We start from the raw sequence: 69,116 nt of genomic DNA on the forward strand, positions 1-69,116 counted from the left end.
TTCCCCTGAATGGTCTTGGCACCCTGTCAAAGACCATTTGACCAAACGTGTGAGGGATTCTCTAGGCTCTGCTTTCTATTCTGTTGATCTATGTGTCTATTTTTGTGCTATTACCAATTCTGATTACTTTGTATTAAATTTTAAAATCAGGAAGTGTGAGCCCTTCAACTTTCTTCTTTTTCAAAGTTGTTTTCATTATTTGGGGCCCTTGCAATTCCATGTGGACTTGAGGATTGACCTTTATATTCCTATAAAACAGGCCATTGAATTTTGATAGAGATTCATCAACTTAGTAGATACTTGATTAGTACTGTCATCCTAACAGAATTAAGTCATCAAATCCATGGACATAGATGCTTTTCACTTTTGTACTTTTCACTGTAGAAGTCCTTCACCTCCTTGGTTATATTTATTCTTAGGTATTTGATCCTTCTGGATGCTATGGTAAGTGGTATTGTTCCCTTAGTTTCTTTTTCAGCTTGTTCATTGTAGGTATAGAAACACATCTGATTTTTGCATATTGATCTCATACCCTGAATCTTTGCTGAATTAGTTTATTAGCTCCAGTAGTATTTTTGTGGATCACTGGGCTTTTCTATATATAAGATTATATCATCTGTGAATATAGTTTCACTCCTTCCGTTCCAATTTCAAAGGCTTTTAATTATTTTTCTTGACTAATTGCTCTGGCTCAATCTCCAGCGCAGTGCTGAATAGCAGTGGTGCAAATGGGCGTCCTTGTCTTGGTGTTGATCACAGAGCTAAAGTTTACAGTTTCTCACCATTGGGGATGACATTAACTGTGGGGTTTTTCATGAATGTTATGTGTGGAAGTGCCCTTCTCTTCCTAGTTTTCTGAGTGGTATTATCATGAGAGTAAATGACTTTCTTAAATATCAATTGAAAGAATTTTTTTTTTTCTCTGCACCTACATTCTGTTACTGGAGAAGGAAATGGCAATCCACTCCAATATTCTTGCCTGGAGAATCTCATGGACAGAGGAGCCTGGCAGGCTACAGTCCATGGGGTCACAAGAGGCGGACACGATACGATGACTAAACCACCTCCACCACCATATTCTGTTAATGTGGTGTATTACATCGATTGATTTTCTTAAGTTGAACCACTCTGGCATTTCTGGGAAAAATCCCACTCAGTCATAGCATATAATTCTCTTAATATGCTGATAGACTTGTTTTGCTAGTATTTTGTTGAGGACTTTTGTTATAAATAATTCTGATAACAGAATTATCTTTGTTCATAAAGGATACTGGTGTATTTGTCTGCCTTTGTTACCAGGGTAATACTGCCCTCATAAGATGAGTTAGGAAGTGTTCCCGCCTTTTCTTTTTTGGGAAAGAATTTGGGAAGGATTTGTGTTAACTTTTCTTTGAATTCTTGGGAGAATTCTGTAACAAAGCCATCTGCTTCAGTCTTTTTCTCTGCTAGGAAGTTTTGATTACTGATTCAATCTTCTTATGTGCAAGAGATCTCTTCAATTTCCTTTTTCTTTTTGAGTCACTTTGAGCGTTCTGTCTTCAGGAATTTGTCTCATCTAGGTTACCTGATATGTTGGCCACATTTGTTCATACTGTTCTCTTGTGGTCCTTTTTATGTCTGTGACGTAGATAGTAATGTCCCACTTAGCTTTTATGATTTTAGTTGTTTGTATCTTCTCTTTTTGTCAGTAAAAGCTACCGTTTGGTCAATTCTGTTGATTATTTTAGGAACTTTAAAGGTTGAGTTTTCTGACATGTGAGTTCCACCTTTGGAACTGAGTCCCTGAGTGCCAAGGTCCATGGTGTCCTCAGGCCGCAGGGTATAGGCTGGGAGTGGATCTTGGGGACAGGTTGTCATGATGCTGAGCAAGGGAACCTCTCAGCAGAGGGATGCAAGTAGCCTTCTTGGAATTCAAGTATCCTTCATACCAGAATCTGTTCACTTCTGAAAGGGGTGTTGACGCAGCATGCTGGAGGTGTCGGGGGTGAGGGGCGCTGGGAGTGGCAAACAGGCTGATAAAAGTCCAGGTAAAAGGCTGCCAGCCCAGCCCAGGCATGGGAGCATCTCAGTCCCTGCCTCTGCTGTTTGCTGTGTTAAGAAGAGACCACGGTCTAATTCACGAAGCCCTGCAAGCACAGCCACTGTGTGAGGGTCCTCTGCTGTGCTTAGAAATCGGGGGAACAGGAAGAAAGACAGTAAGCGTGCAGCCCGAGAAGATGGAAGGCAGTCCTGGAAAAGGTGGCGGGAAGGAAGAGCACGCGTGCGGGTGAGACAGAGAGCAGGACAGCTCACCTGAGAAGCCAGAGCGGCAGCTCAGAGAACAGGGACGAGGAGGCCAAGAACAGCCCCCAGCGAACGTCGCGGGGAGCAGGCCTCAGCCCCTGGGCGGCCTCAAGCGGGGCAGTCGAGACAGGTAGCCAGGCACTCAGGGCCGCTCAGGCTTCCACGTCCCCACGGGCCGTCCTAAAAACTGACAGCCTCAGGAGATGGTCCTGCCCCTGCGGGGCCACAGGCCGTGTTTGCCGACCCTGTCCCTCCAGAGGTGGCGGCCTAAGAGCGCGGAACGTCGGGCCATCCCTGCGTGGATGCGGAAGCCTGAGAGGAGGGCTGGATCTGACTGAGGGTGGGCTTGACCTCAGCATTTGTCATCTCCGAGAGAGAAGACCTTCTGGCAAAGGGATGACGCCCGGAGCCCCTGTGATGGAGGCAGGCTCTCACACACCCTGCTCATGGGGACAGGGCCTGTGCTGAGCCTTTTGCTCCGTCTTGAGCAAGAGGGAGGCCGTGGGTCCTCCCTGAGACAGGCCCCCAGCTGAGCCGCCAGCCAGACTCAGTGGGTCACCTGAGCTTAGCTGCTGCTTGGTGACCGGAGGCCCAAGTCCTGTTCCTGGAGCAAGAGGGCTGAGTGCAGGGCCCTCAAGTTGGAGAGTTGGGGGGAGGTGTGGGGCTGGGCCCGGGTGTTGTGACCGTCACTACATAGACCCCCATTCAGACTGTGGCAGCCACGGGGCAGAGCGCTCTGCAGGGGAGAAGTCTCCAGATGGGGCGGGGGTCTCAGCGAGGGCCAGCCTGTCAGGCAGAGGTTTCCATGAGGCGGCAGCTCAAGAGAGTGGGTGGGAAGAACTGACCTTAAATTTCCAGTCCCCTAGAGGGTCAATGCCCGGGCCACACTCTGCTCACCTCTCTTGTGAGCAGGCCGCCCCTTCCTGTGTTCTGAGAATACCTCTGCCCCTGCCTTGAGTGGACTCCTGGTTTTAGAAGGTGAACCTAGGACCCTGTGCAGCAGCCTGTGCCTGATAGAAATTCAGTTCCCAACCTGCATATGAGCTTCTTGTTGAGAAGGGCGGATCCTCACCCACCAGGATCCCCAGGACTCAGTCGCCTGTCCCGGGAGGGGTGAGCCAAGCCCCCACCTCGTGTCCCTGCCCCGCCGACCTCCCCACCAACAGCTGACTGTCCTGACACTGGACAGAGGCAGCCTGAGTTGGAGTAGACACGTGTGTCTGGGCCTTTCTCTTATATCAGGTCAACAGTGTATCCAGCACTGGGGGGCCAATGTGAGCCCCGCCGACCCACGTGTGACCAGGAGCAGCTGGAGTCAAGCAAAGGCAGGAGAGGTGGCCCTGAGCGTCGTGAGCACCACGAGCTCCCGGTGCAAAGGCCCTGCAGCCCCACGTGGCTGGTGGGCGGGCAGGATGAGAGGACACAAGGGAGGGGCCAGGTGATGGGTGGAGACCCCAGGTTCAGGCTCAGTGAGGTGGGCCATGGGAGGGCTCTGCAGAAGGGTGGGGTCTGACTGTCCTCGACAGGAGGGTGTGGGTCTCAGGACAAGCTCTGAAGGTCGGGGTGGGGCCGCTTCTGACCAGTGTGGACCCCTCAGGGACCCGAGCCTCTGGAGGCATGGGCAGGTCTGATGGGGCCCTTGATTTTTTAGTGGGCCACGTACCCACCCTGACTGCACCTGGGACGTCCCCTGGGGCGAGAGGATGCCACCGGGTTCCTGGGCCACCTTCCTGCTGTCACTCCTGTCCGTGGCTCCACCCACGGCTTGGCCCAGCCTACAGGTCTGAGCATCACCATCTGTGTGTGTCCTAAGAGGTCCCAGGAGTCTTGGGACCAGTATGGCTGGACCGAGGCCAAGAGAAGAGCCCACACCAGGGGTGCCGAGTCCTGTGGCCTCCCAGGCCTGATCTCTGGGTGGCGCTGAGCCCAGAGTGTGGTGGGCAGGGCTGGCAGGGTGGGGACCCACCATGGCTCCTGGCAAGGAGGCCACCTGTGGTTCTGGGGCCAGGGGGCCACCCCAAGCCAAGACACAGTGTCTCTTCAAGCCCCCTGCCCATCCTGGGCCCCACAGGGGCACCCCTGGTGCTCCCACCCACTGGCAGGATCCCCAGGACAGTCCCCCAGGAAGGGCCCAGGCATGGCGGGCCAAGCGGTAGCTCCATGCAGCCATCGTGGGCAGACGTGCTGGCTCCAGGCTCCATGTCTGAGGCCCCGTCTGTCCCGTGGTAGACACAGGGTGCCTGTTTGCCTGCGAGCAGAACACGGCCTCTCTGTTGGCACCTGGGCCGGCCGGCCCCCAGGCGGGCGGGGGGGCTCTGCACAGACTCACGCTTGTGCCCACCTCAGTCTGGCCTCCTGGCCTAGACCAGCTTGTTTTCGCAGGGACCCTCCGCGTTGCGGCAGGCACCGTGGATGGCTAGGGGGGCAGGTGTCCACTCACCGCTGACGTCAGGTTGTGGAGGTTCTGGGCTGCAACCCAGGAGGGTTGCCAAGCAACACACCATTAATCCAGTTCCACCTGAAGCAAGCAGGCCACAGAGTGGCTGCCTTGGGGACCCCGCACCCCAGCGCCCAGGCCGGGGCTGACCGCTCTGCTGTGACCCCCTCCTGGGTTAGGGTCAGGGAGCAGGAGGCTCCAGCGTGAGATGGGGAGCGTGGTCACATGTAGGGGGAGGACCTGGATCAGGGTTGGTGGGGGCAGCCCACCCAAGGAGGACAGAGGCCCTGTCCACACCCCTGGGCGTTGGTGGGTACAGGGGTGTGTGGGCTTGAGGGGAGGCCCAGCTTCTCCCACACAGGCACCTCTTGCATGCAGTGGGGACCCACTCAGGAGCAGAAAGGAGAGGTGAGGTTTTCTCCCAGCCACAATGGCACACGACACGCTGGGCTGAGGACCAGCCCACCGGTGCCAAAGACCCAGAGTGGGTGCTGGGGGCACGGCTGGGGGCAGAGGCCATGCGGGCAGCACTGGGACGCCAGTGTCCAGGGCCTGCTGACCGGGAGCGAGGCCAGGGAGGGGGCCTCAGGACCCCCTGGTGAGCAGCGACGTGGGGCCCAGGCAGATGAGGAAGTGTGGACCCCACCCGGGCCAGCAGCCCCTCCTCTCCAGCCCTGCTTCCCACACGTCCTTGTGGACAGAGACCCCTCACTCAGAGCAGCCAGCCGCCGTCTTCCTGCTTTATTTCCTGCCATGAGCCCGCCCGCCTCTACTCGGGTTCCGGGTACGGCCACTCCCGGGACGTGAAGTAGCCCCTCAGGTCCTGGCGGTTGAGCGGTGGGAAGTAGGGGCCAAACCGCCTGCGGATCCACCACTTGCCCTCGGCCGCGTGCCTGCCCCCGGGGCGGCTGAACTTGTACCTGTAGTGCTCTCCTCGGACCCACCTGCAAGGCGAGGGCAGTGGGCAGCCTCGGCCCCTGGACAGCCCTGGGTGCAGAGCTGGGCTGTGCCCGGCCAGGAGCAGCCAGAGGCCCAGCCCATGATGGCAGGCAGGGGGGCTCGGGAGCAGAAGGGCCAAGCCTCAGGGCCCGCAGACTGAGCCCACGGTCCTTAGTGGGTGCGTGGGGCCTCGGGACTGTTGTGTTCAGGCCTGGTTCTGGGCCGGGCTGGCCCCCAGGGCAGAGCTCTACATTTAGGGGAGAAGCCCTGAGGGGCAGCCGAGGCTGCAGCAGGGGCCTGTCTGGCAGGGGCGTCTCACCTGGGGGGGTCCCGGCCCTCAAAGGGGTTGCGGGCCAGCAGGGACAGGGCTTGCGCGTCGTTGGCCAGGAGCTTGCCTGCCAGGTGGATGATCCACTCGTTGTGCTCGTAGGTCTGGGGGTGAGGAGAGGACGGGGCACTCGGGGTGCAGACAGCTGAGAGCCCCAGCGTGTGTGTACTCCGCCCCTCCCTTCTGATGGCTGCCAGCTTTCAGGCTGCTGGCCTGGGAGCCCTGACTCAGCACGCTTGGTGGTCAGCTCTCCTGGGTGGGGCTTTCCTGGGGGCCTGTACCCCGTGGTGTTGGCCCTTCCTGTTCTTGCCGCCTGCTTGCTCTCCTGGGCACCTCCCCCCAATCCTGTCCTCGGGGACCTGGGTGGAGTGGGGCCAGGCCTAGCTTCGTCATCGGCAGGACCAGGGGTCCCAGACACGTGACTGAGCCTCCCGGAGGCTGTGTCCTAGGCGGGGGTCATAGTCCTGCTGGTTTGCTCCGGTCTGAGTGAAGGCCCTGTGGATGCTGGCTGCCCTGCTGCTGGCCACGCCTGCCTTGTCTGTTCTGGGGGAAGCCCTCTGAGAAGCCGTCAGGGAGGGCCAGCCCTGGGCACCCACAGAGCCTTGGGGGGGCCCTGGCAGGTTCCTGTGGGCCACGCCCCAGCATGGACTCCCTCGCCTCATCCTGTGTCTGCAGGGCCTCCCCACCAAGGGCCTTACCTGGAAAGCCGCGAACCACATGAGCCAGTCCAGGCGGTGGTGGTAGGGCGAGATGAGGCAGGGGCGCCGCCTCAGGTCCCCAGGCTTGCACTTGAACTCGTAATCCTCCCAGGCGGCGTCGGGCGCGCTGGCGTTGGCGCTGGCTGTGCCCTGCAGGATGACCTCCGTGCGCTCCCTGGAGATGCTGGCGGGGATGGGGAGGGGCTGAGTCAGGGCTGAGCCTCCCCACCCTGACCCCCGGCCCGAGCAGGCCACGGTAAGGCTGGGGGTGCAGGCAGGGGCTGGCCGCATATGTGCGTCTCCCCTGGGGTCTCAGCGGCCCTGAGGTACCTGCCGAAGGCCCCATATGTGTTGACGATCCGGAGGGGGTTGAAGGAGCTGTTCATGACCTGCCGGGGGCTCAGCAAGTTGAGGACCACAGGGATGCTGAGCCAGGCCACCAGAACGCCCAGTGCCAGGTTGACCATGCCCCGTGCCACGCGGCCTGCTGGGAGGGGGCACTGTGGGTGGGCTGCGGCCCCCAGGCCTGGCCTCTCTGCAGCCCCTTGGGCCCATGGAGACCAGGAGAGGTACAGCTGTTCCTTCGGGGAGTCTAGGAAGGGCTCCCACCACATGCAGTTCCCTTTTCCCTGAGCCTAGGATACCTTCCAGGCTGATGTGGAAACACGGCTACTCCTCTCAGCCCCCCTCCAGCCCCCAAGCTGTCCCAAGCCCTGGGCTGGAGCATCTGAGGTCACGGTGCCGGGGACCAGGGCCTACCGTCTGTACCACACAGGCGAACGTGACCCTGCCCAGGAGTGGAGACACTGCTCTGTCCCCCAGGCCACTGGGGTGGGCACGGGGCCGGGTGCCATAGCCTCAGGGGTTGACTGGCACCAGACACGGAGACTACCTAGGCTCCCCAGCCACACCCGCCTCCCAGTGTCACCCACCGCGTGTCCGCGGGGCCCTGGGCCCTCGGGCCTCCTCCTCCTGAATCTTCAGGACTTGGTCCTTGAGGCGGCCAGGCCCCAAGGGAAAGAGGCCGCCCAGGGTGGCGTCATCGAAGCAGGCGAGGCTGGGCACGATGGTCAGCCAGTTCAGGAAGCTCAGGTTCCCACTGATGATGAGGACCACCTGCGGGGAGACAGGCTCCAGCCGCTGCACCTCATGAGCTGTGGTGACGGACGGGCTGGGGTCGCGCTCTTCCTGAAGCCTGTGCTGATCCCAGGGGCCCGGCCCCCCACCCCACCCAGGCCGCTTGCCCTGCCTCCCTCAGACTGGCCCAGGGATGCCCATGTCCCAAACAACCTCAGAGGTGGGCTCTGCCCTGTGCCTCTGGTGAGACCCCTCCTGCCGACCCTGAGTCTGGCCTTTTCCCTCGTGCGGAGGCTGCTGGGGTTCTCAGCTTCACAGCCAGGAAAGGACGAGTCTGTGTCTGCGGCAGCTGTCACCGTGACCGGTGAGCAGCAGGCCCAGCGCGGCTCCCTCGCCAGCCAGCCCCAGGGCCCTGCAGCGCGCCCCTCGCTGGGACGGGGTCTGGAAGGGGATCCTGCTGCTCCCCTGGGCCAGGACTGGGGAGTGCGCCGGTGCATGTGCCTGTGCCAGCCCTGCTTCCACCACAGAGTGACCAGGCATGAGGCCGGCCCTGGGCCCGGGTCTCCCCCGGGACAGGGGGTCTGTGAGGTCGGCCTGTACCTGGATGCAACTTAGCCGGACCCTGTCTTCGTGACCCTCCCAGTGCTATCTGCCGGGTGGCTGCCCGAGAGTCAGGTCACTGCCCGACTTGAGAAGCCTCCATGGGCCCGGCTGGATCTGGTGAGTGTCATCCCTGTGAGCTTGGATGACCAGGGTCCAGGAAGCCCCCACGTACTCAGTCCCCTGGGCTTGGCACTGACCAGACAATGTGTCAGAACTAAGGTCCCCCACGTGCGGGGCAGAAGGGGCTTCCGCTCCCTGGTCTGTCCACCAGTGTCGCCGCCGGCGTCCCAGGACTGCCTCCCAGCCAGCAGCTCCACAGGGTCCCTTCTGGTGACCGCATGTCTGCCAGCTGTTCTAGGGACTGAAAGTGGCACGTTCTACTTGGTGCAGACCTGGCTGTTGAGGGTGTGGCCGGGAGGCGGGAGGAGGCGGGAGGTGTGCTCGGCAGGCGCCTCTGAGCACAGGGCCCCAGGGCCCCAGGCCAACTGTGCACAGAGCTTCTGGGTCCCTACAGGAGCGACAGACACAGGGGAGGCGGCTCCGGGTGGCTCAGCAGGGGGCTGGCTGGAGGCCAGGGAGGGTGAGGGTTGTACCCGGACACCCCAGCGCCTCGCTGAGTGCAGGTCCTGGCAGAGCCTGTCCTGTCAGCACGCAGACTGCCAGCTGCAGCCTTTTCATTTTCATTGTATGGTTTTCAAAGAGGTGACATTTTCTGCTTTCAGGAAGTCCAAGTTACACTTTTAAAAAACTTTACAATTTTGCTTTTTGCATCCCATCTAAGAAATCTTTTCTCCATTCAGAGATACAAAGATCTAAAAGCTTTCCAGGCCTGGCTATTACGTTTAGGTCTCGGATCTATTTCAAATTAGCTTTTTGGGGAAGGTGTGAGAGAGGGGTCACACTGGCTCTGCTTTGGTCCAGGCTCTGCCCCTGGGGGTGGTGGCGCTCAGACCTGCAAGGAAGCAGGGGCTCTGGGATGACAGGGGTCTCAGGTGTGGGCGGTCCATGCAGGGGTGTCTACAGGGAGACACCGCCTCAAACACCATCTGAGAAAAGGGGAAACGACACCAGGAGCTGCGGGTCAGCAAAGTAGAAGGAAATGGGGATCAGTAGCACCAGCAAGGAAACAGACCCTCAGTGACAAGAGACTCTCAGTGACAGCAGACCCACAGTAACCACAGCACAGTCGCCATGGTGATGAGAGGAGTGAGGAGGACGTCATCAAGGTCAGCTGTCCCACCAGATGGTCACATTTCTGCAGAGCAGTCAGACCCGGACCAGCTGACAGCACCCAAGTAGCAGAGTGGCCAAGTGGTCACCCAGGTTGCTTGCGTGCGTATCTGCCACCCGTGGGCTCCTCTGCTTCATGGGTCAGGGCTGAGTGGGGTGTTGAGGGAGGAGGTAAGACCACAGGCCCAGGCCGGACCTCGGCGGCCGGGTGAGGCTCAGCTGATACCCACTCCTTGATTTGTCGTTAAAGCTGCGTCTCCATCCTGGTGACCAGGGAGGACGTGTGGTCACAGACGCCAGCCTGACCCAGGTCTAGCGGGGAGGTGGGTGTTTGACCAGTCAGTTTCAGAGACCGTGACGGGGTTTCGCAGTGTGATGTGAGATGTGGAGTCACAGCTCTCCCTGGATTACTTTGGGGTTTTTTCGGCTGTGCTGCATAGAGGGGGAATCCTAGTCCCCCCACTAGGGATCGAACCTGTGCCCCTGAAGTGGAAGAGCAGAATCCGAACCACTGGCCCACCAGGGAGATCTCTCCCTGCATTACTCTGGAAAGCTAGTTTTCCTGCTTCTGAGCCTAAAAATAGTTTCTATGTTTCACTGTCTAGGATGTTCACTAACCCTGGTGCCCAAAGTGGCCCCACCTGCGCCTGCCCTGGTCTGGTGGTCCCTCCCACAGCCATGCCCAGCCCCTTGAGGTCCCTGGGCCTCTGGTCTTGAGCTGGCAGGGCTGCTCAGGGCTGACGGGGCTTTGCCCTGGGGTTTGCTGAGCCCGCAAGATCCTGAGGGTCTGGGCTGGAGTTGCCGGCAGGCCCTCCACCACCACGGGCGGCAGGGATCGTGGAGCCCGGGCCCAGCTCCCCCTGGGCAGAGCTCGTCTCCAGACCAGCAAGTCCTTAGGTGCTCCCCGGGTCCCTCCTCTGTGTCAGCACGGGCTTAGAGGAGCTGTCCCTTTGCCCCTCCTGACAGATCCGCCAGTGCATTGTGCTTGCGGGCAGGCTGGCAGCCAGGTGGGGCCCGTTCTCTCCATGGCTCAGCTGTGCAGTAAGGCCACTGGCATTGGAGATGGAGGGTGAGGACAGGCCGGTCCCCGGGGGCCTGCCATCCTGGTGCAGCTGTGGGGCCACGTGGGTGGCGAGCCCTCTGCTTACTGCCCAGCTCTCAGCTGAGACGGCTGCCAGAGCTGAGGAGAAGCCCCTGGCGCACCACAGCCTCCATCGTGAAGACACCTCTGGGTCTGGCCCTGGGGGCCCTGCTCGTGTCCCACAGCCCTTGAGAAGGTACGGGGAACAACCGGCCCCATCCACTGTCCCACTGCCCCCAGGCCTGGTGCCTGCTCGGGCCCCGCGGGCAGTGGACAGGCGGCGTGTGCTCAGAGCTTTGGGAGAAGCCACCAGTCCCACCACTCCCGCCACTCCCAAACTGCCCCTGTCACGCTGTGGAGCAGGGTAGCTGGGGGCTTCCTGGAGCCACCTGCCCACATTCAGCCCAGGTGGCCCAAGGGCAGACCTCCCAGGTGTGGCTGGTGCAGCCCACACCCTCACTGAGCCACAGCCTTGCCTTCTGGCCACTTGGGCTCCCGAGACCCCAGAGGCGTCCACAGAAACCCAGGCAGGATGCTGCCAGCCTGAAGGACCCCGAGCAGTGAGCAGCATCTGTTCCTCTGCACCCTCACAGGTACACACACCACGCTGAAACCCAGACCGGCGAGCAGCAGAAGGAACGATGCTCTGTGAGAATCGTGATCTGGGAGACCGAGTGGGGGCCGTCTGTGACGTGGCGCAGGCGCAGGAGGCCCTTGGGGGAGGTGATGTGGCAGAGCCGACAGCTCCCAGACCGGCTCCCAGACGAGAGAGGGTGGCGCTCTCGGGCCTGAGGAGGCCTCGGATAAGGGTGCCTGACGGTTTACTGGAGCGAGACCTCAGCCCACACGTGTTCTGGCCATTTCCCATTTCCGAGGATGAGTCAAAAGTAAAACGGTGTAAACCTTTAGCCTGAACAATGTTAAAAAATTAGAAGAAAAGGGAAGAAAAGTGAGGAAGGCAGCCCAGGGAGGCAAGACATCTGCCGACTGAGCTCGGAGCCCCTCAGTGGTCCCCTCTCAGCTCCATGAACGAGAGGGAGGTGGGCGGCAGCAGGAATGTGGAGAAGGGTGATCAGGACGCAGGGTCTCTCCTGAGAGCCTAGCTGAGCACGAGGCCTGGCGGTGTCAGGACCCGCCACCCCTACCACCGACGAGGATCGAGAGCGAGGCCCACGGACACCGGCATCGCCCCTGCTCCCCGCACACTTCCTCTGCCCTGCTGAGCCGAGTTTCCCAAGACCCCACCACCACTGCCTCCACCCCAAGAAGCAGGGCTGCCCCTCGGGGCTGTCTGCCTTATGCTCAGAGGCCGCACAAATGACTGCATTTGGAATAACGAAGCATCTGAGATGACAGGAGCTGGAGGGGCTGGCTTGCCATGTGGGCACAGGGCAGGGGGCTCAGGAACCGAGAGCTGCGGTCCCTCCTCGGTTCCCTTGGCCACAGAGCTCGGAGGATGGGGCCTCCTCTGTGAGGCTGGGGAAAGTGCTTGACCCACCCAGGGTGTGTCCTCACTGACCTTACTTGGGTCTGGAAGACCCCTGAGTCCTGGGAACTCATGTGGAGAGACATTGTGTGTACAGGAGGCTCAGAAAGCGATTTGTAAGGGAATCAGCGGCTGTCAGGAGAGAATCCGCAACACTGGCATCCAGCACTGACCGAAAGGTTACAGACTGGAAGTATTGAGTAGCCTGAAGGCACAGGCAGAGAAAAACGTGCCCAGGGCAGAGTCAGAAGCCTGAAACAGGCTGAAGCTGGTGGCTAAGAATGTGAAAACAGCTACTGTCAAAAATTAAGGGGCTCAAGATAGTCCTAAGTAAGAGAAATATGAAAATGCCAAAGAACTGGGCAGTAACTTGAGAGTTTAACAAGTAACATATAAAACAATTCACTGGATAGGCTTTTGACAAAACTGATGCTGTAAAAGGAGGAGTCAGTGACTCTGAGCCAGGCCCACAGGAGCTCTGTGCAGTGAGGCACTGGGAGGAGCGGACCCTAGCAGGGCCTGGGGGACGAAGCCAACCAGCCTGGTGAACGAGTGACCTAAACCCCAGGAGGGGAGGGGTGCAGAGGAACATGAAGGGACGTCTCAGTGATGAGAACTACACACAGATCACTGAAGCCTAGGAAACCTCAAGACAGGATAAACTCGAAGAAAGCCACACCCAAGGCACACTGAATCAACACGCTGAAAAACTGAAAAAGATCAGAGAGGCTGCCAGAGGGGAGGAGTCATGGCCAGACGTGTGGGGCTCAGGGCCCCCAGACTCCTCAGCAGAGACCCCAGAGGGCTGAAGGGAAGTCACTTGCCAGCAGCCTCTGCTAAGAAACGTTAGAAAACTACGGGACACAAAGGGAAAGTGGGCGAGCAGGACACGCATGCCGGCAGGCAGGGGTGGACACGGCAGCCTGCGGGCTGCTTAAATGAGGCAGTCGCGCAGCATGGTCGCAGCTGCTGGAGCTTTACCAGTGAGTGAGAACTTGTGGTTGTGACAGGAAGACCCCACGTGCCCAGCAGGGTTCCCTAGGGGCCTTTCTTCCCCTCGTTTCTGTTCCAAGCCAGTTATTTTCCATTCGGAACAAGAGCCATTGGAGGGGCCCTGGGCGCCCCTGGACCTATGAGGGCCACGGCCCAGCATGGGCGCGAGGATTCAGCTGGCATGGCTCCAGCAGCAATGACGCTGCACACGCCCCCTCCCAGCTTTTGTCTGGGACCCCATCGTCTCACTGGCTGTAACCCAAGCCCTCCTGGAGAGACAGACACCAGGCCACCACTGGGGGACGACAGTCTCTCCCACCCGCTCATGGCAAACATGGCTGGTCTGACTTCGGCTGTTGGGGGCCAAGGAAGCACCCTAGGGAGGGGTCGGGCAGCTCCACACAGGTGGGGCCGGGACCCCTGGAGTCAGCTCAGGCCGTGTTTTCTGAGGGGGGGCTCCTCCATCTTTGAAGCCCTGCCCCGCAAGTGTGAGCCCTGGAGAGAGGCCATCGCCGTGCAGCCCTGGCGCTCCTAGCCAGAGCTGTGGGGGCCACAGGCCTGGGGCCACGCAGCCTTCCGGGGCCTGGGGCAGTGCGTCCACTCGGCGCCTTGGCCTTGCTGGCTGGGGCTTTGAGTTCTGTGTCCTGAGGAGGCTTTGCTAGTCGGCCTCAGCCTTCTGCCCAGTGACCTCGGTGTCCTGGCTGCAGACTCAGCTGCAGGAGTGGTGTGGGGCCAGCGCCAGGGCAGTCCTTTCTCCTGACAGCTGCAGGAGGGCCAGGGCCACAAGCTGCCCCCACGACGGCCGGAGTCTGGCTAGCCTGCCCTGGGCGCGGTCCTCCAGCCACTGGCTCAGGCTCCCCAGCTCTGGAGCCCAGGAGATGAGGACGCTCCCTCCTTGGCATGGCCACCTGAGTGTCCATGACTGTCTGGATGCGGCAGAAGGGGCTCTTGCTGGGGGGCGAGGCAAGGCCCCGGGTGCTGGTCCACAGGCCACAACCAAGAACGCCCTGGCCCGGCAAGTTGCTGAGGCCCCAAAGTCCCAGCTGCGTGAGGACTCGGCAGCCTAAGTCCATGTGTGGCCCTAACGACCTCTGAGCAATGCCTAGCTTTCCCACCCCAGTCCTGCCTCAGTGGGTCCCCTGGGCCCAGAGACACCCCTCCCTGTCACTCCACTGTGTGCCCAGCTGGGGGGCCTGACCCAGAGAATGAGGTTCACCAGAGCGTTTGGGGATGGAGGCCTATTTCTAACATAGCAGCGGGAGCCCCAAGGACTCAGGAGGCTGTTGCGGCACCCCTGTCCAGCACACGCTGGCCATGACCCTGTGCCAGGGGCCAGTGGGAAGATGAGCTGTGAGGTGTGACCTTGGGCCCAGGAGATGCCCCTCAAAGAGGGGGAGGGTGCTTGTAGGTGATATTCTGTGGCCAGAAGCCCCGGGAAGTTACACTGTTACCCCAGCTGTGGAGAGGTCACTCAGGCTGGTGGGGGCTGCTCTCTGTGCCCGAAGCTGTAGTGATGTCCCCTGGGCTGTGGCTGATGTCATGGAGTTAAGAAAAAGCTGGACGTGGTGGGAGGTCGGGATGGGAGTCTGGGATGTGAGGTGTGTCTTTGTGTGGACCAGCAGCCACGGGCCTGGTGAGGGCCTGGTTCATGTCGGGACAGGAGGTCCCCCTGGGCCCACAGCAAAAGCTGACCACTGGCCCTGCAGGGTCTCTCCTTGGCAGAGCGTGGGGGTCCGAGGTGGGGGTGGTGCGCCTCCCCAAGTAGACAACAGGCCGTCTCTGGAGAACTCACAGAACCTTCCGGAACAGCTGTGCAAACTGAGCGTGGGAGGAGGTGCGAGTGCTCACATCCTCAGCCCTTTCCCGGGGAACAAACGGAAACAAACAGAGCCAGGGACCCTCGGGGTTGCGGGCGTGGAGATGAGAGCAACGTGCAAACCCACAGCACCCAGTGGCATGCCTGCAGAGGGCCGTGTGCCCGGGAGGCAGCCTTGCAGAGCCGGGGGCCATTCATCCTCTCTGCTCTGGACAGCTGAGGCCTGGCCCCAGGAGGGCAACAGAGTAGGCCTCAGAGAAGAGCCGCAGCCTGGGCCTGTCCTGGGCACCATGTAAGTGGGGGAAGATGACGCTGGGACGTGCCTGGACAAAGCTCCCAGGGCCTTGGGGGACAGAAGGCGAGTGCATGGCTGGCCTTTGAGAGTGACGTCCAGGGCCACAAGTGGGCATGATCTTTCAAGGTCCAGCTCTGGCTCTTCTCTGCCCAGTGTCCCTGTGCCACCACCATCTACCACTGTCCACCCGGGCAGCAGACCCAGAGCTGGGTGGAGACCCAGCCATGTGGCCTGGGAGCCACCTACCCCTGAGCCCCCCAAGTCTGCATGGCCCCCACGGTGGAGGTGACAGCACCCTGGCCCAGGACACACTCAGCCAGGCCAGTCCAGTTAGAAGGTCCCCATCCTAAAATGCCATGAGACATCACATACACTGGGAACCAACAAAGGCATTTTGAGGCTGCTGGGTCAAACGTCTACATAAATACCTTCCCAAATCCTATTTTCAAGTAGCTAAACCCTTCTACCTGCACCAGTAACCCAAACTTCCTTCAATTATTTTTTTTTGACATGGCCATTTGCTTTTCCTTACCACTTGCCAGAGCTGGGCTCAGATTCTGGAGAGAAACTAGTCAGTGAAGCCTGAGGGATGCCAGGAAGGGCCCTGCCACGTTTACAGCCCTGAGAGGGTTCCAGTGGTCCCAGGCTGGTGAAAGCAGCTGAAGCAGCAATTCATTAACGCCCCCGCAGCCTCAAGAGCAATTCACGGTCACCCTGGTGACCACGCAGGCTGAGCAGACCAGGTTCCCGTGGAGGCTGTGCGCCAGGCGGGTCCTCCGAGTTGCCTCGGGAGCAGGACCCATGTTCTCCATCGGTAAAGCAAAGGGGAGCCAGCAGTTGGGCATCCTGTGCCAGGGGAGGACTGTCCAGCGTGAGGCTGTGTCCATGCTGCCGGACCTCAAGGGTGCTTGAGCCTCTGCCTGACCTGAAGTGTGTGCACGGCAGGGATGTGGAGGAGCGCCCCTGGGCTCCTGGGGGTGTCCCTCCTCAGAGGCTGTTGGGAGTAAGGGTCACCGGCCAGCCAGGGTTTTGCCCTAGAGCCAAGTCCGGAATAAGCTGTGGTGCATCCAGACAGTGAAATATCAGTCAGCAGTAAGAGATGAGCTCTCTACCCACAGAAGGACACAAGCAACCTCAGCTGCACATCACTAAGTAGAGACGCCAGTCTGTAAGGGCCAGTCTGTACTCTTAGTTTAGTTTTTCTGTAAATCTAAAATTGTTCTTAAAAAGTTGGTTGATTAAAAGCAAAGTAGAGCTTAAAATATTGGCAGCAAAAGCAGGTGGGTAGGGAAGACCATGATGGCACACTGAAGCCACAGGACCATCATGGAGGCAAGGACAGGGATTCAGCATGTGCTCGCCTGAAAGAAACAGTATACTTGGTAATTAGGAGAGAGAAAATAATGGAATGAGAAAAACCTCAGAGGAGAGCTAAACAAGGGAAAAGAGAAAACAAAGCTGTAGAAATAAATGTACCTGCTGAAGTACAGGAACTTTTCACTGAAAGAGCACAAGGCTGGTTGGAAAAGAATCTGCTCTGAGCATCATGAGTGACAACTCCCAAGGAAAGGACACAAATCCAGACTGCAAAATAGTAGACTACCACAGCCTGTTCCTTGACCAGGACGTCTGAAAGCAGATAAAATGGACAAATTGCAAGGAAAATATTTGCCAGTAAAAAACCTACAGAAAACAGAGACCCTTCATGTTTGGCAGCCATGGAAGGTTGTCAGTGGCCACACAGATCCCGCTCCGCCCACCACCCCTGGCCTGGGCCGATTGGTTATGTTGGAGCAACAGTTCCATCTTGTCTGCGAGGGTGAGAGCGAGACCCAGAGCAGAGCCAGACACGGCCAGTGTGGACGGAAAAGCATCGACGAACCTCACTGACAGTGCGAAAAACCCAGACAAAACGGTAGCAAGTGTACCCAGCAACGTTTTGGCATATACACAGTGCGAATGAGTTTGATTCATTCTAGGAAGGCAACTGACTGTGGCTGCATTTTTGCTAAACCTCACCCATTCATGACTAAAAATACCCAAAACAAAAAACACAAAACTTCTAGTAAACAAGAAACAAGAGAACTTGGTAGAAGTAGCCATAGTAAACAACCAACCAAGCCACAGGCTTCCTCCTGGTGTGGGTCCCCTCCTGCCCCGGTACCACGGAGCCCACGTCTGGGGCAGCTAGGCACATGGGCCCCACGCTGAGGAGCAGGAAGGTGGGGGCATGGTCCGTGGGGCGACGGGGGCCCTGCGGGTCCACCCTCACAGGCGCGGCAGACGGGGTGTGGGAGCTCAGGTTCTCCGTGGGCTCGGCTGCTCACCTGGAACACGACCTGCAGGGCCCCGTGGACGATGCACATCCGCCGTCCGAGGAAGATGAAGAAAGGCACCACCAGCTCCAGGAAGTGGTTGCTGAGGGTCTCGAAGCGGTGGAACCACCACGGGGAGCGGTGCAGGAAGTAGGCCACAGGGTTGGGCACTGGTTGCGTCTGTGGGAAAGGGAGGCCCTGAGCTGTGCCTGGAGGCCCCCGGGGGACCCGCCCTCCGCACCCTACCCCGTGCGCCCCCGGCAGCCTGGCCGGAGAGGCACCCCGCCAGCAGCTCACACGGCCGAGCTGGCACTCCTAGACTTCCCGTACTTCTGACGCCGACCCCTCAGGGACCCCCGAGGGCCCTGGTGACCAGGTGCTCAGAGGCGGGGGCGCACCTGTGGTTACAGCGCTGAGCCGCTCAGGTGCTGGCGAGCCCCCCTCGAAGGGACGGGGTGCGGGGAGAAGGCAGGGCAGCAGGAGTTCACACGTGGAGTTCCTCTTGGAGGACATGCAGGCTCAGGGCACGGGGTCCCGGCCCCATGTGTGTGTTCCTGGGAATAGCCTCCACATGTGTGCGGGGTGGGCGGGCGCGGCAGGTCCCCAAGGCCCGTGTGTTGACTCAGCCATGGTGCTGGCGCCCAGGGCCCAGCTGACGGGCCCCGTCCTCCCTGCACATGCAGCCGTCCGCAGAGGGGCCAGCTGTGCCGACGCCGTGTGGGGCTGGGGCAGCCGCTGTGGACATCCAGCTGTCCATGAAGGGCACAGTGCCGGGCGGGATACCAGGCTTCTGCGGCCCCGGACCCGGTGGACCCACAGCCCCACCAACTCAGACTGCGCCTCTCCGTGTCTGTGCAGAGGGGGTCCGACAAGGGCGCCAGGGTCTGCTGTGCACTCCCCCTCCGGGGCCTTGAATCCTTTGCACACGCACGGCCCACACGTGCACGCACAAGGACAGCACGGCTACCATCTGCCATCAGAGGAAGTGAGTGAGTGAAACTCAGTCAGTCGTGTCCAACTCTCTGCAACTACATGGTCTATGCAGTCCATGGAATTCTCCAGGCCAGAATACTGGAGTGGGTAGCCTTTCCCTTCTCCAGGGGATCTTCCCAACCCAAGGATTGAACCCAGGTCTCCCACATTGCAGAGGGAAGGGCTGGGCCAAAGATAAAACAGTGCTCGCGGTGGTGACTCCCCCTGGACATGGCTTGGAGCCCAGCGAAAGGAAGCATTCTCCTACAGCTGCCAACCGTGCGGCCTGTGCACCCCGGCCCTGGGTGTGGCTGTGGCCTGACCCTCTCCCTCCCCGCCATGGGTGTGATTCCTCGCGGATTAGCTGTGGACGCTGAGGCGCCTCGTGTGCGGTGGGCACAGGGAGACGCCGGTCAGAGTGCGTCCCGGGTGCCCTGGAGGGTATGGTGTCCCGCTGGACACAGGGAGGTGGGGGCTCCAAGTGCGACACCCCGGGGAAGGGCCACCAACCCCCCGGGAGAGTGTCTTCCCACTAACTTCTCAGCTGGACATGATTTCCAGCTTATAGAGAAGTAGTTGGTTCGTTGCTCGGTCATGTCCAACTCTGTGACCCCACGGGCTGCGGCCCACCAGGCTCCCCTGTCCATGGGATTCTCCAGGCAAGAGGACTGCAGTGGATGGCCATTTTCTCCTCCAGGGGCTCCTCCCGACCCAGGGATTAAACCTGCATCTCCTGCAGGCGGGTTCTTTACCGCTGAGCCACCAGGGAAGCCCACAGAGAAGCTACAAGAACAGTAAAGGGGCTCAGGTGCCCAGCTTCCCGGGTGTCCCCCTTCTTCCGGCCCCTTCCTCCTCGGGGCGTTTTCTGTGCCTCCGAACACTGAGCTGTGACGACCCTGTGTGGGTCTCGTAGGAGTCCAGTGACCACGACGCTCTTCTGCTTGTTGCTGATGACGTCCTGGTCATGAGAGCAGCCGAGGCCTGAGACCCCCAGCTCCTGCCTCTCTAGGCCCCTTCTGGGCACCGGGACCCCGACTCTGGGACCCCCAGCTCCTGCCTCTCTAGCCCCTCTTCTGGGCGCCAGGACCCTGACTCTGGGACCCCCAGCTCCTGCCTCTCTAGGCCCCTTCTGGGCGCCGGGACCCTGACTCAGGGACCCCCAGCTCCTGCCTCTCTAGCCCCCCTTCTGGGCACCGGGACCCTGACTCTGGGACCCCCAGCTCCTGCCTCTCTAGCCCCCCACCTGGGCACCGGGACCCTGACTCTGGGACCCCCAGCTCCTGCCTCTCTAGCACCCCCTTCTGGGCTCCAGGACCCCGATTCTGGGACCCCCAGCTCCTGCCTCTAGCCCCCACTCTGGGCGCTGGGACCTCCCACCCCCTCGGAGGGAGCAGGCCGAAGCCGCCCTGGGGAAGGAAGACATCCCGCCTGACAGGTGGTGCCCAGACCGGGTGAGAAAGACGGGGCTGGTTTGAGGAGCTCAGGCAAAGGGGGCTGAGCCGACACCACTGAGGAGAAGGTTATTCTGAGGCCAGATGCCCTCAGGTGAATCACAGAAAGGCCCCAGCGTGAGCCTGAGTGTGGTCAGCAGCAGCAGCAGCAGGGAGTTGGAGGGCTGGTCCTGAGGGGACGGTGGGCTCAGCCTGTGCCCATGCCCCCACCCACCCCTGGCCACCCTGCTCACCTCGTAGTGGAAGTCCATGCAGGTGAGGTCCCGCCAGCACCGGTCCCCTCGGATCTTGATCAGGCCCTGAAAGGATGGAGAGGACCGTGAGCCACCCCTGGACAGACACGCAGGGGTGACGCAGAAGGGAAACTGCAAACAGTGTTCCTGGAGGAAACATTCAGCATCTCAGGAGTAACAGCAAATGCAGGAAAAAGAAACACTCTCCTTTTTACAATGTCAGTTCCTCCTGTGTTTCATTAAAACCCAGCTTTTAGACTCTGAGCATCATCACAGTAATGCAACTGTGAGGTTTTAGAAAAGGCAAATTCATAAAGCCCAAGAACACAGCCTGACTTAGAAATGCCAAGGAGGATGGGGGAGGGACGATGTCCCACTGGGCCTTGGAGAGAGTATCCACCTGCCGCTGACGCACAGCATGCGGGAGACCTTGGGCTCAGGGACTCCTGTGCTGCCCAGTCCACCAGGCAACCCTCTGCAGAGAGGGGCTCCTGTGGGTGAGCTTCCCGGCAGCCCTGCCAGTTCCCCGCCAGGCAGTGAGCAGCATGCTGCTCTGCAGCGGCCACGAGGGCAGTCAGCTCCCGTGCCTGCTACACATCCCGTTCACCGGCTCTTGGAAGTCACAGCTCCACCTGACTCCCACATGGTCAGAAGCCATCTGTCCTCTGGCAGGAGTGAGGCTGTTGCTTGACACAGAGGTTCAGCCCTGTTGTCTGTCTCAATGGACAGCTGCCCTGGAAGGTGAGAACTGCGTCACGAAGACAGCAGCCTGAATGGGAAGGACTCTGGGACAGTCGAGGGCTCTGAGCCAGGAGTGGACAGTGTGAGTCGCCCAATCTGTGGTGGCCAGCAAGGCGGGATGCCTGCCCAGGAGATGAGACGTGCCCCACTCCAGCCTGGCCGGGAGCATGGAGCCCGCAGGATGGGCCGAGGGCACAGCCAGCTCCTGGCCTGGGCCCCTGTGGGAGGCAGGGATGCCGTGGCACCCGAAACAGACACGAGAAACAGTGAAGCCCTGCAGCAGCCACACTGGCGGCTTCCACGGTGAGGCCAAGTGGCTGTGTCCTGGCTGAGCTCACAGGCCAGGTGTGAGTGCTGTGCGGCCCAGCAGCGAGTTCATATGTGTGTCCCGTGGAGGCTGCAATACCCAACTGTCCTGGGCGCCATCCTCACTGGTGGCTGTCCGGCAACCCCCCAGGGGCCTGGGAGCCTCGCAGTCAGGTGGACCCATGCCTGAGGACCTGCTTGCCATGTCTGCAGACTCTCGAGACAGGTCACTCTAGGGGGTGGGGTCGAGGCTCTGGAAACGGGGTTTGCTGAGATCACGGACGCGCTGAGAAGACAGCTCCCAGCATGGACACCCCAGACTCGGCTGCATCTGCATAGAAGCAGCGCTGCAGACCCCAGCATCCTGTTGGCCGAACGCCCCACTGGCTCCTGAGGACAATGTGCCAGTTCACACGACGCTCCCCGTGAGCACGGCTCCGCTCCCTACATCCCCCGGAACCGAGAGTGGCACTCTTTGGAGATTCACGCCAGGCAGAGAAGAAAAAAACAAAATAATTAAAATGTCATTCAAATTCTAAGCTGATATGAGACACTTAAAAATCTGAAACGTTCTTCGGGGAGCAGAGGATAATTATATTCCTCCCATCTATTGATTTCTCTCTACAATGCAGATGTCAGATTTTCCACGGATTTTTTTTCTTCCAGAGTAAGTGTCAAAGGAACAAAGCCTTCTTTGAGCCTTTTTCAGCCCAAAATTAATTCCAAAAAAATGGCACAGACAGGCCAGTAAGACACCAAGTGACCTGCAGCTGTCCGCCCAGCCCCTGCTCTCCTTGGGGAAAGGTCAAGTGCCAGGACCTGGGACCATTCTGGGGCAGCTGAGGGGGCCCAGGCCTCACCTCATGGGCAGCGGGCAGGGGCAGTGCCCAGGGGACGCAGAGGGGCTTCTCTCTGAAGCTCACAGGTCCCAGAACTCGCTTCTGAAAATCTCCCCTTGGAAATTTCTCCCCTTGGAGAAAGAAGGCCTTGGCCACAGAAAGAACATCACTTTCTTGATTCTACATCAGTCCCCCCACACCAAACTGGGTGGGGGGCTCCCAGGCCTGTGGCGGGGGGAGGGGTGATGGCCTCAGGTCCGGAGCCAGCACCAGCTCCCTCGTCAGCGCCCCAGTGTTGCACGTGCCCTGCACCCCATTCTCCCCTCAGAGTCTGCTCCAGGAACCCCGCTGTTCATCTGTAAGCACAGGTGGCAGCCCTCTGCCTTCTCCTCCCACAAGTGGACACAGCCCATCTGCAGGTGCAGGAAGGGGGCTGGCTCTCCCTGGAGCAGGCCTGCTGGTCGGGGACGTGTCCACAGCTGTGGGCATGCGGGCTGGGGTGCCTCAGTTCTGATCGAATCTGGCAGCGCCCTGCATCTTCTCTGGCCGCGGAGCTGACCCATGGGACCCCACGTGCTCTGTGAGAGGTGGGGGAGCCCTGTGTCCTGACTCCTGATGACACAGCATTTGAGGGTCACGGCTCAGTGCTCAGACCTCACCTGAGCGCACACGGGCTTGCTCAGGGTCTCAGGACTGAACAGTCCACATCTGAAGGGGTCACAGCCAATCCAGGGCCACCACGGGCCCCTTCTCTCCAGGACGGGGCAGTGTCTGCTTTCAGAATCCCAGGTGGGGTCAAACAGAAACCTGCCCCCTGAGCTCACCAAGGCAGCACGCAGGTTGGGGGCACTGCATCAGCCGTGGAGGACCCTCTGGGCTGAAAGTGAAGGGAGGGAGGGAAACTGTGGATAATGCTGGTCAAGGGCTCATCATGCCCCCTCCCCAAACCCCAGAAGCCTGTGAAAACCGCCCAGACGACCTCTGCCAGGGGCAGACCTGCCAAAGCTGCGGAGCGGGTTGGGGGACGGTCCAGGGCCCCCCACCACTGCAGGTCCAGGCACCACTGTCCTGCTGCGGCTGGTCAGAGACGAGGGACGGGGAGGGGAGCTGCTGTGAGGGGGTGCAGCTGGGCAGAGGTCAGAGCCCTTGGACAGTGCTCCTCAGGGTCCCAGGATGCCTCCCAGGAGCCGGGGTGACAGACCGCAGGCTCCGCAAGGAAGTGGCTGCAATGCCTACTTGATTTGTTCTTGGGGGGAGGGGTGTGTTGCATCCCTGTGTCTCTTTTATTACGTTAATAAGATTTTACAGCAGGGATTGACTCCTGGAGAGGAGGTTCTTCCTACTGAGCATCTGCTCTTCTTTGCTGAAATGGCACTCAAAGCTCATTTTCTCCTTCTACACAGACACCCAGTGATTTCAGCACTGTTTGCAAAATTGACTTTCCTTTCCCCTTGACCTGACTTGGTACCTTGGCTCAAAGTCAGTTGACAGCAGAGGTGGGTCTCTCTCCAGACTCTCCTCTCCTCCACAGATCTATTTTTCCAGTTTAGATCAACCTCATACTTCAGCTTTAAATTAACCTTAAGAATCAGGAAGTGTGAGTCCTCCAACTTTGTTCTTTTTCAAGATTCTCTTTATGTGAATTTTAGAATTGACATGTCTTTCCCTCAAAAAAGCCCACTGGACTTTTTTGATAGAAATCACCCTGAATTTATATATACATCCAGGTGAAAAAGATCTTGACAATACTGAGTCTTCTGTCCGTGCGTGGGGGACACCTGTTTGCTTACGTAGGTCTTTTATGTTCGTATCAGCAATGTTTTGCAGTTTTAACACGTCTTCTACATCCTTAATCAGATTTATTATGAGGCATTGGAGTTTTCAAGCAATGGCCCATAGTATTTTCAGAATTTTATTTTCAAATGACTTCTATGATGGACCATTCATTTTTCACATTGACTGTATCCTGCAACCTTGCTAAATTAATGTATTCACTTTGGTAGTTGCTTTTTAAGATTCCCTGGGTTTTGTATAATCACATCTGTGAATGTTTCACTTCGCTTTTTGGAATCTTTGTGCCTTTATTTCTTTTTCCTGTCTTATTGCACTGGGATTTCAACGCAGTGTTGGAGAACAGCACCACAAAGAGGCAGCAGGCCTGTCTAATCACGCGTGGATGCTCTCCCGCATCACGGCACGGGAGCCCCGCCTGAGATGACCTTGTGTGGGCTCCTCGGTGTGCCCTGTGCTGAGGAGGACAAACAGCTCTTCAGCTTCATTCTGCTGCTGTAGTGAAGTGCGTTTCCGAGGTAAGCCATGCCTCTCTTACAGCCGGGCTCGATCTGCTGGTGTTTTGCTCGGAGTCCCCGTGTCTCTGCTCGTGAGGGATGCTGGTTGGTTTTCCTTCTGCGCTGGCCTCCTCGGGTTCTGCTGGTCACGTGAAAGGACCTGGGGAGCAGCCCCTCCTCCGCTGTTCTCCAGGGTGTGTGTAGGACTGCCCTTACTTCCTCTTTAGATGTTTGATGTCACTGCTGAAGCCATCTGTGCCTACACATTCTTTCTGGAATGGTTTTTTACATTTTGTTACAAATCCAATTTATTTACCAGACAGGAAGCTCTTTCGATTTCCTCTTTCCTTCTGTCTCAGTTTGGGTGAGCTACGTTTGTCAAGGAATTTGTCCATTTCATCTGTGTTGTCAAATTTACTGGCCCAAAACTTTCATGATAGTCCGGGTGACTTTATGGCTGAGTCTCAGACAAAACTGCCTTTATCTGAAGAAAGTGTTTACTCGTGGGCCTTCAATCACTGCTGGCCCTGCTGCATCCTGGCCTCAGAACAGCCAGTCCTGGGGGCGTCTCTTTCTCCAGTTTAGATGCAGCTTTTGTGTGTTAACCAGACAGGTGTGGTCTGCACACAAAGAGCTGGGGATCCCAGGGTGTTGTACAGGTGTGAGGCTGGAGCTGTGGGCAGCAGTAACCAGGCCCAGGCTGCCCTCCGCAGCCTCCAGGCACACGGGTTGCCCGGTACAGACAGAAAAGTGCATCCTCCGCTGCCCCTGGGGGCCAGGAGGCTTGTGCTCCTGCCCTGATTCTCCACGGTCTCCTTTCCTGCTGCGACCTCTCCATTTACATCAGGGCATCAGGGACTTCCTTGTCCAGTGGTTACGGCTCTGTGCTTTTACTTCTGGGCCCCAGTTCAGTCCTTGGTCGGGGAACTAAGATCCTGTAAGCTGTGTGGCATGGTAAGAAAAAAAAAAAAAAAAACAGCAAAAAAGCACATCCTGCTCCAGCCACAGCAAAGATCCAACTCTCGGTGAAAACTGCTGACTTTAGCGGTGATATTGCTTAGTGAGAATTTAGGGTCTGAAGTTCTTAACTCTTAAAATGTGAAGCAATAATAAAAACAACGTGGTACCTGGGGAATGGAAGAACTGTAGAGAGAACACGCAGGAAAAGAAAAGCCAGCCTAACAACCTAGTTAGTGCCGTGCAGGCCGACAGGCCCCCTCCCACACCCGGCAGCCAGACGGTCTCCCCGCCCCACCCCTACATCCACCAGCAGGGCGCCCCCACTGACGTCCAGCAGCAGACAGGTTCCTACGGCCCTTGTTCTGGCGACACTGTGTCTTCTGGCTGCTGTCCTCGTGGGCCCTGGACATCTCTGCAAGGCAGCCCCCGCCCCAAGGCAGGCTCCTACAGGAAGAGGGCCCGCAGCCCCAACCTGTGGTGACACCCCTGCCCCCAGCTGCTGTGGGGACAGTTTGGGTCTGTCATGTCACCTCCACGTCCGCGGAAACGAAAAACAAGATGAGAACCCGCGACGCACAGGCCAGGCCTGCAGTCTGTGTGGGAGACAGGGGGGAAGCGGCGGTACCTGGCAGGGCTGCCAGTTGGTCTTTCCAGGGCTTGAAGGACGTGGCATCACCTGCTGCTCTGCCCAGGAAAGCCCAGCCCTGGAGTGTGCGGGGCTCTGCTCTCTGTGGGGCTGATGGGTGCCCAGTGCAGGGACGGCATGTGCACACCCGCCTGTTGCCCAGACCTCTCCCTCTCCTGAGTGGCCCGTCGTCAGTGGAGGCCGCATCCTTCCCGGGCTGTACGCGGAGGCTCTGCCCGCTGTGGTGAGTGAGCCCCCAGCCTGTGGCTTGCCATTTCTCAGTGGGGTCTTTTGAAGAGCTCAAGATTTTAATTGTCCAGTTAACGCATGTCTTTTCTTTAACTGTTAGTGGTTTCCGTGCTTTGAGCAGCCTTTGCCTCTCCCGGGACTGCGGATGTTCTACATTATCTGCGAGGGGTATCTTGATTTTATGTGTTTGTCCACCTCAAATCGCCTGTCGTGGGAGGTGTGGTGGGGGCGGGGGTTCGTGCACCCAATGGACACCCAGCACCTCTTGTGGAAGCTCCTGTCTGTCGTAGCCAACCTGACTCGCTGCCTCGTCCAAATGTGACCTGACGCTGATGTCAGCGTGGCGCCGTCTGCACGCGCTGACCCACCCATCGCTGCAGCCTCGCCGGCGCCTCCCTGGCACCGTCTGCACGCATTGACCCGCCCGTCGCTGCAGCCTCGCCTGATGTCAGTGTGGCGCCGTCTGCACGCGCTGACCCGCCCATCGCTGCAGCCTCGCCGGCACCTCCCTGGCACCTCGAGGGCCACGGTCCCTGGAGCGTCCGGAACCCATAGGCAGCATGAAGCCGACTGCTTTACTCCCAGTCAAGACTCGGTCCTGGGCATTTCCGTGCTCACCAAACAATCAGTTCACCAATTTTGAAAAACAAAAACAAAACTCTTCTAGGATTATGTTGGGGCTGCATGAAATCTATCGACCAGTATGGGGACAACTGACTGCTGGCCACGAACAAGGAAGACCTCCTTGCCCAGGGCTCCTCTAAGCACCATCTGGGGGTTTTCAGGGCCCAAGTGTCACACTTCTGTGAGTACTTCCTAAGTACTGTATGGTTGTTAGGGTATATCTGTAACTTTGTTTTCTGACAGTTGTTGCTAGCAGGTGGAAACACTGGCCACAGCCTGCAAGTGGGTCAGCTTCACTCCCTAAGTCTGCAGCCCCTGTGATCGTCCATGTGTGGGATGAACACAGATGATTTCACTTCCTCCTTCCAGTCCTCAGGGCTTTCACTGCTTTTTCTTTCTTTAAAGACAAGCTAAGATCTTCAACGCACTGCCGAGTAGCCATGAGGAGAGTGGCCAGCACTGCCCTGTTCCCAAGCTTATAGGAAAAAACATTCAGTCTTTCACCGTTTAGTCTGATGTCAGCTGTAGGCAGTTTGTATGTTATCTTTTATCAGGTTGAAGACATTTCTTTCTATTTCCAGTTTGCTAAGAACTTTTTTAATTGTGAATAAGTGTTTAACACTGTCTAATGCATTTTCTACATCGTATAAGACAAATATGTCATCTGATCTTTCTTCCTTACATCTGGCAACGTGGTGAATTACCTTGGACTGCAAGGAGATCCAACCAGTCCATCCTAAAGGAAATCAGTCCTGAATATTCATTGGAAGGATTGATGCTAAAGCTGAAACTCCAATACTTTGGCCACCTGATGTGAAAAACTGACTCATCTGAAAAGACCCTGATGCTGGGCAAGATTGAAGGCAGGAGAAGGGGATGACAGAGGATGAGATGGTTGGATGGCATCACTGACTCGACAGACATGAGTCTGGGAGTTGGTGATGGACAGGGAGGCCTGGCATGCTGCAGTCCATGGGGTCGCAGAGAGTCAGACACGACTGAGCGACTGAACTGAATTCACGTCCCACCAGCCTTGCATCCTGGGAACCCCGTGTGGACCTGACCCCTCCATGTATTCTGGATTACCTGCTGACCGTTCCTTGAGAGTTTCTGTTGTGCCCTTGAGGAACACTGCTCTGGAACCTCCCTGTCTGAAATACATTGTCCACTGGCCTCAGGAGTGCACTGGGAAGGGTTCCCTCTCGTGTTCTCTGGACAAGTGTGGGTGGGTTTGTTTCGATTCTTCCTTAAGTATTTGACCAAGCTCCTCAGTGGAGTGCTCTGGGGTTTTCGGTGGAGGCGCTCTCTGTTTCCTGACTTGGCTCCTCCGGCAGCTCGGCCACGCTGGCCCTCTCGTGTCAGTGCTGCATACCCACCCCTGGGCCCTCCCAGTGCCCACTGCGCGCATGAAGCCACTCATGCTACTCCTCTTTAACGCTGTATTCTGAAGAAAACAGACTTCAGGAGAGCTGTAAAGACGGCACGGAGACCCGCACACGCGTCCCTGCTACTTCAGCCCCGCCCGGCTCTCAGCAGCCTCCCACGGATGCCCTGGGTGACGGCTCCTCAGGCTGTACCACACCGTGTGAGGTGGATCCTCGAGATGCTGGCAGAGACCGGGATCGTCCGGGACGACCTGCCGGGCTGGTCCCGGGGCATAAGGCACCGGGTCTGCCCAGCTCCCACGGACAGACCCCCGCTGCTGCCCCTCCTTTGCATCAAGCCAGCCCTGTTGCTCTGCTTTCCTACGAAGGACGGCAAATAATATCCAGTGTACAGATAGAATCAAGTAATTAAAACTTTTAGTGCACCTGATAATCTTTTATCCAGCTGGTGCTCACCGTCAATCAAAACTCCATAAAAGGTGCTTTACAACATGCTATGATTCACCGCCTCTGAGGCGTCGTGGGAGTCTGCTCAGCAGTGAGCTGTGCTCAGCGGCCTGACGGCTCCGCCACCCTTGGCTCTGCACCCGCTTGGCTGGGCTCTACCCCGGCCCTTGGCTTCAGTGCCACACACGAGGCTGCCATCATAGGAGATTCTGACACAGGCCTTTGAAACACTGCATACGTTCTCATGCTTTTTAAAGCCAGCTGAGAGAGAAGCCAGAGTCAAGCCCTAGGTGGGCAAGGAACTGCTACGACAGACTTGAAGCTGTCAGGATGGCTCCTGGTCTCCTGTTTCATCAGAGGGACCGGCGGGCCACATCCACTCTCCAGTTGCATGTTAATGAGAAGCACCGCACTCACCCTGGGGCCTGGAACACACAGCCACCAGACTCGGGTTTCCCAGTGCCGCAGCCGCTCCTACCTGATTGGGTCAGGAGCCCGCGCCAGCCCTCTGACCCCCCCACGGCGCTCATCCCCGGCACCTGGTGTCGGGGCTGGGGCGGTGTGGAGCTGAGAGTATGCGCCTCGTCCTGGGGAAGCGCCGCCCTGCTGGAGGACCGGCGCTGGCTGCGGCCGTCAGGAATGAGGGCGGCGGACACGGAGGGCATGGAGGACGCTGTGCAGCAGGGACGAGGCCCTCTCGTGAAGATGCCCTCGAGGAAATGGAGCACGGGTGAGGAGGGGCACGGAGGCCCGCCGAGTCACACTGCAGAACTGCTGACGCCTGGAGAACTGCGGCTCTGAGGGGGCCGGCAGGGCCAGGGGGCAGGGACGCGCCGCCGCACGGGCCCCGGTCCCCGCAGGCGCATGGTTGCCCACGAGGAACAGCTTAGAGCAGACAGACGCCAGCCCGTCTGGACAGTGTGACTGTAGCAGAACAGGGCAGAGGTGGGGGGCACCGACCACAGAGCCGCGCGGCCCCTGCCTGGTGAGTCCCCTCACTCCTAGTTTAAGCTTCTGGAAGCTCGCAGCCGTAGCTAAAACCGAGACGTGCTCTTCTGCCGGCCGCGTGGCGGGCAGGGGCCTGGTCCAAGGGCCACGAGGAGCGTGCGGCAGGAAGGGGGACGCTGAGCATGGGGCCTTCGGGAGCAACACCGGCCACACGGGCAGGTCGGGAGGAGAGACGGGAGGCCTCCTTGGGGCGGGGTCGGACACTCCACACACCCTAGGAAGGCTGGAGGCAGGGCTGACGGGGGCCTCCCTGAGCGTCGTTTGTCCCCCGGGCCTCAGGGGAGTCACAGGCTCAGAAACAGGCCCGTGGACCTCAAGGAGGTGGCAGGAGGGCACGTCCCCCCCCAGACGTTAACGGGTGAAGATTGTACTCACCGCTCCAAGCATGATTCTGAAAATCAGCCACCGGAAGCCCCACACGACGACCCGGGACGTGGGGGTGCCCCTGGGCAGCGCAGACAGCGTCCAGAGAGGGCACAGGAAGATCCCCAGGAAGCCCGTCTCCAGGAGCTGGGACTCCCATCCTGAGGAACAGAGAGCGCGTGAGCAGCAGCTTCCTGGAGCACCCACGGCAGAGCCCAGACAGGACAGCCCTGTGAGGTGCTGAGCGCAGAGCAGACAGAGATCCGGGCTGCCCTGGGGAGGGGGGAGCCGGCTGGGGGTGGGGGATGCAGGTCCAGGCCCTGCGTGGCTCAGCCCGGTCCCACTGGGTGGGGGCATGTTCGCTCTTCCCGCCAGGAGCCCGTGTGAGGGACGCGGGTGTGGGCAGCATGCCCGAGTGCTCAGTGTCTGTGAACATCTTCCTCAAAACCCAGACAAGCCTGAATGAATTCTGAACCCCAGCCTTCAGGGCCGGGTGTCTGCGCTGCTCCGAGACACACTGAGTGTTCAGAGGAGAAACGCACAGATATGGTGACGCCAATGAGTAAAGCACCAGCCAGGGCAGGTGGAGCTGGTGGGTTTGTGGGTTTTCCCTGCACAACTGTTTGAAACTTGGCAGCTTGAAATTTTTCCTAGTAAAATATGGAGGCAGAAATCCCATTGACTCTCATTCGCTTTGTGGATTTCTGAAACTCAGTTCTCCTCTTGGAATGAAGTGGGCGAGTTTGCTGCAAAGCAGCACCTGGAAGCGGCAGTGCGGGCGTTGGGGGGCGGCCCCACCTGCCTCGGCAGAGCCTTCTGGGCTGCAAGCTCTGGGGACAGCAGCATGCACCCCACGCCATCTGGAGGTGATTCCAGAAGCAGCCTGGATGGTGCCGGGGAGGCATGCTCTTAGGAGGGAGCTGGCAAGGTTGGCCCTGGAGCCCCAAGGGGGCTCTGTGATCAGGAGAGGAAAGCGGAGCCCAGGGTGACTGGCCAAGGGAAGAGGGACCCGCTGGCCCCCTGGGTGCTGCAGCCAGGACAGCAGGAAGGGCCTTCCTCGTGTAGAACCTCGAGGGTCCGCACACCGGAGCCACCCACTTCACGTCCAGGTCTTGTCCTCCTCGTGGACACGGATGACCTGTGCTTCTCAATGCGCTTCAAACCCCTTTCCTGTCTCAACAGGAAGAAGCGGACTCTTCCTTTCTCGACAGCGTCTCTGGTGTTGTCCTGAGAGGTTGTGATCATTAAGTCTGGACTGCTTTCCAGTGCCATGGGGGCATTTTATAACCTGTGGTTTATGGCAGCAGAACGTGGAGCAGCAGTAACGTGGCTCTGGGTGGATTTCACTCTGAGAAGGGTCCTCACAGGCCGCTCGGCCCCACCTGCCTCTGCAAGCAGGCAGACCCCGGAGAGGGCAAGGCCAGAGAAGCGCGTGCCCACCTGTGAGGGGCTCGCCTCCCGCCTCCCTGGAGGCCCTCCACAGCTCGCAGAGCCCACGTGGGTGGGCGGAGGGGGTCCCCAGAGCCCGGCCTGCCTTCCCTGTCACCTCGCTTTGCACAGACGCGACACACAGAATTTTAATGTGCTGCTTGAGTGACACCCATCAAAGCGACGTGCGAACGGCGGCGCCCAGAGAGCTGCTAAGTGCCGGGAAGCAGGTGACGGGCCTGCTGCCCCCCAGGGATGCACGTGTCACCTGCCCTCCCGCCTGCTCCCCGCTCCCGGAACCTGCCTCGCCCTGCGGGGCGTGGGCACCCCGTCTCGCCCTCCAGGCTGAGGCCTGCTGCCGTCAGCGCTCGCCGGCACCCACCTGCTCTGCTTCCTCTGCCGGGTCAGCAGCTGCGGCACACACAAGGAGTCCCATTGTTCCCCGCAGCCCGGGACAGCCCTCCTCCAGATGCGCACCCTCGCCCCTCGCTGAGCGCAGGCCTGTCGCGGGGCTGGAAGTTTCCGCCTGCAGCAGGGGACCTCCCGCCAGGGGCTTTGGGGTTGTGGTGAGCAAGCGGCCAGGAACCTACCTGACCACACCGCCCGCAGCTCACACTCCTACCGCTGTGGCTCTGGGCTGGCTTCCCGGACGCGGCCCAGGCTGGCCCAGCATGTGTGGGAGGTGTCCTTGCAAGCTTGAGGGTTGGCACCCTACCCTGCACGTGTGAGAGGAGAGTGTGGGCAGCTCCATGGTCCCCCTTTCCCGAGGAACCACTTACCCACCGTCTCAGGGGACAGCCCAACAGGGACACGTGGTGTCATCCCGCCCCATCCTGACCAGGGCTCAGGCCGGCCGCTGACAGTGGTCTCCAGCTTTGAGTGCAGACACACTCCCTGCCCTGCAAGCTGCGAGCACCTGTTGGCCAGATTGGCTGTGGGTGGGCAGACCGCAGCTCTGAGCGCCCCTCTCCTGGCCCATGCCTGCTGGGGCTGCCTGCAGCCAAGGGAGGCCCACGGTGGGTTGAACGTGGCCCTCAGCCTCTTGGCCGACCTCACTCCCCACACCTGGGGCACGTGCTCCCCGAAGAGCTGCTCCTGGACGTGGTGCCGGTGTTCAGCCCTGTCCTCCAGGTCTGTGAAGAGTGGAGACGCTCTTATGTTGAGGACCAAGGATCAGAAAATCCGCCCCCGGGTGGCCTGCATCGCAGAGCACACGGCCACCGCTGGGTGGGCATCGCGCTGGAGGACAGACGTGGGTGGGGCCAGGCTGCTCCTGTGAGAGATGCTTGCTGACCGTCGGGGGCTCAGAGGGGGCTCCCAGGTGCTGTGGTCAGTCACCCAGGGTTACGGGCAGCACACACAGGGAAGAAAGGTGACCTAAAGCAGGTTTCAGTGGCCACGGCTGCCCCAGGGCTCCGAGAGCAGCTGAAGCCTCACAGCCGCCTCGGAACTGTGACAGTTACTTAGGAGAGGAGTTAAGTGCGGCAGATGAGGGTCCTTCAGATGACAGCGCCCTCCGTGGGGTGAGCAGGAAGCCCATCAGCCTCACGGTCAGGAGCAGGAGATGGCGAAGGCACCTCCCCGGGACGCGGGGCTGCAGGTCTCCAGGTAGAGCAGCCGTCCACTGCCGCTGATGCCAAGGAAGGGCCGTTTCATACCTGGGACACGTCCTGGGGATGCTCCTCTGTCCTGCGGCCACACCTCCTTCGAGGGGATGGAGGGAGGGGGCCGGGGTCGCAGGTCAGCCAGGAGACGGAGGGGATGGAGCAGGTGGCCCCCCCTGAAGAGCACAGTTCCAGAGCGAAGGGCAGCTTTGCTGTGCGGTGTCTGGCCAGGGGGGTGGGTCGCATGGCGGCTGGCCAGGCACTGAGCGTCCACCCGCCCTTCACCTAGACAGGACCCCTGCCAACACCGCCGTCCATTCAGCACTCCCTGCCCAACACGCGGCTAACACGCCTCCCTTCTCGGTTGAGACAAAATACAAAATGAGACCAGGTGAAAAGCATGCGGGAGGCCACCCAGAACCTGAGGGAAAGTCTCCCACTAGTGTTTACAAATAGCTGCCAGCCGCCGCATGTCATGGGGACACGCGTGTCTGTCTGTTCCCGCCTGGATGGGGCACCAGGCGGCCGCGAGCCTGTCCAGTGAGGGCAGGAGCCCCTCACGTCTACCTCATACCCCTCCCAGAGGCCCCGCGTTGTGTGGGGCCTTGCCTAGGTCCACTGACCCCTCCAGCTATTGGAACTGCCGGCAAAGATGCCCTGTCCTCGGGGAGCCTAGGCCACAGTCAGGCCCCAGAGGTAGTAACACTGCCTGCCCAGATGTGCCGCCGCTCCTGTTCACTCCCTCTCCTTCCACTGCCCCAAGCTGGGCCTGGCCTCCAGTCCACTGTCCCCCCACCCCCAGGACCCCATCTGCCCAGGAATCCTCTGGAGCCAGGGTGAGCTGGGCAGGTCTCCTGGGATAGGAGCCTCCTGGTCACTTCTCACATCTGTGAAGATTTCAGCCAGAGATTGGATGGTGAATTTGAAAGAACTGGTTAAAGGCTTCACGCTTTAAATAAAATAATTTTAAATTGCATGCTCCCAGTTAGGAAGCATTTAGCAAATTTCCAGTCTGTGTTTCACGGACATCCTTGGGCGCTGCAGGGAACAGGAAGTGACCTGTGTGACCTGCGCGGTGACCCTCCTCTCGCTGCACTTGGTCATGGTGCTGGTTAATACTCGGTTGCTGTGGCAACCAGACTTCAGAGCCCCAGGTGTCCCCTGCTGCTCTGGTCCATGCAGGTGTCACCAGCCAGCCCAAAACAAGATCCACAGTAATGACCTTGGCTGGCTTTGCCGGCTTGGGGTAAATACAGGAATGCTTCCTGTCACCGGAAATGAGACTTGGCAACAGAGATTTCTCAGGATTAATATATTCCAAACATTTAACATATATCAGGCTGGAGGGCACGGTGCCTTACTGTTTCTTTGTCTTTTGTTTCCTGTGCATGGAAATTAGCTGGAGCTCGTCTCAGAGAGCCGTGTCAGACTCCTTGGGAGAGGGGGGCGGTGCTACACTGGGGCCACCGGACACGAGGGCGAGTTCTGACCTGCTTCCGGCCTGGGCAGGCCAGGCCCTCTGGACATGCGGGGCCGACGCCCTGAGACGCTGCTGGAGGAGGTCGGCGCGGATCTGCATTGTCCGCTTCACGGGACAGCTGCAAGTCACCATCCTAGGGCTGTGGTGCTGAGTCTGAACAAAGTATTCAGGTGTAACTCTAAACAAAACTTCTTCCAGAACAAAGCAAGAGACGTGTTTTTCAGAGCGATGGTTTCGGTGAGGAGGCGGACGTGGGCTGACGGGCGCCTCTGACTGGGTTTCCACTCGGGCAGTGCAGGTGCCGCCAGAGGCGGGAGTGAGGCGTGAGCAGAGCCTGCCCTGAGTGTGCGACGCCACAGCCCCCCACGCAGAGCGCAGCCGTGCGGGGGCTCGCAGGAAGGAGGGCAGGACCCGGGGCACGCCGCGTTCTCTGTTCCAGTTCAGGGTGCCCGTGAGACAGAGGGCACCACCCAGGGCCGCCGGCTCCCAAACCAGAGCAGCTGCTGCCGCTCACACACCCCGATCTTTTCCAGCGGAGGCCGCCACGGGCGCTATGACAGCAAGGCGGGTTCTGGCACTCTCAGAAGGGAACGAGAGGAAGAGAGCTTCCCATTTACTGAAGATGAGCCAAACGTTCACGGTGTTGGCTGTCCCGATTGCGGGTCCTGAACCAAGTGGCAGAGTGGTGGGGGCGGGAGGGAACGCACGACAGTGTTTATGGTGTAAGCCCGACCCTTAACTCACTGTCTTGTGTAATGGACCACGGAGAGACCCGCTCCCTCCATTCTGGACGGTGCTTTTCACCAAGTTAAGGCCTGAGATGCATGGACGTATCAACAACAGACCACCACACAAGCCTCCGGACAAAGCCACACACACACTCTTGGAGCACAGGAAGGAGGGCCTGCACGGAGGGCACGGGAGGCCTGTGGCTGGAGGGCTGCCTGCAGGCCATGGCCCAGCTTCCATGCTTCCATCCCTGGGTCCCGCTGCTGCTCTTAAAGGAGCTCAAACAGCTCTTCCTTAGATGAAAGGAGATTCCTCACCATCAAAAAGGACAGAACCCGAGACACAGCACACACGGCATGCTGCTGCTGCTAAGCCACTTCAGTCGTGTCCGACTCTGTGCGACCCCGTAGACAGCAGCCCACCAGGCTCCCCCGTCCCTGGGATTCTCCAGGCAAGAACACTGGAGTGGGTTGCCATTTCCTTCTCCAATGCATGAAAGTGAAAAGTGAAAGTCAAGTTGCTCTATCATATCCGACTTTTAGCGACCCCATGGACTGCAGCCTACCAGGCTCCTCCGTCCATAGGATTTTCCAGGCAAGAGTACTGGAGTGGGGTGCCATTGCCTTCTCCGACAGACGGCATAGGCGTAGGCAAAAGAGCACTGAGTTTACCGGGCGCCGAAGCAGCGCCAAGTGCCTGGCGGGGTCCCTGTGATCCCTGCCCCCAGCCCTGGCCTCGGGCACGGAGGAGGAGGCAGCAGGTGAGGGGCTCTCTGCGCCTGCTGCAGGGTGTCTGGAAGCTCAGACCTTGAGATCGTCCCAGCCCCATCCTGCCTGCTCGACTCCACCCCAGAGGGCTCTCTTGTAAGGGCTGTCCCCAGGGAGGATGGCCCATCTGTGGGATCCAGGCATCCCTGGGTAGCACCTCCTGCCAGGCAGCGGTCCCAGGAGCAGGCCAACCTTGGGATTGGCCAAAGACGGGTCCTACTTGGTGGCTGGACACCCTGCTACCCTCCAGCCCTGAAGACCTTTACCCTCCTAAATCCCAGGATGCTGGGCCCCGCCCCAAGCCCAGGTGGGGCCTGAACCTAGCCTGCTCTCCAAACTTCGCCTCCTTGCTGAGACTCTGAGACTCGTTCCAGGGCATGAAGCCCCTCCTGTGAGGTGGAGACACTCCTTCAGCCTGGACAACCACCAACAGGGCTTTTAGAAGCTCTTGTGGATAACCCTGGCCCAGCTCACGTCCACTCACCTTTAATTTCACTTATGAAAGCTAACTTACTAAAACTAACATATTCATCCTTAACAGAAAGCAAAAACGTTTAGCGAAGATAACTCAGAACCAGAAAGAAGCAGGAAGTGACCTGCTCACCCAGAGGTAAATCTGGTTAACTCCTTGGTCATGGATTTCAAAACAGCTTCTAGAGGCAAGATGGAATAGAGGACACACTGCTTAACATGGCAAAAACATGGCCTTGCATGCTGAACAGCACTGTGCTGAGTGAACCTTATCTTGGAGTAACGAGAGCAGAAGTAGCGTGTATGTAACCAGCTCCCCACCTGAGCCTCTGACTCCCCCAAAGTGGGGCACCCTCCCCCACCTTCTGGTCCTGCTGCAGGAGCTGGGGGGCAGGCCACCGGAGGTGCACAACGTGCTCCAAAGGGGCAGCCACCAGCCTGCCCACTCCTGAGAAAACAGCAGACAAGCCCAGTTTAGTCTCCAGTCCAGCCGCAGTGTCCAGGGCTGGCTCAGTAAGATGTCCATGGAGGGGCTGGGCGGAGGGCTCCAGGGACTCTGAACAGACTGGGAAGCCACATCAGATCTTTTTGAGGCCGTGTTGACACTTTTCATCAGGATAAGCTGCCTGGAGGGTAGACTTGGGGGCTTTGCCTCAGCCGCCCCCCAACAATGCATGGCTGGGGCTGTGGCCCATCCCACTGCCGACTGGGCTGCTGCTCAGGGGCTCTGCCTGCAGGGGTTCCACCCAGTGCTCCACCTGGGTCCAGCCCAAGACCCGGCCTTTGTGCAGAGCTCGAGGAGGCCCCTGAGTTCCGGACACCTCACGGCACGCGCAGCTGCTCCACAGACACTCAGGACACGAGGACTCAGGGTTCTCGACATGACGCGCAAGCACACCACCAGCCCGGCTTCTAAACCAGGTGCCTGGAGCCCCACTGAGGCTCCTGTCTAGGGGGCTGCCCGCTGCTGCCCGTGACCAGTCAGAGGACCGGAGCTCCACGCCCCCTGCAGGCTCGGAGCGGAGACGTGCTCCAGCGGGAACCAGGCTGACGCGCTGTGGGGAGGGTTTTGGCACCCACCAAAGACCTACGTCAGAGGTAATGGGGGTGCAGGCCAGAGGGGAGAGCAGTCCCTGCTGAGGCCCACCTGGGTCCATGGACACCACGCAGGTTTCACCCCTGAATCCAGTCTGTCTTCTGAATGCTCAAAAGACAGGCGTTGAGGCTGAAGCCAAATGGAAAACCATATCAACTGGACATGAACCGGAGACAAGCCAGCATCCCATGATGAGTGCAGAATCCTGGGTTAAGGAGGTGGCCCCTCCCCGGTAAGTGGAGGACATGGCCACCAGGCCTGCTGGACACGCTGGGAGCTGCTCACGGGAGGAAACTGTGCTGGTGCTGGTCTCCGTTCAGTGGGTCCACCCAGACAAGAGCTGCTATTGTGACAGCGGCAAAGCACGGCTTCCTCGTTTAAAATCGCTGTTTCAAAATATCAAAGCTTTCACAGAAGGAACTGGTGCACAACTGCCAACCCAGGCCGAACTAACAATGTCTCTCCCTGCGCTGGCAGAGGGCAGGCTTGCCGACGCTGTGTTCCTCCCACGCCCAACAACGGGGGCGTGGAGCCAGATGCTCCAGGGACACACTCCGGACTCAGGCCGCGGTGGGCTCAGAGACCAGGGCCTTCTCTGCGGGCTGCAATGGGCTCACTGAGACCAAGGCCTTCGCTCGCTCCTCAGAGCCTTCCAGGCTCAGGACACAGGCATGTCCCTGACACGGGAGCAGCACTGGGGTGATGGGAATGAAGCCTGCCTGTTGGCCTCGCCTCAGACAGGTGACGATCAGTGCTGAGGAAACAAGGACAAGGGCCATCTCGCCAGCTGCTTTTAGCTGTTCTGTGCAAATGTGATCAAAGAAAGGGCTTCTTAAAAACAACCCTGAGGGTGCACTCCCAGACACCCCCGGGAGGAGGCGATGGGGACATGCTGCGCCTCTGGCCTCACCCCAGCACAGTGAGGCTCCTACCCCCAGCCCACAAGGGCCCTGGGATGAACAGGGCAGCGAGTCATCAGTGGTGTCTGCTCGGACAGAGCGTCCAGCTGCCCACAACCCCAATCCAAGGCCTTGGAAGTCCGCGCTCCAAATGGTGACAGTGCACAAGCAGAAGCCTCTGTGGGCTGAGGGGCGCTGACAGGCTCTCCTGTGTTGCATCAGTGAGAAATAAACAGTGTCGGGAGGGGCCGAGCCGCTGTGCTGGCCAGTGTGGAAAAGCTGCTGAGTGAAGCGTGATCAGAGATGAAAAAGCAAAGGAAGAGGCAGCAAGGGAGTGCCCTGGCCATCCAGTGATTAGGATTCTGGGCTTTCACTGCCCAAGTTCAATCCCCAGTTGGGGAAATGAGACCCCACAAGCTGTGTGGATCCAGCCAAAAAAAGTTATTAGAGAAAATTTATACTTCACTATCAGCTTAACACTCAACAATATTTACATGGTTGCAGTGTAAAGACCAAATACTAACTTAACGACACTTGTGACGGCTGACCTGAGATGGAGGAAGAGTGTTAGGGAGGTGGGAGAAGAGCAATGGGAAGTGCATGGATGACGTCCAGAGGCGACGCAGCAGAAGCACCCGACGGAAACACGACCGGGTAAACCCGACAGAAACCCGACGGAAATATGACCGGGTAAACCCGACGGAAACCTGACGGAAACACGACCGGATAAACCCGACGGAAACAAGAATGGATAAACCCGACAGAAAACACAACCGGATAAACCCGATGGAAACCCGACGGAAACACAACCTGATAAACACGACGGAAACACAACCGGATAAACCCGACAGAAACATGCCTGGATAAACCCGACGGAAACCCGACAAACACAACCAGATAAACCTGACAGAAACACGACTGGATAAACCGGAAGGAAACACGACCGGATAAACCCGAGGGAAACAATACCGGATAAACCCGATGGAAACCATACTGGATAAACCCCACAGAAACCCAAAAGGCAGAACTGCTTGGGGAGATGGAGTCACCCCGAGAACAGGATGGGGTGAGCGCAGGGAAACCATGGTGAGCTGTTTGTATTACAGGTTGTGTAATACGTCTTGAATTTCCCCTCACACACCTAACTTAAAAAATAATGAAAAGAACGATCTTCAGGCCATACTCTCTGGTTGCAGTGTAATAAAATCAGAAACTGACCAACCTACGAAGCCTTAAGCGTTTGGAGTTTCTGACCCTCTTTAAACAGCACCTGGGCTAAAGAGGCAGCAACACCTGAAGGTTATGAAACTGCGTGTCTGCCCCTTGTCGGGGACACCGGGCCTCAGCCCACAGGGGCCCAGGACCAGTCACAGGGGGGTGACCACCTGTCTCCACGCTTTCATTTCAGGTAAGAAGAATGGACAAATAATGAGTTAATCAACTCAAGACCTTAGAAAATACTAAATTCCTTCCTCCCAAGAGGAAGCGACCTATAAAAAGTGAAATTTAATGAGCCAGAACACATTTTTAAAAATCTGATAAATAAAACCAGTTCTTTGAAAGGAGCCACATGGCTACTGGAGGGCGGAGGGGCCACACAGGCTCTGGTCGTTGCAGGAGAGTCGCGTGGGGCTGGGCTTGGGGGCAGGGGGAGGGCGGCTGGTCAGCAAGCAGACTGGGGCTGCAAGACCAGGCACAGGCCTCTAGGAACCGGGTGCCCATGAGCCCGCCTCGACGGCCTGGGCACTGGCAGCCAGGAGCCTTCTGCCAATCGCGACGCTCATCATCAGCTATACTGTGGACTGGAAAGGAAACACTGGCTCAACATCTACGCGACTGAATAAAAGTACGAGGCAATTTAGAAGATTCCAGACAAAAGCCCTCAAATTCAGGGTTTCTTCAATATTCTAGAATTCTGCTTCTGTTTCAGAAACAAACAGGTAACCAGATGTAATGGGAGAAATTCAGAACTAAAGCCTCAATAATTATGTGAACAAGAAAAAAGTCTTCAAAATATATTTTCTTCTTGGTTCCACTGACAGTCACCAGATTCTGCCAAGTGAGAAAAGAGAAAGTGCGGGGACGCCAACAAGCTGTGTCCACGCTTGTGCGCAGAGCTGAGCGGGCTCCAGGTGAGGATGGAGGTCAGGCAGGTGCTGAACATGGGGTGGAGCCTTTGGTTCTCCCACCCCAGCCCCTCCCCTGGCAGCGGGTCTCCTGCACTGTGCTCCCCGTGGCCGGGAGGGGACAGAGAGGAGAGAGCAAGGCCCAGAGCAGCCTGAGGAGGCTCAGGCCAGAGGGGCAGGCAGTACTGGGACCCCAGGGAGGAGGGCCCTTTCCCGGCCACGCACGGTGAGGACACAGTGGTGCCTCCTGCCTCCCTCTGGGAACCACCAGCTCCTCTGGGTCCATGGCGGCCCCGAGTCACCTGACCCAGGCTCTCAGTCCTTTCCAAGGACACGACCAGACACGAGGCCAGAACCACACAGCCCAGCAGCACCCACATCTCTGGGAGGTCAGAGGGCTGGGACACCGGAGGCAGGGCTCCCTCGAAGAGCGAGCTCATGGCAGGGTGTCCTCAATTGCCTCTGATCACGGGAATTTAATCACAAGAAACTGCTTTCTGGGACATGGGGCTGATGTGAGGGCCAAGCAAAGCTTGAGCTGGCTGGCAAGGGTCTGGAAACGCTTTGGTGGCCTTGCTGTGGCCACAGCAGCTCTGAACTCGAGACTGGCTAATCGCTTCCTGCAGGCAGGCTCCACTCCAGCACTGACGGGTTTTAATACAAACTCCCAATTGGGCCAGTAAAGCCCTCATTAAGCTGTTTTTAAAGCATGAATTTAAGAGAGGTAAGGGTCACAGGGAGCCTTTAATTTGCAACGGCTGGCGGGAAGTGCCGCTGTGACAGGGAACGGGGGTCGAGCATCCAGGCCACATAAACATGCGGCAGCCTGGGGGCAGACCTAACAGGCAGGAGTGAGGGCGGGCGCTGCTCTGCACCAGAGACCCAGCGGCAGGTGACCCAACTCAGCCTGTCCGCAGCCCAGGCTCCCCGCCAGACTCTTACCCGGCCCCCTGTGGCCTCCTGCCCAGCCCCCTTGTGTTTATTTTAAACACTGCGATTCACCACTTGAGATGCTGCCTGGAGGATCCGCTATGCTCTGAGCTCACATGCACAACACATGGCACAACTCACGTGGGTCACCCCCATCGGCTCCGACGTGGAAAACACACCAGCTTAAACCTTTGTTCTCCAGTAAAGCCTGTTCTCTTATGCTGTGACCTACTACAAGTTGATAAAATATGCCTTTGTAAACAAAGATGAAAACATTTTATCTTTCTCTACTTGATCCTGCCAGAATTCGCTTTCCAGCTGGCTCTCCTGTGGACTTCATGGTTTATCGCAACTGGATTTTTTTTTTTTTTTTTCGCAACTGGATTTTAACTAGTTACACAAATCATCATTTCGTCTCCAAATTGTTTGTGCTCCGTGTTTCCCTGCTGCACGGTGACTCTGTCAGTGGTGCTGGTGGCATTACTTGGATCTTGTCTCTTATGGCACCCACTGTGTAGCCTGGATGCCAACAAAACTGAGGACGGCTAAACAGCTTGGGGAAACAGATCACATTTAGGACTCATGTAAAAAAATTGTGATAGTGTGATTCCCAGGCACGGGAAGGAGCAACAAGGGAAAACATTTCCTGGATCATAGTGGTAAGTAATAAGATGGAGGATCCAGAGAATCTTTAATTATCAACAGGGCCTAATCCGGAAATTAGCAACTGGAGCAGCATATCAACAGGAACTTTCACCTGACTCAGGACGAGCCTCCAGTATCATGGGACAAAACTTGGTCATGTAATGTCTCCCAAATATTGGTCGAATTCCAGATCAAGAGGAGGAAACTGAGAAATGGAGTATTTCCTGCCAGATCAGTAAACAAAGGCTGTCACAGTCCTCACCGATTGCACCCCTTCAACATGAGCTGGTGAGCCCCGAGGATACTCAGGATGTGGAAACTCGGGACACTGGCGCCAAGAGCTGAGGTGCCCATCAAGGAATGATTGAGTGCAGACTCATGTGTCTTCCCACACACAGAGAAGCGCTGAACTCGGCATATCTGGTTTTCTTTAATTTACAATAATCTTTTGACATTCAGACTCAGTTCAGTTCAGTCGCTTAATTGTGTCTGACTCTTTGTGACCCCATGGACTGCAGCACGCCAGGCCTTCCTGTCCATCACCAACTCCTGGAGCTTACTCAAACTCACGTCCATTGAGTTGGTGATGCCATCCAACCATCTCATCCTCTGTCGTCCCCTTCTCCTCCCACTTTCAATCTTTTCCAGCATCAGGGTCTTTTCTAAGGAATCAGTTCTTTGCATCAGGTGCCCAAAGTATTGGAGTTTCAGCTTCAGCATCAGTCCTTCAGGACTGATCTCCTCTAAGATGGACTGGTTTGATCTTGCAGTCCAAGGGACTCTCCAAGAGTCTTCTCCAACACCACAGTTCAAAAGCATCGATTCTTTGGTGCTCAGTTTTCTTTATGGTCCAATTCTCACATCCATACATGACTATTGGACAAACGATACCTTTGACTAGATGGACCTTTGTTAGCAAAGTAATGTCTCTGCTTTTGAATATGCTGTCTAGGTTGGTCACAGCTTTTCTTCCAAGGAGCAAGCGTCTTTAATTTTATGGCTGTAGTCACCATCTGCAGTGATTCTGAAGCCCCCCCAAATAAAGTCAGCCACTGTTTCCCCATCTATTTGCCATGAAGTGATGGGACTGGATGGCATGATCTTCATTTTTTGAATGCTGAGTTTTAAGCCAACTTTTTCACTGTCCTCTTTCACTTTCATCAAGAGGCTGTTTAGTTCCTCTTCACTTTCTGCCATAAGGGTGGTATCATCTGTGTATCTGAGGTTATTGATATTTCAATTGGCAATCTTGATTCCAGCTTGTGCTTCATCCAGCCCAGCATTTCTCATGATGTACTCTGCATATAAGTTAAATAAGCAAGGTGACAATATACAGCCTTGACGTACTCCTTTTCCTACTTGGAACGAATCCGTTGTTTATGTCCAGTTCTAACTGTTGCTTCTTGACTTGCATACAGATTTCTCAGGAGGCAGGTAAGGTGGTCTGGTATTCCCATCTCTTGAAGGATTTTCCACTGTTTTTGGTGATCCACACAGTCAAAGGCTTTGGTGTAATCAATAAAGCAGAAATAGATGTTTTTCTGGAACTCTCTTGCTTTTTCTATGATCCAACAGATGTTGGCAACTTGATCTCTGGTTCCTCTGTCTTTTCTAAATCCAGCTTGAATGTCTGGAAGTTCTTGATTCACATACTGTTGAAGCCTGGGTTGGAGAATTTTGAACGTTACTTTGCTAGCAGGTAAGATGAGTGCAATTGTGCAGTAGTTTGAACATTCTTTGGCATTGCCCTTCTTTGGGACTGGAATGAAAACTGACCTTTTCCAGTCCTGTAGCCACTGCTGAGTTTTCCAAATTTGCTGGCATATTGAGTGCAGCACTTTCACAACATCATCTTTCAGGATTTGAAATAGCTCAACTGGAATTCTATCACCTCCACTAGCTTTGTTTGTAGTGATGCTTCCTAAGGCCCACTTGACTTTGCATTTCAGGATGTCTGGCTCTAGGTGAGTGATCACACCATCGTGGTTATCTGGGTCACTAAGGTCTTTTTTGTACAGTTCTTCTGTGTATTCTTGTCACTTCTTAATATCTTCTGCTTCTGTTAGGTCCATACCATTTCTGTCCTTTATTGAATCCATCTTTGCATGAAATGTTCCCTTGGTATCTCTAATTTTCTTGAAGAGATCTCTAGTCTTTCCTATTCTATTGTTTTCCTCTATTTCTTTGCATTGATCACTAAGGAAGGCTTCCTTATCTTTCCTTGCTCGTCTTTGGAACTCTGCATTCAGATGGGTATATCTTTCCTTTTCTCCTTTGCCTTTAGCTTCTCTCCTCTTCTCAGCTATACTACCGGCCCTTTGTTGCAAAACTTCTACATAACCTGGCTACTGCCTTGGCCCCCTTGGAGGAGTTCTCTCAGGGTTATTAGAGATGCTGCCTCCTGGGCCTAAGTCCTAAAAACTTCTGCCTAATACAACATGACTCCCACTTTCAGGCTGTGACTGTCTTTCAGGCCCACATCTTCAGGGTTGTTAGTGTTTTCCTCAGGTGTGTCCACTCTGCAGCAGGCCCATTTCTGTTGGCTGTGCATCTCCAGTATCTTTCATGGTGTCAAACACCGTGTGTAGAGAAACAGCAGCTACTGTGGTAAAAATAATCACCCAGAAAAGCGCCCCCTCCGAGGGCTGTGGCCTGCGCCGCCACCCTGAGGACCGCAGGCTGCCCAGTGTCTCAGCACGGCTGCTGCACCGCCAGTTAGTTTACACTTGACTTCCTGCTCCCTGTAAACTTCAGTCTTGTCCCTGCTTCTCCATCCTGCCTTTGTAGATCCCCTGGATGGGCGCTGAGTACTGGTGCTCTGGCTGCAAATACACTTTCGTAGGGATACAATGTCCACCATTAACTTCTCAAACCTACCTGCAGTTCACACCAAGTCGCTCCACAGAGGAGGGTCCTGCCCCCACCCTGCCTGTCACAGGCATCCTCCTTGCAAGACACGTGGCTACTTTCACTTTAAACCTTCCTGTACTTTATTTTTTAAATCTGTTTATTTATCTGGCTGTGTCAGGGCTTAGCTGCAGCACGCAGGACCTTTGGTGCAGCACACGGACTCTAGTTGCAGTCAGTTCAGTTCAGTCGCTTAGTCGTGTCTGACTCTTTGTGACCCCATGGACTGCAGCACACCAGGCCTCCCTGTTCATCACCATCCCTTGGAGTTTGCTCAGACTCATGTCCACTGAGTCAGTGATGCCATCCAACCATCTCATCCTCTGTCATCCCCTTCTCCTGCCTCCAGTCTCTCCAGCATCAGGGCCTTTTCCAGTGAGTCAGCCACGTCAAGTGGCCAAAGGATTGGAGCTTCAGGTTCAGCATCAGTCCTTCCAGTTGCATGGGCTTCATTACCCCAAGGCATGTGGGATCTTAGTTTCCCAACCAGGAATCAAACCCATGTCCCATGCATTGGGAAGCGGATTCTTTACCCCTGGCCCACCAAGAAAGCCCCTGTCCTGTGTTTTAGAGCAGGAGGAGGAAACACAGGTTTTGTGTCCTGGGCATGGATGGTTCCCCTCCTGCTACCCCTGCCCCTGGACTGCGCCTCCACAAATAGTGCCCCCTGGCCCCCTGCACCTGTCCCCCGAGGTGCAAGGCCCTTTGGGGCTCCCTGTTCTCCCCTCCCAAGGCTGGGCTCTGCTCCTCAGTCCAGGTCCCTGGCCTGGTGGCTCCTCCTCCATTTATTCCTGACCCCGCCCCCTGTATACAGCCCTACCCGTGAGCTTTTATTCCAGACATTGTAGTTTTTTCCCCTGTGGCCCTGGTCCTTCATCCCCTTGTGCTCGGGATCCTGCTGTGGGTAAGGGTGTGACGCCCATGGGAGAGCACGTCTGTTGTTTCAACTCTGTGGGCAGCCCCTGGCAGTCCACTCTGGCTGGGCAGCCTTGTGTCCCCTGGACATGCGTGTGCAGGCCTGGGGTCAGCAGGACTGGCCTGAGCACACAGAAGAATCTATGGCTCCTCCTCTGGCTCCCCCCAACACCCAGCTCCTCCTGGATCCTCAGAGCCAAGGAGGACAGGCTTCCCTCAGAGGACCCTATGCCCACGCCAGCCTTCAAGAAGCACTCACACTCACGGAGACCCCACCCAAGTCTCCACGCCGACACCCCCGCCCCCTCCATCCTCACCCAGGGCCTCTGTCCAGCGTCGGCCCCACCCCACAGCCATTCTTCCTTTGGGAGCCCCCTGGACAGAACCCAAAGGGAACCCACACAGAACTGAAGAGAGATGCTGGGTGCTACTTTGTCCCAGTAATGGCTGTGAGACAGTCCACGGAGCCCATCTGCAGTCCCTGCTCGAGGCCACAAGCTCCAGGTCACCTGTCCTGCTCATCGCAGGTGGCCCTGCTCTGCTGGTGAGGGAGTGACCTTTGAGGAGTGAAGCTGAAGACACTGACCTCCGACAGAGGCCAGACAGAGAGCATGATGGGGGTGGTCCTGGATGCCGAGGTGAGACCAGCACAGGAGGTTGCCCCCACCACCACCCAGTGTGGGAGGTCGCCGCACCCCGCCCCCGCCCACCCAGTGCAGGCCTCAGGGCCACAGGGAGGCCCTGCTTCTGCTCCCAAGCTCAGAGGATTGGGGTCCAGACTGGCCGCACTCCCCAAGCCCTGCATTTCTGCCAACTCGGGGGGCCGTGGGGTGGTGCTACCCACAGAGCACGGCGGGACCTGCAGTCTCCCGGCAGAAATCCAAGAAGACCCAAGCCCGTGGGGCCCCAGGAATCCTGCGCCTTCTGGGGTGTCTCCATGCACGCTGGGGAGTGAGGGCCGGCCTGTAGGGCACTGTGGCCCTCCAGTCACTAGCAGGAACACTAGTGCCGACGTCCTGGATGCCCGCTGGGTGCCCACAGCCAGCATGGGAGGCGTGATGGGTGGAGGCACGAGGCGGCATCTGGCCTCATCTGGCAGAGACCACGGGTGAGGACACAGGCCCGAGGCAGCCGGTGTAGCCGTGGGAGATGAGACCCACCAGCGTGCGCAGCCGACACCCGGATTATGTGACCGCCACTTACCAAAGGAGTACCTGAAAGACAAGAAAAGAAGAGCTGTCACCAAACAGCTTCTAATTACTGCATCGCTTTACCTGCAAAAGAAAGACTGACCCACTGTCTCCAAACAGAACGGGCACAGGTTACAGAGGTCAGAGGTCACATTACTGGCCCACAAGGAAGAAGGGCCCTCAGGTGGCAGAGCGGAGCGGAAGCTAGGGGGAGAGCAGCCTTCAGAGGTCTGAGTGGAGGTGAACCTGAGGAAAATCTGCACTCAAGTGTCTGAGTGGAGGGCTCGGTGAGGCGCACCTGCCCTGGGCATCTGAGTGCAGGTGAGCTGAAGGGAGACCTGCCCTTGTTTACTGAACCTGGGGCACACCTTAGGTCCCCAGGTAACCGTCACTGACAGGAGTTTCTTACTGGCCCCACCACACAGTCGCGCTGCAGGGCTATGCCCACAGCAGGGGATGAGTAAGTATGTTTGGAAAAGTACATGTAAAGCTCTTCACCCCTGAACAACCTGGCGCCAGGCGGGCTGTTGCTTCTGCAGTGGAGTGGTTTTTCTTAGAGGTTTGGTGAGAAGCCTGTGTAGATGGGGCTCATGCAATTCTGATCCCCGTTCAAAGGTCACCTGCGCTTGGTTTCACTGCAGGGATTTCCTTCAAGCACCATGAAAATGTCCTACCCCAGAATCATTCATTTCAAATGACACCCCGTTACGCTGAGCACAGATTATCAGAAAAGCAGCCCTAAGGGAAGGACGTGTCAGACATGCCTTCCCTGAGGGAGTTGGGGCCCTGGGGAGCACACACGTGTGTGAACCCCACGTCACGGGAGGGAGCCCCACGATGTAACGTGAGTGGACCCAGGACACTCCTCACACCATGAATCCTCTCCTCCAGTCAACACGACGCCAGCACACAGACCCCAGGATAAAGGGCACGACTGCCAGGCTCAGCGAGTGCCCAGGAGTGAGAGGACCAGGCACTGGCCTTGGCTGCACCATGGATAAGCCACATGCCTGTTTGGTGGTGGCAGCCGGACGCGGAGGCCACAGGTGTCCCCAGCCGTGTGAGGCACAGACAGGACACGGAGAGCAGTGCCAAGTGTGAGTGGGGACGCAAGCTGAGGAAACGTTTTAGAGGCAGATGGTGGCTATTCTTGCACAAGTTAAATAGCTACACTTTGTGGTATGTAAATAGAGATTGCTTTAAGACAAACATTTGTTCGATGAAGTATTGACACATGAAAGGACAGGGAGTCTGAGCTTTGCAAGCCCCCAGTAAGGGGAGGGCAGGTCCAAGGGGCCCCCAAGTGCCTGTTTCCTACACCAGGCACCTTCCCCCAGAGAAGGTAGGACACAGACCCCATCAGCCTGGCAACCAGGCACGCAGTGAGGCCAGGGGCCCTTCCTCACAGAGTTGGGGTACTCATCCATCCAGCCTGAGAGAGGCGGGCTTCCCACAGGGAACACTGCTTGGAGGAGGAAGACAGGAAACGCCTTGAGCTCTCTGCTGAGCAGGAGCCTGAGTTTCCACAGTAAACTCTTTACAACAGCCAGTCATACGCTGCCTGATGGAAGAAGTAAGTTCTCCCAATAAGTGACATTGGTGAGCAGAGAGGAAGGGGCTGACTGTCCGAACCTCACGGAGTGGACGCTACCGGTGTCCCTCAGAACCAGCTGGAGGAGCCTAGGAGCTGACAGGGCAGCTGGCCGACCCAAGGCCCCGCCCACAGCCTGGTCACGAGAGCAGCATCCCTCTGTGGATTCCATGACGGGCCCCTGCCGGGGGCATTAGGAAATGCCTTCTCGTATCTGCGCCTATTCTGAATTTTAAATCTCAAGGCTGCCTGATACAAGATTTTTAAATATAGGTAGTTACATCTAATTACGTGAAAAGATAAAAGGTATTCATTAGACTTTTACAGCTTTTACTATATTTTTAACAGCTGGAACTTATGTTAGAAGAGGTGGCCGTTCGCAGAACGAGTTTGGGGGATGGTCTATTGTTCTGGTTTTTAAAGAAACTCAGGTGCACCCTATTCTAAGAGATTCTGATTTTGCTCCCAAATGGTTTGTGTTAGCACCTCACCTCCAACTGTCTGCTGGAGACAACACTGCCACCACCACCGAAGGTGGCCCACAGCTCACTGACCACTCATCGCCACGGGAAGGAAGGCAGAGAACTGAGGAGGGGGAGCCCCCACCCCCGCTTCTGTGTATGCAGCCCTTGGCCTCGAGTCACCCAGAGGCCTTTGCGCCAGGTGACTGGAACACTGAACCAGGTTCCCAGCGATGTTTCACTTTGTAGGAGGGCATCGGGGATAAATATTTTATCTGCTCTCCCTTGGCTGGTGGTGGGGGGGGGCAGGGGGGCGAGAGGGGGCAGCGTTGAATCTGCATAACTTGCCCACTTCCTGCCGGTGCAGAGGAGCACTTCTCTACTCGGGAAGCAGGTGGACGGGAATTTCTAACAAAGTGGGTTCTTTCAGGCTAAGCCTGTGAGTGCCCCTGTAGACAGCTGAACAGAAGCAGCACTGGATGGGAAGGCCAGAGGAGCTAAAGCAAGCAGCCTGGCCACGTAGCCAGTGGGTGGAGGCACCTCCTCTCCAAGCTAAGGAACACAGGAGTCACCATGGCACAGAAGGCCAGGTCCAGCGCCGTCGGTGGGAGCAGAGAAGGCTCGTGTCATGTCCGATGACCACCGGCAGTGGGGAGCCACCATTCCCGCAAGGCCTTGGGGTGTCCCCATGGGGACAGGGCCCCTCTGCACAGCCATGCAGTGGGGATGGCACTGTGCTGCTGCCCAGACCTCGAAAAACCATAGCATCAAATGCACTTCTCCACATCAAATCCATCTACACCGGGGCTGCGGGCAGGAAAGCCTGGATGTCTTCGCATCTCAGGCCAAGATAAAGTTTTCCTCCTTAGCAGCCATGATACAGGGGTCCCTCCGCACCTCTGCCTCCCTCAGGCACCAGCTCGCGGCCCTTTGAAGTCGATCTTCCATCCCTTCTGCCAGAGGCAAGTGCCAAGGCGGCTTCCTCTGCAGGAAAGGACTCCTGGAGCGCCCAACCTCGCTCCAAGTTTCCAGAGATAGTCCTTTCTTCCTTGTGGGGGCTGGGAAGGTGGGGAGGGGGGCGGGGGGCCACACGCTGCCTTAAGTACAACAAAGAAGCCCTTCAGGATTCCTGCCCCGGCCAAGCACAGATAACAGAACCAGAAACCCAGCCTCTGGGTGAGCTGACACTACCGAGAAGACTGGGGCCGAAGGGACAACTCAGGCTTCCCATGCATCTGAGCAGGACAGCACTGGGCCGGTCAGTCCCTGCGAGTCACTCATGTTTTACACAGCAGTAGTCCCTGAGCTCTGGCTCTGTGTCTCTTCAGTGTCCCTGATCCCCAGGACACTCAACTCCCCCCATCGCACAGTCCCCCAGCACAGGAGGCGGGCAACATGGTCTCAGGTGCGGCTGTGATCTCCCAAAAGAATCAAAGTTACTCCCGAAGCAGGAGGCTCCTGGGTTTGGGCTGAATGCGATCAACAGTGCCCCCACAGCCTAAGAAAACAGGTGGTCTTTTCTGAACTCATATAAGAAGACAGTTTGCTCACTCGCTCCTGCTGCCAGGAGGCCTTGCTAGGCTCAGCATAACGCCCCTGGGGCCCCGAGTCACCATGCCTGCCTCCCAGGTGCCCCATCCACCCTCTTACCAGATCTGTCCCACGTTGACCAGAGACATGTAGAGGACCCAGAGGGCAGCCATGAGGACCATATTGGCGCAGCCGGAGACCAGGATGAACGAGGAGATGCCCAGCCCGAGGAGAGCCAGGGCGTCCAGGTTGGCATCCATGTGAGACCAGTCCAGCAGCCAGAGGACGGTGGGGGCGTAGCTCAGGGCATCCCAGCTGACTCGCCCCCCGAAGTGCCGCTGCACGCTCTGCAGGTATGCCCTGCAGGGCAGCAGTCCCCTGTCTCCAATCAGCTGCTTGTTCTGATGGAACGCCACCAAGAATGCCACAGCTGGAAGGAAGAGAAGACAGAGCAGTGTGAGCAGGAGCACAGCCGTCTGCAGATGCTTCCCGGACGTGCGGGGCTCGGCCACGAGAGGAGACTGGGCAGGGTCTGAGCAGCAGTTTGGAATCAAAGTGTGGACTCGAGGAGTCTGAGTGTTTCACAAGTCTCTGGGGAGAAGGTAGAAGATCCGACCCGGAGAAGTCACAGGGCACAGGTGTTTGCACACACACCTGTGTGCCACTCCTGCTCATACACGGTGTGCGTGTGCATATACAGCACACACGCCTCTATACGAAACCCGTGACTGGCTGCATACACCGGTGAGGGAGCCATCCCAGGATGAACTTTGCTTAAAGAAAATTTACAATGAAACACGTCAGAAACGTAGAAAGGCCTCAAGTCTAAACTTCTACTTTAAGAAATCAGAAAAAAGAGATTACATATAAAACAAGCATCAGAAAAGACATTTTAAAAAAGAGGTGACTTCGATGAAATTGAGAACAGGAAAAAGGAAATCAAAACATCAAAATCTTATCGTTCTTCGATAAGAAGAATATAATTGATAGAAGTCTAAGAAAAGGAGAGAAGACACCAATATCAGGGATGAAAAAAGGGACACTGTTAGAGATTTCACAGACAAAAAGATGATACAGGAATACTACAAATCTTAGATCATAAACTTGACAACTTAGATGAAACAGACCAATTACTTGAAATATATAAACTACCAAAACTCACAAAAGAAGAAATAAAGATAATATATCACAACCAACCAATTTCATCTCAGAAATGCAAGGCTGGTTCAGCTCTCAAAGAACAACCAATGTAATCACCATACTAACAAGCTAAATAAGAAAACCATATGATAGTATCAATAGACACACAAAAAAGTACACGAAAGAATTTATTCATTCATGATAAATTTTTTTTTTTTTTGCAAACTAGGAATAGAAGGCTACTTCATCAGTCTGTAAATGGTGGCTACAAAAACCTACAGCCAAGTTCATACTTAGAGATTAATGGCAATACTTTTCCCTGAAGCCTTGAAACAAAGCAAGACTATCTCTTCTCTCATTACTCCTACTAACACTCCATAGGAAATTCTAGCCAGGGCAATGAGGCAAGTATAAAAAATAAGAGTTATATAGATTAGAAAGGAAGGAAGGAAACTATTTCTATTAATAGACTGCCTCTGTAGAAAATCCCCCAAAATCAACCAAAATTGAAAAGAAGAAAAAAAAGCCCTCATAGCACCAATAAGTGAGTTTATGAAAGTCACAGAATATGACCGACAAACAAAAGTCAGCTGTATTACTATATACCAACAACGAACTACTATAATCTGAATTTTTAAAAAATTACAACAGCCACCAAACACAGGGTCTAGACTAAAAACACTGACAAAATATACACAGAATCTGTATGTGGAAAACTACAACACATAATGAAAGAAGTCACAAAGATTCATTGCGTTCATGAATTGGAAGAGTCAGCATTATTAAAAAGTCATTTCTCCCCAATTTGATCTATAGATTCAATGCAATCTCAATCAAAACATCCAGTAAAGTTTTCTGTAGACATCGACAAGCTGATTCTAAAATGTGTATGTAAAAGTAAAGGAACTAGAATAGCTAAAATAATTCTGATAATGAACAAAGTTCGAGGCCTTATTTTACTCAACTTCAAGACTTACTACAGAGCTACGGTCATCAAGACAGTGTGGTATTAGCCAAAGACACATAAATCAATGGAAGAGAGTACAGAACCCAGAAGTAGACCTACCCAAAGGATGCAAAGATAGCTTAATGGAGAAAGACAGTCTTTCCAATAGGTGGTGCTGGAATAACTGGCCTTTATATGCAAAAAACAAAAAAAGAACCTTGATATCTAACTCACATCTTATACAAAAATTTATTCAAAAAGGACCAGAGACTTAAGTGTAAAACATAATAGTACAGAACTTCCAAAAGAAAATATAGAACAAAATGGAGGTGACTTGGGTCTGGCAATAAGTTTTTAGATAAGAACAATCAAACCATGATCCATGAAAGAAAAAGCCAGTAAACTACCAAATGAGAAAGTTTTACTCTGTAAAACATATTTTTAAAAGAATGAAAAGACAAGTTGCAGATTAGGAAACATATCTATAGCTCACATATCTGATGAAAGACTTGCATCCAGAATACTCAAAGTGCCATTAAAACTCAACAAGAAAACAGACAACCCAGGTTTTCAAAGGGCAAAAGATCTGAGCAGACGCAGAAAGTCATCTGCTTCACACAGAGGAGCCACAGATGGCAAATAAACACATGAAAAGATGCTCAATATCATTTGTTGTTGGGGAAACGCCAATTAAAACCACAATGCAATATCATCACACACCTATCATAACAGCCAAAATCCGAGAAACTGAAAATACCAAATGCTCCAGAGGATTCAGAACAAGGGGAACTCTCATTCCCTGCTGGTGGGACACACACGGTCCAGTCACTCTAGAGGACAGTTTGGCAGTTTCTCATAAAGTTAAACACAGATTTACCAAGAACCCAGCAGTTATACTCTTAGGTATTCACCCAAGTGAACTGAAAACTTAGATTTACACAAAAGCCTACATGTTCATAATTGCTAAAACTGGAAACATAGATGTCCCTCAGTGTTGGAATACGTAAACAAACTGGTGCATTAGGGAGCATCAGTGGAATGTTGATTCACTCAACAGCATGGGAGGACCTCCAGGCCATGTTGCTGAGTAAAGGAAGCAGACCCAAAGGCTCCTGGGAAAGGTGGACCCCGGGGCCTAACATAGTCAGAGCTTGCCAGGCGCTGGTGTGGGGAGCAGTCGGTGACACGCCCTGGGGGACTCTGAAGGGATGGCACTGTTCTGTCCATTCCTGGGGTGATGGACAACTATGCATCTGTCAAAACCCATAAAACTGTACATCACAAAACAGGAACCTTATCTAAACTATCAAAACAGCCTAGTCAGGACCCCAGGGGATGCCAGGCTGGAGTGCAGAGCAGGACACGTGAGTGCAACTCTGTTGCTAACGTACAACACGGCCAGGCAGCGTGGAAGGCAGGAGGGAGGGCTGGCCTAATTAACTTCGGAAATCGTTTTGAGTGAAAACTATGAAATGTAAAGTCAAAGACAAAGGGCTCTGTAGAGAAACACCGGAGTCTTAAGTGGGGGTAGGCTCAGACGTGAGACTCCTGCCCAAGTTCTGGATGAACTCCTCTGGCCCTGCCCAGGCTGCAGACTCCAGGCCCGTGTCTGTGCAGACACCTCCGATGGGCCCAACACGCACCCCGTGGGAACCACCAACCCGCTTCGACCTCCAGCTCAGGCCATAGCCTGAAGCTAAACGAGGATCCAGTGGAGAAGCTGAGCTCCTCCCCGGCCCCAGGAGGGCTGTCCCCAGACCCACAGCCTGTCCAGTCACCAGAGGACCCCAGACAAGCCCAGCCTGAGGGGCATTCACCAAACACAGGGCCAGGCCTGCTCAGAACGCCAAGGTCACGAAGAGCAGGGAAACTTAGAGACGCCGCAGCCCCGAGGGGACAGAGGAGCCGTGATGGCGTTGCGGTGCGGGGACCCGACGGGAAGGGGCGCCTGGGGCAGGCTGGGTCGAGGCCGTGGCTTGGTCGCCCGTGTTTCCGGTGTGAGTGTGACGGACGCCATGAGAGCGAGTGGATGCCTCGAGAAGCCGCTAGGGGCTCGGGGTCCAGGGACTCGCTCGGTCATGACAGCTTTTCTGTAAACATGAGGCTTCCCCACACCTGAGGTGTGGACGCCTTCCTGGCTTGTGAGGAGCTCTGGCTCCTGTGTGGGCATGTGTGGTGGTCGGGGACAGCTCCGTGGTCCCAGCCTAGTTCTTGTGCCCAGGCTGTAGCAGCTGGACGAGGAGAACACCGAGCTGAGGTCCTGCACGCCCTGCCTGAAGGCCAACATTGAGCGCCTGGAGGAGGTGAGCTGCCCGCCGGCTCCCCGCGCTCCTCCCGGGGTACCTGCGGGCTGCCATGACCTGAGACAGGGCTGCCAAGAAGGGGGAGCTGCCAGGTCAGCAACGGGCCTGTAGGGGGCATGGCTGGCCACAGGGTGTACCCGGGAGCCAGGATAGGCGTGGCCCTCCCTTTACTAGGTGTGAGGCGCTGCCTGGTTCCTGGGGTTTAGATTAGGGGCCTCGCAGGTGGGCAGTCTCTGACCTGAGTGTCACACCCAGAGGCTGGGGTGCCGAGTGTGGGGGACACAGGTGGAAAAGTGTCTTGCGGTGGCACAGAGCAATGACAGAGACTGAAAACAGTCAAGGGAAGTTTATGGAACAGGAACCGCTCCCAGAAGACAGAGGCCAGAGGTGTTACACACCATCCCCACTGCAGGAGCTCCCTGGGAGACGCACAGACAGGCAGGACAACACTAAGAACCCCGTCAGGTGTGCAGAGGGTGTGGAAGCTTAAGGCCCATCACTCAGCCTCCTGGTGGCTTACACTCAACATCAGGTGGAAGGTGTGGACCCCACGGCCTTGTGGGAAGTTCCTGGGACTTAAGAGATGCGGAGGCTGCTGGCAGTCCCCAGGAGAGCTGCAGCCTCCAGAAGAGACCAACCCAGGGTGCTGCCTACTTGCCAGCCATCTCAAGCAGGGACGCTCCTCGCCGAGGATGGTAAACTGGTTCCTTAGGGCGGCTGACAAACTCCAATCCTACTCCACATAGTGAGAAACGGTAGGTGGAGAAAAATTTCATGCGCCAAAGCAACTCACTCTGTGCTCAGCGCCAGGCTTAAACTATCTGCCTGACCCAGCGGTTCAGAACGGTTTCCTTCAAAGCCAGCCGGGCTCCCTGGAGGCAGAGCTGGTTCTATAAGTTGTGCTCTCTGTGCGAGGAGCCAGCAGGCCTTTCCCACTGTTAACGGCGCCGGTTTAAAGGTCTATTAAAGCCTCGCAGATAAACATTGTCTTGACTTCATCTTTCCCTAAGTGACAGCTCAAACGTTTAGAATGCCTGTTTAATCCCGTGGAGGATAGAGCATAGCAGCAAGAACTATTTTTTACAGTAACTTAGAGCACTGGAGAACAGACGAGAGTCGTGGCTGAGTTCCCGCCCCCCCTCGGACCGGGGCCCCGGGTGCCCACTCCGGGTTGGCAGAAGGTGGCCGGGCAGAGAGCGGCATGCGCGCCCCCTTCGAAGGCGTGTGCGGAAGCGACTCAGAAATGACGCGGGGACGCCCGATGCCCAGCGCCCTCCGGTCCCGCTGGGGCCGGGCTGCCCACGGGCCGAGGCCACTCTGCCGGTGGCCGCCCCCAGCCCCGCCGGCCCCGCGCTGCCACGTTCGTTCGCGAGCTCAGTTTGGCGTCGGGTGCCACTGCCGGTCTCGGGGGTTTGCGCCCCTCCGCGTGTGGGGCCCGGGGCGGGGCGCGCACACACGCTGGGGGTCTTCGGGCGCCCAGCCGTACTCTGGGGGCTGCCCGGTGGGCGAGGCCGGCGCGGGGCGCGCGGCTCTCCACCTGCTCACGCCTGGCTCGGGCCGCGCCCCGCAGGTGAGTCCACACTTGCTGCCCCGACCCCAAAGCTGCGGGGCCGCAGTCACCGCCTCGGCTCTGGTCAGCGCGGGATCGGCGGGGGGACCCCGGGGCTCGGCTGCGAACACGCCTCGGGGGCGCCCTGGGCGTGGCGGACGGGGAGCGCGCGGAGGGGCCACACTAGGGGCCTGGCCCCGCGGACTCACAATAAACGAAAGCGAGGGCCCTCAGCAGCACGATCCTGGTCAGCCAGAAAGTGCCCGGGCGGAGGCGGGCCGGGCGGCCCTTAAGGTCGCGCCCCTGCCCCGGCGAAGCCTCGGGCTCCGGGTCCCCAGCCCCGGCCTTGCGTCTCCTCAGCGACTCCCTGGGCGCCGCCATCGCTGGGCCACCACGGCGCATGCGCGGGGGCGCCGCGAGCCCCGCCCCGCCGCGAGGCCCCGCCCACACCTGAGGCCAGGCTCGCCGGCCGGGGGCGAGCTCCTGACCCGTTGCCGCGCGCTCCCCCAGGCCCCGCAGCGTGAGCGCGTGGGAGCCTGGAGAGCTGCGCACCACTCCCCCCACTCGCCTGTTCATTCACTGCCTCGGCCACCGTTGCAGGGGCCTCCTGGGCAGTCCCCTCCCTAGGCGCCCGCCCTCCGGGACCCTCACGGTAGAGAGGGCAGAAAGGCACTTCAGAAGCAGAAATACAACGTGAAAAAGGTGATTGGAAAGCACGAATCTGACCGCAGGCCTGGTCCGCGTCCACAGTGGCTGAGATGTGGGCATCGGAGGCCGCCGGTGGGTCCTGCGCTCCCTCCGCGGGCCCTGGCTGTGTGCGGACGACTGGAGCAGCTGCTTCGCCCCAGGGCTCCAGGGGTGTGTACAGGTGCGACACAGGCGTCTCCTGCCCAGCGCCCCATCTCTGCTGTCTCAGGAGGGCGCTGGGGGGACCCTGACACAGCTAGTGAGGGACAGTGTGGGCTGCGGCTGGCCCTAGTAATCTCAGACCCTCCAGCTTCCTTGCCCTCCCCCCGGCCCCAAGCCCACAGCTCTGAACTGGACAGCAAAGCCCCCTTAGACAGTCAGTGCTCCTACTGGCCCTCCAGCCACAGGGGACAGTGGTGGGCTGAGGATTCAAAGGAGGGAAGAACTTACTGACCAGTGAATGACCCAAGCATCACCCCAGTGAGGACACCAGCAATGCTACCTTCTGAGGACACAGGAGAGGTGCCTCTGAGCAGGTGAAGTCGCAGGCATTCCCCAGAGCAAACAAGAGGTGTGCGAAAGGGCAGGCATAGAGCCTTTGGGGTTACTGGGTAAACTGTGGAGCACTTGAAAGGAAATGACTGAGACAGGTGTGGGTTTTTCTTATTCACTTGTTAGAGCTCTTTATGTATTAAAGATCCTCTTTACGGCTTCCCTGGTGGCCCAGATGGTAAAGAATCTGCCTGCAATGCAGGAGGCCTGGGTTTGATCCCTGGGTTGGAAAGATGCTCTGGAGAAGAGAATGGCAACCCACTCCAGTATTCCTGCCTGGAGAATTCCATGGACAGAGGAACCTGGCAGGCTACAGTCCATGGGGTCACAAAGAGTCGAACACAACTGAGTGACTAACACATACACACATACTGCTTGAGATTTTATTTTAGACTATCTTTCCATTCCAAAGTGGAAGTAGAACAGTGTCCTCAATTTATAAACAGATCACAGTCCATGAGGTATAGCTCTCATTGTAACTAATTATTCCCTGAGCATATGCAGTTTTGTGTTGCTCACTGAGAATTCAAAGGTAAATATGAAACAGGTCTTGATCTTGAAAGAATTCACAGTCTAGCCGGAGAGGGACAACCACCTAGTCATACCATGTGAAATGCCCCCAACACATGCCCAGATGAGTGTGTGAGTTTTGTCAAGAAAGATCCTCTTCTTCTATGTATGTTACAAATGCTCATTCTGGGTTTCTTATGTCTTGTTCCTAGTGTTTGGTGTGTTACCAATAGTTATGTGGTCAAATGACCAGTTTTTCTGGCTTGTTTAATTCTATCTTCACCACCCGTCATGTGGACTCCATGAGGAGAGGGGCTGCCTCTGAACAGAGGCTCTCCCAGATAGGCTTGATCAGCAACTTCTGGACCCCAGCCCCAGCCTCCACTGTTGGTGTTGATAGCATTTTGAGCGACTGAACTGAACTGGGCTTCCCTGGTGGCTCAGTGATAAAGAATCCACATGCAATGCAGGAGACTCGGGTTCAATCCCTGGGTTGGGAAGATGTCCTGGAGAAGGAGATGGCTACCCACTCCAGTGTTCTTGCCTGGAGAATTCTATGGACAGAAGAGATACAGCCCATGGAGTTGCAAAGAGTTGGACACGACTGAATGACTGAGCGTCCGTACACACGTGCTTCTTACAGTGTGTGTTTTTCTTTTAAAATGCTCCCTTTTCTTTTCCATGAAAAGCCTTCAGACCTCATCTGTAGAGTAGCACCTCCAAGAGTTCCGACAGAGGTGCAGTCACCCGCAAGGTGGAGAGCCCCCAGCAGGGAAGCGGGTGCCTGAGGACCTGGTCAGGCCCTGCTTCCAGGTCCTTCCACAGGAACCCACACGCAGCACTTCCCCCATCCTGCCTTGTCACCCCCCGCAGTGGGCAATGAGCCCATGCAGCCCATCTGGGGAGAGCGGGGGAGAGTCCAGCACCCCTGGCCCAAGCCTGCCCGAGCGTCCCTGGGTCCTCGCCGAGCGCTCTGAGCGGTGGGAGCAGCACAGGGGCCGGGGACGAGGAGGGCCGTGCTGCTGTCAGGTGGGACCCCAGGCGCTGCCTTTCAGGTGGGGATGGAACCACAAAGGGCCCTTTATCCTCAGCCTCCCCTGGCCGGCGCTGCATTGTCCCCCCCACCAGAAGGGCACAATGGGACATTGTGCAGAGCAGAAAAGGGCCCCTTGTCCAGCCTCCAGCTCCCGGGGCTCTGGGCTCCCTTCTCGGGTCTGCCCAGGGTGGGCGAGGCCACCAGAGAGGTCTTCTTGGAGCTCACGTTCTCATGTCCCCTCCAGGGTCCTCCTTCCTGAGCCGACCACAGAGGTCCAGTCCATCTGAGAGTCTAGAACCTCCATGGGAATGAATGCTGTCGAGCAGGACCTGGCCGTAGAAAGGCCAGCCAGAGACTCAAGTTCTCCCCTGTTTCAACCTGAATTTAAAAAAATGTGCACTGGTATATTATTCAGCCATAAAACAAGAGATAGGTACTGATGTATCTACAACATAGACGGACCCTGAAAATGTGTGCAGTGAGAGAATTCAGACACATAAATCTACACACTATACGAGACCATTCATATGAAACGCCCAGAGGAAGTCCATCCACAGAGAAAGTAAGTGGACCAGGGGTTCCCAGGGAGTGGTGTTAGGGGTGAGACTGCTCACAGGGGCAGGGTTTCCTTGTGGGATGAGGGAAACATTCTATAGAGAGGTGGTGCAGAACATGGCGAGTGTACGATATGCTACTGCATTGTACACCTAAACATACCTACTTCTACACTATGTGGGTTTCACCAAAAAAAAACAAAAAAAAAACAAAAACACAACTGCTCTGGTCCTAGTTTCAGAATCGATTAAAAAGGCACTGCTTTACCAGTCACAATAGGTCTTGTCATTTATACTAAACTTATATCTTGATCTATATTGTTGTTATTGAGTCACTCAGTCGTGTCTGACTCTTTGTGACCCCATGGACTGTAGCACACCAGGCCTGTCCATCACCAACTCCCAGAGCTTGCTCAAACTCATGTCCATTGAGTTGGTGATGCCATCCAACCATCTCATCCTCTGTTGTCCCCTTCTCCTCCTGCCTTCAATCTTTCCCAGCGTCAGGGTCTTTTCTAATGAGCTGGCTCTTCACACCAGGTGGCCAGAGTATTGGGAGTGGCGAACAGTTGTAAAATTATATTAGATATTGTTGTGACCCACTTAGAAACAAACCTTCTTCCGCAACCTTGAGCCGCAGGCTGCGGGCCTGGTGCTGGATGGCGCTCTGAGGTGCCTTCTCTGGCTCCCCAGCTCACACCTGCACGAGCACTGATGGAGCTCGCCAACGCCAGGGCCTGGAGAGGCTCCTGAACCCACATTTACAAGCAAATAACTGTATGAAAATAAGTCAAAAAGATACGAGAGAGGCCAGAGGTGCTGAGAAGAGGCCTGACTGCCCTCTGGGCTGGTTGCAGGAAGATCCGGAGCCAACCCCTCCTGGACAGAACCAGAAAGGGCCCAGAAAGAAGGGGAGGAGAGAACAGGGGCCCCCTGAGAAGAGCCATCAGCTCGAGATAGGCTGGGGTCCTGGGAACCCTGGGGTGGGCCCGGAGCCGGGGCACAAGGCTCACGGCTGGCGGTGCTCCCAGCAGCTGCAGGGCGGCTCCACGGAGGAAGGGCCATGTCGGCACCTCGTCCAGCTGTCCCCGGGCACCCGGGCTGGGCAGCCCCCACTGCATCAGGGCAACTGTCCCTGACATGCCTTTGCAGCTGTCTCTGGCACCCACAAGAACCCAGCTTGCACCCGAATCTAATCGTGCACCCTTCATTTACCCCAATTTTTCATGTCTTGACATCTGCTGACAGGAGGGGCAGGACCTGCTGGCACTAACATCTGTCACTGTCTTCTGGAGGTGGTCAGTGTGCGCCAGCCCCACTCTGTCCAGCGGCCAAAAGCCCCTGGTGAGGCTGGCAGGTGCGGGAAGGGGTGGGCAAGCAGGTGCGGGCCATTTGTGGTTGTTCTGGAACGGTGACTCACGGGCGGCTGTTCTGCTTGGCTCGCCATCCCCTGTCCCTGTGGCTCGGGCAGTCTACCCTGCACCCCCAGAGGAGCCCAGCCCTGGGCGGCCCTGCAGGGCGGTGGGATATGACTATTGCCAGGCAGAATGGGCAGAAAGTTACCCTCTCTGGCTGTACAGCCCTGGGGGGAAAAGAACAGACAGTTAAGCTTTTCTTGTGGAATCACATTCTGAACGGGAAAAAAGTCTTAGAAACCTCCAAGGTCACAATCAGGACCCCCATAGGTGAATCTGGCCCATGGGACTGTATCAGTTACCAAACCCCACAGTAATGCCACATAACGAACAGCTTCAAAGCCACAGGTCGCTGTCGGTGGGCAGTACTCCCCAGCCGCCTGGCTCAGGCGCCTTACAGCCTCCTCGACAGCGGCCTCCACGCCCGCCTCCCCGCCTGGCTCCTGAAGGGACCTGCTTCCAGGGCCCCTGATGTGGCCCAGACCCCGGGGTGCTGAGGGCTGGGCAGGGGGACCTGTGTCCAGGGCCAGCCTGCGCCTGGTCGTGCCTTCCTGTGACTCTCGCCCAGTGGTGAAAGCAGAGCCTGCACTTCCGGAAGGGGCGAGCAGCACTGCTGTCACGGGTTCTCCTGCAGGACACCCAGCGGACCTGCCCACGGGCGACGTGCCCGGAGAGCAGCCAGCTTTCTGTGACGGAGTTCACAGGGAGGACGCAAGACACCTGGTGTGCTGTCCGCAGCACACCCAGCATCCTATGGAGCAGGGTCACTCCCACAGGTGTCACGGGCCCCCTGCTGCCCAGAGTAATGCCAGAACTTGCCCAAGCTAGAGGCCAGAGGATGGCATCAGGACCTGCGGCTGGAAGCACCCTCCTTGAAGGGACCCCGATGCCCCCTGGGGGAGCCCCACAGCCCCCCAGGGCAGGAGGCCAGGCGGGGACGAGCCTGCAGCTCCCGTTCACAGGCCGGCTGGGACATCTCCAGACACACCTCCTGGAATGCTTCGCAGGCCAAGGCTCTGCAGGGCCGACCCCATGAGCGTCATCTGCTGTCCCAGCACCAACGCAGGTCTGGCCTGGAAGCCCTGGAAGTGTTTGCAGAACAAGCGACAAAACACATCACACACCCCCAATCTAAACTCACAGACCTGCTCAGTAGCCACGGGTGCTCTCCGTTTCTCGACAACAGTGTTGAAAGCTGCGGGAGACTGCCTCTAACCTCTCGGGTTGATTCTCCAGTGGACGCCCAGGGCTTCCACGGTCAAGGCCTGCGGAGTTCGTGCATCCAGGCCCCTTGGCACTCAGCTCCACACAGCCTGCACAGGGCCCCGTGTCCAGGGGCTTCGGAGAGGGAGCAGTGGCCCAGCCGTTAGGAGGCTGCGATCCATCTGCCCCCGGGTCCCCAGCTACCTCCTCTGATGACTGGCTGGCGCCCCGCTCATACCTGGCCAGGGAGCCGATTCCTTCTCAAGCTGACACCAGGTGACTGGGCGGTGACTACCAGTGTGAGTGGCAAAGCCGGCCCCCATCTCGCAGTCCTGGGGCCCCAGGTACAGGAGCAGGCGGCTGCCACTCGTATCCTGCATGCGTCCCACCAGGAAGCGGGTGAGCCGGCTGTTGCCCCGCCAGGCCCGGAGGCCCCGAGGGCTCTGCCCCAGCCTGGTGACCCAGGGGCAAGGCTCTGCCTCGCCTGCGTCTGAGCACCTCCCACCTCCCTGCGGGAGAACCGCAACCCCCCAGCATCTCCCCTGGAGAACACCGTGGTTAAACCCCCTTCACCGTGCTCAGAAAGACAAACACCTGAGTGGAAATCTGTGACAGAGTGTGCTTTAACTTGCCTTGGACACTGGTGGGTCTGTGAAAACTTCCAGAGGTGTCCTGGGCCTGGCCAGCAGGAGCCCCTTACTAGGAAAGGGGATTTTCTCTGTGACGCGTCTACTTCCAGCCATGCTGGCCCACCCTAGGCTCACCTGACACAGGCTGGTGCTGAGCGGTTCAACTTGGACAAAGTGCGTGCTCTGTTGCTCAGTCAGGTTCGACTCTGACCCCATGGACTGTAGCCCACCAGGCTCCTCTGTCCATGGGATTTCCCAGGCAAGAATACTGGAGTAGGTTGCCAGTTCCTTCTCCAGGGGATCTTTCCAACCCAGGGATCAAACCAGCATCTCCTGGGTCTCCTGCATTGGCAGGAGGATTCTTTACCCACTGAAGCACCTGGGAAGCCCAACTTGGACAAGTGAGTGAGTGAAAGTCGCTCAGCCGTGTCTGACTCTGTGACCCCATGGAGTATACAGTCCACAGAACTGTCCAGGCCAGAATATTGGAGTGGGTAGCCTTTTCCTTCTCCAGGGGATCTTCCCAACCCAGGGAGTGATCCCAGGTCTCCCGCATTGCAGGCAGCTTCTTTATCAGCTGAGCCTCAAGGGAAGCCCAACTTGGACAAGAAGCCTCATTAAATCAGAAAGTCAAGCTTGGAGGGAAAAGCATAGCTCTTGGCAGCCTGTTTGGGCTCAGAAAGCTGTTTTTCTGAAGTCAGTTTCAACACCCTGGTCCCCTCCTGTAGGTGAACTGAGGAAGTCCCTCCAGTCCCATCTCTGGGGTTCCAGGGGCGAGGGCCCAGAATAGGGCTGGGGTCCAGAGATCCAGGAGTCCAGTGGCAAGCAGAGCCCTTCTGCAGGGACAGGGAGTGGATTTACCAGCTGACGGGAGGGGCCGTCCAGAGGCAGGCAGAGCCCAATGCCTCCTCGGCGCCCAGTTACTCCAGGAAAGATGCTGCTGGCCCTGGCAGGACCCCCTGGGGCTCCCTCTACCCCAGGGACCCTGCCTGAAGGCAGCTTTGGCAGCAGAATCACCCTCTTCCCACCATTGGAGACCTAACGGCTGTGGATGGAGCCAGCTCCAAGCCTGCTGGCTGGAGAGAGACGGACGGGCACAGCCGGAGGCTCGGGGACCCAGGGTTGGGGGAGTGGTGAGTGGAGGCGGAGCAGAGACCGCAGCTGTCCCGACACACCTGTGTGCGCATCTCACCGGGCAGACACTGGGCGCGGGGGCCCATCTCCTTGGGTTGAGCATCGTCCCTCCCCAAAGAAGAATGGCCAAAGCGCGGGGCTCCCACTGGCAGCCGGCAGGCACCCCCAGGTGCTGTGGGTTTATTCATCAGGAGGCCTTGGAGCTGGTGACAAGGCACAGAGGGATAGCCTGGGCTGGGTCCTGTGCCTGGAGGCTGGGAGGCATCTGAGGAGGTGCCCGCCGGATGCAGCGATTGCTCAGTTCTGGCGCCTACCACGGGAGGCCCGGAACACCCTGCCCTACGGGCAGAGACGGGAAGATCCAGGTGTAACCTTCTAGAGTCCTCCACACAGAGTGACGAGGGCCACCACTACCCACCCCGGGGGGACACTGGTCCAACCCAGGGGTCAGTTTCCACCCAGACCAGAACTTCCACAGCAGCTGGCAACGATGCTGGGGAGGGGGGCTGAGCATAAGTCTCGGCTCTGAGCTCCAAGGGTCTGTCACCAGGGATGCTGGAGCCCTGGGGCGCCTGTCTTCTCTCTCCAGGACCTGGTAGGCTAGGATGAGGCTGCCTCCACGAGGCCTCTGCTCAGAGCTGCCCCCTCATATCTGGCCTGGGCATTTGGTGTCTGCAGCCCGGCCAGTAATTAAAAGTACCAATTAATCCCTGAGGTTCAGCTGGGGTTCCCAGGATGTCATGCCAACTGCCTCGGGCTGCTTGCCAGGGGGCCCAGGCCGGGGCTGCGGACACACAGAGGACACACGGCCGCTGGAGCTCAGGGGCCCACATGGCCGGCCCCCCAGGCCAACTATAGACATAGCTTCCCTGACCGTCGGTGAGAAGAGCCAGCCAGGGGACGGAGGGTGGGGTGGACAGGCAGGGTGCCCTTCTCTGCAGTGGCCTGGGACCCTCAGCAGCCCATTCAGACAGAGACTTCCCAAGCAGGTCCGGTAGCTGCGGTGGGTGGGCTGGGGGGGTCTCTGGACCTGGAAGGGGTTGCCCTGCAGCTCTCCAGCCCTCCGCTGGCAGGCCTCATAGGCACAGGGGCGCGTGGCAGCCCACACCCCCTTCTCTGCAGGGCCCTGGAGCCTCTGCCAGGGGATGCACGCCCAGAAACCTTGCTTACATCAGTGTTCCCAGGCTGATGGTCGAGGGTCAGGGTCCTGCTCCAAACCTGGCTCGTCGGATCATCTCCCTGAAACCGCACAGCCCACTCCGTAAAGGTGCAGCGTGTGGACTGGGGTGGGCGGGACAGGAAGGAAGAGCTAAGAGAAGGTGGGGGCCAGGAGGGGAACTGGGAGCCGCCCCACCTCGCTGTGTTCACAGACCACTGCTGCTTTTTGCTGCGCTGAGGCCTTGGCACATGCTCCGTGTCGCCTCCCCATCGTGCTCTTTCCTCTCTGATCGGTCAGAAGCTTCACGCCTCAACTTGTCACCTCCTCAGAGCTGCCTTCCTGGACCACCCCGCCCACGCCCATGCCCACCCATGGTGAGTTCTCGCAGCTTGGTGTGTTGGCCCTCCTCAGACGCCAGCACCTTCTGGGCTGGGACTGTGTGTTGCCCTGAAAGGCCGCCGCACACAGTGGGTGCCTCATCAGTACAGGAACCAGCTGTGGCCCCGCCTCCTCTGCAGGCTGCATCCCGGGTCCACTCTGGGGCTGCCTGGCAGCTCAGGAGACAAACCCAGGTCAGCACCATGGGTGGGGCTGGAGCGCACCCAGAGAATTTTACAGCCTTCACACCAGCCAGGGGGCTTTGGGGGCACTTCTGGGCGTCAGCAGCCGGGACAAGCCGAGCCTGGGCAGGGGTCTGCTGCCCCGTCGTGGGGAACGGTGGCCTGTACATACGTGACAAGCTGCCCACAGCACTGTGTCAGTCCCGGCCACTGCAGCCCGGGGGCGCCCAGGGTGGCCACGTGCCACACGCTGTGGCCTGGGTCAGGCACTGGGCTCCTCTAGCTCAGCCTGTTTTCCACCAGGGGCCCCAGTGGTCACCGGTCTGTGTCCTAGCTGTGCGGCGCCCCTCCACGGGTCAGTGGGAGCAGAGAGAGGCCACCCTGCCCAGTGTGCCCAGTGCAGCCTGGGCTCCATTCTCCTCTTCATGGAAACACAGACCTGGTGCCCAAGGGCACACCCAGTACAGGGGGGGGGATTCGCTCCCTAGGGCAGGTCTGTCATCCCTGCCGCCTTCCCCCCACGTCAACCGCGTGTCTACAGGGTGCCTGGGTCCCTATAGGCCAGAAGTCTAGAGGCTGCCTTGGGGTACCCCCCCACCCCCCGCTTGGGCCTCCGGCTGTAGGGTGGGGCTCCAAGGGGAGGGCAGGGCCTCAGGAGGGAAGCCACCACGACAAGCGGACTGTGACTCTGCAGAGATGGGCAGGCGACGGGAGGGAAAGTGCGGGGACAGGCCCCTCTGGAGGCCGGCTCTCCCTCCATCGTTGGGGCCTTCTCCAGCGCCCTTAGAGCAAGGCGCATCACTCAGGGTGCTTTCCTGGGAGACTGGAGGTCAGGGTCACTGACCCGGGTCAAGTGGGGCAGCCCATCCTTGACCCAAAGGTGGCGGGGACCTGCCTCTGGGCCCTGGTGCCAGCGGCTCCAGATGTGAGGCTGTGGGGTCCAGGCAGCCCCCGGCGCCCTATTCGCGTCTGCCTGAAACTAGGTCTTCTCCAAGGCCAAGTGTGCAGAATCCTCATTTCTAAGGGGGTCACAGCCCAGATGCTCGGGCTCTGTGGGTAGGAAGGGGGAGGGACCAGGCACTGGGGGCACCGTCTGGCTAAGGTGGTGGGGGGAGGTCAAGAAGCTCTCCCTGCAAAGTCAGAGGCACAGTGGCAGCCCTCGAGTTGGTAAAAGCATCACTGACTTTCAATTTGGAGTTAACCGACCAGCCCCTTCTACTCCTTAGGCTGCACCGCTGCTAGTCCGGGAATCATGACCCGAACCGGAGGTGCGTGGCTGGGGACTGGGCCCCCTTGCCTTGGGTCACTCGGGTCGGGCGGGCCACAAGTTTGCAGACAGGCGCGTTCAGAGTTGGCTGCCCAAGGGGTGCAGTCTGGCGAAGCCTGGGCGGCTGGTCCTTCGTCTCAGGGCGGGTTTGGCGAAAGAATCCGAGCCGCCCTCGGGGACCGCCGGGCCCGCGGCCAACTCGCGGGGGCGGCCTCGGGCGGGGACTCGGAGCCGCGGCCCGGCGCTTGCCTCCGGGGAAATGTCCCCTCTCCGACCCCGCGGTCCCCACCAGGGCGGCACACCCCGCCCCCTTCTCTCCTTGGCTGGCGCGCCCACCTCCTCCACTCCAGGCGCCCGGAGCGACCTCCGCCTCCGCCAGACCACCCAGGACCGCCCCGCCGGACGGCCTCGGTGCCCGCAACCCCCGGATCACGTCCGGAAAGGCCCTGGGCCCCCGCGTCCGGCCACGCCATCCGCCAGGCCGCCCTAGGGACTCGGCAGCGAGGGTCAGCCCAGGCCCCGCCCAGCGCTCCCGCCCACTTTGGCCGCCGCTGCTCCCGCGGCCGCGCCCCCGCCGCACTTTCCACGCCGGGACGGGACCGGTCCTGAGGTCGCCCAGCTCCGAGGCGTGTCCCCTGAGCGCGCGTTACCTGGACGTGCGCGGCGTGCAGACTGGCGCGCGGGAGGCTCCTCCACTTCGCGCCGGCCTTGCGGGCGGGGAGCCGACCACCGCCCTGGGCCGCAGGCTGGCGGGCAGTTGACCCCGGCGCCTCTGGGCTGTGGGCAAGACGTCGGGGCTCGACGCAGGCCGGGGAGGGAGATGGCGGGGGGGGGGGGGGCTTTTGAGGGCCCGCCTCCTCGCGCAGCGGGCAGCGAGGGCAAGGGGCTGGGGGCTGGGCCCGGGGCCCGGACGCGCCAGCAGAGGGAGCGCCGCCGAGCACCCCGGCAGGCACAGGGCGCCCCGAGCGCCCGGCGCTCCCCGCCGCTGCCCACTTCCCCTTCCCTCCCCTTCTGGAAGCGGGGCCCGCGGCGTGATGCACAGTCCGGCCTCCGATCCTCGGCTGCCGGGCGCGCCGGCCCCACGTGGTGCGGCGCCAGGCGGGGCGGGTGGGGGCGCCGCAGGAATTGCGGCGCTTTCTTTAAGGTGGGGGGAGGGGGCGGGGGGCGGCCAAGCTCCGCCCCCGGTGGCAGTGGGGTGCGTGCCGGCCAATGGGGAGCCGGGCGGAGGGCGGAGCCTTGTGGCCGCTGCTTAAAGAAACTTGTTGCGGGTCGCCCCGCGGGGACCGATCTCCAGCGGCAGCGGCGGCTGTGAGCGGGCTGGGGTCGGGTCACCGCACGGCAACTTCGGATCCCAGAGCGGCTGCAGCGCAGCGGCCATCGACCCGGTGCGCCTCCCTGGTGCGCGCTTCTCCGCGCGCGGCCCCGATGCTGGACATGAGCGAGGCCCGCGCCCACCCGCCCTGCAGCCCGTCTGGCACTGCCAGCTCCATGTCGCACGTGGAGGACTCGGACTCGGATGCGCCGCCCTCGCCCACCGGTTCCGAGGGTCTGGGCCGCGCGGCGGGCGCGGGGGGCGGCGGCCGGGGCGACGCTGCCGAGGCGGCGGATGAGCGCTTCCCTGCTTGCATCCG

The 69,116-nt window shown here is 57.9% G+C and overlaps 2 protein-coding genes across 4 annotated transcripts in view; one reads left to right on the forward strand and one right to left on the reverse strand.

Annotated features, from left to right (window-relative positions):
• Positions 1-5,442: 5,442 nt before the first annotated feature.
• LMF1 (lipase maturation factor 1) lies at positions 5,443-57,181 on the reverse strand. 3 transcript variants are annotated; one of them, XM_040229925.1, is made up of 11 exons: positions 56,989-57,181; positions 50,962-51,271; positions 47,273-47,283; positions 30,085-30,233; positions 20,238-20,303; positions 17,594-17,761; positions 7,618-7,801; positions 7,016-7,172; positions 6,686-6,869; positions 5,979-6,091; positions 5,443-5,664 (listed from the first exon to the last, which is right to left on the reverse strand). In XM_040229925.1, the coding sequence occupies exons 1-11, from the start codon at positions 57,179-57,181 to the stop codon at positions 5,490-5,492; spliced, it is 1,710 nt and encodes a 569-aa protein (XP_040085859.1). In that variant the 3' UTR covers positions 5,443-5,489. The 3 variants fall into 3 exon arrangements, with proteins under 3 accessions (XP_040085859.1, XP_040085867.1, XP_040085878.1); XM_040229933.1 differs by having other exon boundaries at positions 7,016-7,169; positions 56,989-57,173; XM_040229944.1 differs by lacking the exons at positions 47,273-47,283; positions 50,962-51,271; positions 56,989-57,181 and adding an exon at positions 41,675-41,957.
• Positions 57,182-68,846: 11,665 nt separating this feature from the next.
• SOX8 (SRY-box transcription factor 8) overlaps positions 68,847-69,116 on the forward strand; it is a 4,805-nt gene continuing 4,535 nt past the window's right edge. Inside the window, exon 1 of the mRNA XM_040229953.1 lies at positions 68,847-69,116. This exon is cut by the window's right edge and continues 216 nt beyond it. Coding sequence (XP_040085887.1) covers positions 68,911-69,116 — 206 coding nt within the window. The 5' untranslated portion in view covers positions 68,847-68,910.

Source organism: Oryx dammah, unplaced genomic scaffold (genome assembly GCF_014754425.2).
Source record: "Oryx dammah isolate SB20612 unplaced genomic scaffold, SCBI_Odam_1.1 HiC_scaffold_2, whole genome shotgun sequence".
Taxonomy (NCBI): domain Eukaryota; kingdom Metazoa; phylum Chordata; class Mammalia; order Artiodactyla; family Bovidae; genus Oryx; species Oryx dammah.

Bases quoted from the DNA above. Each gene is read 5' to 3' on its own strand.
- LMF1 (XM_040229925.1), bottom strand. From the start codon at position 57,181: ATGCGCCGTGGTGGCCCAGCGATGGCGGCGCCCAGGGAGTCGCTGAGG. The intron at 51,272-56,988 runs GTGAGTCCGCGG...TCTTCCTTCCAG, and splicing joins GGCCCTCGCTTTCGTTTATT to CTGTGGCATTCTTGGTGGCG. The intron at 7,173-7,617 runs GTGGGTGACACT...GCCCCCTCCCAG, and splicing joins CAGGGCCCCGCGGACACGCG to CAGGCCGCGTGGCACGGGGC.